The following is a 72,089-nucleotide window of genomic DNA, read 5'->3' as shown; positions in this document are numbered from 1 at the left end:
AGAAATTTGCACCTAAAATCCTCAATTTCTCCTTAACTAGAGCTCTCTTAAAACATGCACCTGCTCCATCATGCTCCCCCTTCCCATACCCTACCTCAGAAAACACCAAATATTAGGTATACACCTCTCTACATGCATTCTACTCAAGCAATAAAACATGCAAGCATTCTTGAATTGACCCATATAGTTATCTGACCATATGATATGTCAATAAATTGCAATATCTTTCTCATGCAAGAACTCATAAAAATTCTTGAAAGAATGTTGCACATACTCGAAGGAGTGTGATCTATCATCACTCATATAAAAAAGATACTCCCTGATTATCTTCCTATCCTCTTTTGTACTATCAGGAGCATGTATGTATGTAATGTGAACAAAAATAGCAATCTAGATTTAATTGTAGTAATGAGACTATACCTCATTCTGTGGTTGCAATGTATAGTTCTCTGCAAAATCAACCACCGATACAATAGTGCCAATCGAGAAAGAGTTATTAAACATCCTAAACTATTGATCCAACCATTGAGACCTATGGGTGTTCCTTGCATACTTGTAGAAAACATTTTCCTTAAAATCCAAAATAAAATCTGAAATACTCACTTCTCTTGAGACTAATTCACATCTAGAACCTTCACCTCCACTCTTCAAAGTATATTTTATTGTCTCATATCTTTTTTTCTCAACATAATTCTTTCCAAACTCATGTTTGCTGCCCTCATGAAAACATGAAATAAACTTTGACAACCCACCACATTCTGAGCACTTCTCATTCAAACAATGATTTCTATAGAAATAGCAGCCATCATCTGTAGGGCATAAAAATAGATCTTGCAAGTCTCTTGATGATCTCAGAAATAGAATTGCACCACACTCTTGCAACATCTCATTAGTATGCATTGTAGAACAAATACAACATAAAAGTTCATGGTACATCAAAAACTCCACATGGTACTTGCAACAACAAGTGTATGGCTACCATTTTGTTTTGCTAAATCATTTTAGGCATGATGAGAAAGTTAACATTCCATATTTTCTATTATGTTCTATGAATGCCACCATTAAGGTCCATAAAGAGAACCCTAAGGGTGACAGTGTCATGCATCAAGGCTTAATGGTTCTAATTTATGACCACCTCAAGGCTAACCAAATAGCCCGCCCTCAACACTCTATTTCTAAGTCTGAGGACAAAGGGTCAGACTCTATTTTTTCTTTGGATGAGGGTTCTGATAGTGATTCAATGAGCGAGTCTGAGGAGAGTATGGATGACTTGGGAGCTAAAGTAGGTCTCTGAATATTCAGAGAAGGAGAAACCCCAAGGTTCACTAAAAAAGAAAACTAAAGTCCATATTCAGAGCAGAAACAAACAAAAGAGAAAGGAAGAGAATGTGAAGGAGCTAGAGGAACAAAAGCAGAAAAAGATTTTGGAAGCTGACCAGAAATTGGAGGAGGTGACCACTGGGGAAGTACATAGAGCTGAAGATAAAGTCACTATTGGTGACACCCCAAATAAGGAATAGGACAACTCTAGTAAGATAGAACCCTCCTCAAACCCTCCTCCTGTGGGTATGAAAGGTTTTATGGACACCATGGAATGGTTAATCACCAGTTACAAGAAAGTTGTGGAGGACAACAAGAAGCTCAGCCACAAAATCCAAATTCTAGAAACTATCAGCACTAGCGAAGGGAAGACTATGGTAGATTATATGGAGGATTTGACCAAAACTGTTGCTAAAGCTGAAAATATAAGAGACTCCTTCGACCCCAGATTTGAGAAAATTGAGAAAGACTCGATTGAGAGGAAAGAAAATGCTAATGCTATGGATCAAATAATGTTGGAAACTGTCAGTAAAGTCAGCAAAATTGAGGAATGTCTCAAAAGTATTGTAGAGAAAAGCTTAAACATTTTTAAGGTCTCTGCTGGCAATACCAAAACCCTCATCAGCAAATTGGAAGAGGAGAAGGACACCCTGATAATTGACCTTGACACTGAAGGCACAGGAGATGTTCAAGGACCCAGAACAAGAACCAAAGGTAAAAAGAAGGATAAGAAGCCAAATAAGGACCAGGATGAACTCAAATTTGTTGTGGCCAACTACAACTAGCTGGTGATTAAGGCGGAGGACCTCCTAAAGACTCTTTAATTGTATAGTGTTTTCCTAGTTTCTGTTGTTTTGTTATTTCTATATTTTGTTGTCCTCTCTATTTACTAGCTTTATTGCCAATCATTTTGTAAGCCATTTTTATATAGTCTGGATACTCTATGATCATCTTTTTTAATCTCCTATGTTAAAGGTTTTAGGTCTTGAAAACCTATTTTGTTATTACTCAGAACAAGTATTACAAATCTTAAGAGGAACACAATAAAATGGCTTCAAAGATTCAAAGGCCCTTTGTGATATTTGCAAAGTTGGATGTACTTCACAAAAAAAATTGTACAACATTGTTTGGCTTGATTCCAAGAAATGTTTGGGATGCGGTGTGCTGTCTCGATTGTTGATTCTTAATTTTAAAACATCCTTTACATTGGGTGAGACTCTAGAATTAGAGTGCCAAAATTGTTGAATCTCCTCCTTCACATTGTCAATCAACTTTATATCAACATGTGAAAGCCTCCCACCAAAATCCCATGTATCTTGTTGAAGTTGATTGTCAAGTCTTTGTCTTTGTGCAAGTTCTCTATTCAAAGTATTACGGTTTATGTTAAAATCAACACAAGTTTGTCTCATTTGATGAGCCTTCTTCAATTGATGGCTTACTAAAAAGGTTGTAATCACTCTTTGAGTGACTCTCTTATCTCTTTCTTTGGTATTCTTTCCAATAGAATTGAGAGCATGAAATAGATTTTTCAAAATAATAGAATTTATCTCCATCTTCTTGTTCATATGAATGTTCAATTTGTTTAGCAATGGTCTCATCTTTATCATCTTTACGAATTGAACAAAGAGTTGACATTGCTCAGTCAATGTCTTATTGCTAAAAATTTGGTCAAAAAGTTGTGTATCCCACAACCAAATAGTTCCTGTTGACATCTTGCCTTCAAGAATCGCAATAATGTTCTCATCAATTTCAAGTAACCATTTTGGGGTTCTTGAAGGTCTTGGATTTGGAATTTGTCTTTCATCCATGAGAGGTTCTTCATTTATAAAGTAATTAGGTATTACATATTGGTCACTTGATTGAGCAATTCCACCTCCAATGTCAAAATTTTCCACATGTTCACCTCCAATGTCAAAATTTTCCACATGTTCACCTCCTATGTCAAAATTTTCCACATGCTGAGCATTTTCATTATCACTTTCAATATTTTTGAACATTTTTAAAATTTTCACTTTCAAAATCTACATTTTCATTTTCAATAACTTGTGACACATTTTCAAATTCAATTTCCTCTTCACTTGAAGTAATATTAGAAATATTTAACATACCTTGTCTTCTCCTCCTTTGATCTTCTCTATCTCTTTCTCTATACACTTCAATTTGGTCATTTGAAAGTTTTCTTTTGTGTTTAGACTTCCGACAACTACTACTCCCCATTGACCTCCACAAAGATGCTCTTAAATGATTGACAATGTAAGATTTGACTTTCAGAATCTCTCAAAAGTGCAAATTTATCTCAACCTGTCTGAAAACCCTTGATCGTTAATAGAAAATAGAATATGCAGACTTTGGGCCATTGGAATCCACAAAATGGCCCACAAGGCTCTTTTTTATTTATAAAAATTAGATATCTAATTTTAATGTATAAATTTGTGGTCCCAAACTTTTTTCCCATTTCTGCCCCTTTTTTTAATGTTACCACATAAATGGCAATGACAGAAATTGGATATCCAATAAAAATCGATATAAGATTTTATTACTCATATTTTAGAGAGAGAGAGATATATATATATTATGGGAGGGGAGAGAGACAAAGATAGAGACAGAGACAGAGACAGAGACAAAGATAGAGAGAGATAGAGATTAGGGGAGAGGGGGAGAGAGAGAGAGAGATTAGGGGAGGGAGAGAGAGATTAGGGGAGAGGGGGGAGTGGGGAGAGAGAGAGAGAGATTAGGGGTTGTATGTTGTCATTAGGGGTCATATGGTAACCCATGACCCCTTAAGACACCATATGACCCATAATGACACAATTTGGTGTCTTACGGGGTCATATGGTGTCCTAAGGTGTTGTAGGACACAAGATGACCCCTTATGACACCATATGACTCTTTAAGACACAAAATTATGTTGTTAGTGGTCATATGGTTTTCTAAGGGGTCGTAGAATACAATATGACCCCTAAGGACAACATATGACCCCTTATGACACCATATTGGGTTGTTATGGGTCCTATGGTGTCCTAAGGGGTCATATTGTGTCCTACGACCCCTTAGGACTTCATATGACCCCTAATGACACAATTTGGTGTCTTAAGGGGTCATATGGTGTCCTAAGGGGTCATGGGACACCATATGACCCTTATGGACAACATACAACCCCTTATGACACCATATGGTGTTGTTAGGGGTCATATGGTGTCCTAAGTGGTCATATTATGTCCTGCAACCCCTTAGGACACCATATGGCCTCTTAAGACACCAAATTGTGTTGGTATGGGTCATATTGTGTCCTAAGGGGTCATGGGACACCATATGACCCCTAAGGACAATATACAACCTCTTATGACACCATATTGGGTCGTTGTGGGTCCTATGGTGTCCATAGGGATCATATTGTTGATGAATAATGATGAACAGTAAATACTCAATAGATTCTAAGAGGGGGGGGAATCAGTATAGACAAAAAATTCTTTAACAACTTAAACTGTGAAGACTACACTAACTGGTAAACAATATCACTAATCTAAATCAGGGCACTACTGGTAGATCACAGTGAGACTGTGAAAGACATAAACCAGTAATACTTAGATCTTCATAAAACCTAATATCTCATTTCCACTTCACCCATATGCTTAAACAAGTAATACATTAGAAATATAATGACCATTGGATCAGCATGCTTTATCGCTTAATAGAAAACACTAAGACATCACATGAAAAACAATCACACATAACACACTGATTTTTCACGTGGAAACCCAACTAGGAAAAACCATGGTGGGGATGAATACCCACAAGTTGTTCTTGAACTCTTTTGAAGTCCGCTCTGTTAGGAGCCTAGTCCAGTTAAAGACTTTATAATCGGTTCTACTAGGAACTAATCCTGCTAGGGATCACCCGGTTAAGGGATGACTAAATACCCGGTTACAGGTTAAAACCCTATTAAAGGTTACCTTGTCAGAGGATTTAAAGAACTCAATGATTTTGAGTCACCCTATAAAAGGATTTACAAAAAGCCTGTTAAAGCTACCCACTAAAGGGATTTTCACTTAATGCCAAGGTAGATCCACTTTAGTTCCTTTACATCTACAATCACACTTTGTAGATCTATACTCACTACACTGGTCTGGCAAGAATCACTTCACACACATTCATTTGCCAACAAATTCAAATGAGAGTTATCATCGACCTTATAGACAACAATTAGGTCAGTGGCAAAAACCTAAAACCCTAAGCATCTAGGTTAACAATACAGTCGGTCCAATCCTAACTAATTAAACACATTACATAGGGTAAAACAATCTTGAACAAATATCAAGACATTCTACATCATTCATTCTTTGCCACTTCTGGAAGTTGATAACCCATCACACATTCTCCACCATTTATTAAGATTTTGCACATTCCTGATGTAGATAAAATCAATCTTCTTCATGCAAGATCCTCAAGGAAATCCTTCATGAACACAAGGTTGACATGGCAACATGATCTAATCTTCATTTCAATGCTAACTTATCATAGGATGTCATCAGTCAAATCACACAGACTTGGAATGCATCAACCGAAAACCCTAAAGTTGTGAATACCAACTGGTAGTCATATTAAATGAAACCCCGATACAAACTTTGCATATACCAGTTCACCTTTTTGCATATACTGGTTCACATCATCATGTTGGTTCACTTCATACCATCATACCAGTTCTCTTGCCAGTTTGCTTTCTTCAATATACCTGTTCATACTTCAGCATATTGACATCAATGACAACATATAATATCATCATGTCATTCAACTCTGCACATATACCAACAATCTCCTCCTTTGGCATTGATGGTAATATACAAAGATATCTCTCCGCTTCACATCCTCTCCCCAATCTCTTCCATATTATGTCTTCAAAACTGCAGGTATCTTCTCTGTTTCACATCTTCTCCCCCTTTGACAACAATGCCAAAGTGGAGGCACAAACATCCATGTTCCACTATGTTGCTCCCCCTAAGGAGTAGCATCCTTCAACACACCAATCCTAAAAATATTTGACAATGCAATACCTGACTAATGTGGAGCACATACCTTTAGTTCACCTCTTGAAGGGGGAACACCCCTAATTCACTCTTAAATAGGTAAATGTAGCCTTCGGTAGAGGCTTGGTGAATATATATGCTAACTGCTCCTTACTAGAAACATGTTCCAATACAACCTCTTTGTTCTAAACTTTCTCCCTCAAGAAATGATACTTGAGCTCGAAGTGCTTGGTTCTAGCATGCAATATTGGATTCTTGGAAATATTAATTGCACTTGTGTTATCACAAAATATACTCACTGATTCAGATACAGGGACTTTGAAACCACTTAATACATGCTTCATCCAAATTGTCTAAGTATAGTTCATAAATGTTGCTACATATTCTGCTTTTGTTGTAGACTGAGAGATACAACTCAGCTTCTTGCTCATCCATGAGACTAGTCTACCACCAAGAAAGAATGCACCACCGGTTGTGCTCTTCTAGTTGTCCACATTACTAGCCCAATCAACATGTGTAAACACTTTGAGATTGAAATCATTACTGTATGGATACCACAATCCATAATCTATAGTTCCCTTCAGATATCTAAGAATCCACTTGACTGCTACCAAGTGGGATTCTCTTGGACTTTTCTGAAAATGTGCAACAACACCCACTGCATGTGCAATGTCCAGTCTGATGTGTACTACATAGTGCAACTTACCAATCATTGACCGGTTTTCCTTCTCATTCACCAATGTTGAGTCATCTTCTTTTGACAATTTACAACTTGTCATCATTGGTGTACCAACCGGTTTGTTGTCTTCCATGCCAAAGGTCTTCAACACCTCTTTGACATACTTGGACTGAGTGATAAAGATACCATCTTTCATTTGTTGAATCTGTAGTCCAATGAAGAACTTAATCTCACTAATTAGTGGCATCTCAAATTCCTTCTTCATCTCATCTGTAAATGCATGGCTCATCTTGTCATCTTCACCAAAAATTATGTCATCAACAAACACTTCATAGATCAAAATTTGATCTCCTTTTGACTTTAGATAGATATTGCTATCTTCACTTGTTCTTTCAAATCCAATCTTCACAAGATGGGAGTGTAAGCATTCATGCCATACTCTAGGTGCTTGCTTCAATCCATACAAGGCTTTATGTAGCCTACATACCATATCACAGTCTTCTGATAGGGCAAACCCATCTGGTTTCTCTATATACACTTCCTCTTCAAGTATTCCATTCAGGAATATAGATTTCACATCCATCTGATACACTTTGAATCCCTTGAAGGTAGCATATGCAAGAAGCATTCGAACTCCTTCCAATCTAGCTACTGGAGCAAAGGTTTCTCCATAGTCTTCTTATTTTTGAGCATATCCCTTACATACCAATCTTGCTTTGTTTCTTACCACTGTGCCATCTTCATTCAAATTTTTTCTAAAAACCCATTTGGTGCCAATAACATTTTTGTGCTTAGGTATGGGTACCAAAGACCATGTACCATTCTTTTCTATCTGGTCAAGTTCCTCTTCCATAGCCTTAATCCAATCTTTATTTTTATGTACCTCTTTAAATGTTTTGGGCTCAAATTCAGAAATCATGCAAGAATTTTCTTTGACCTTTCTTCTTGTAAGAATTCCTGCATCCTTATCTCCTATGATTTGCTTTGGATCATGATGCAACTTTACATACCTAGGAATGATCTTAACTGATTCCTCTTCCTTTTCTTCTTCATCCTCATCTTCATCAGCATCTACTGGTGTAGGAGCACTGTTACTGTACTAGGTTGTTTTACAACCAGTTCCCAGAAGGTTACATCCGGTTCATCTACCACTCACTCACTGTCAGTTTCCTTAGGTTTCTCAGAGGTTTCATCAGCTCTAACATTGATACTTTCAACAATTCTCTGAGTCCTATTGTTAAAACACTTGAGAGATTTTCTCTTGGTGGAATACCCTAGGAATATTCCCTCATCACATTTTGCATCAAATTTGCTTTGGTGTTCACTTCTCTTAGTATAACACTTGCTACCAAAAACTCTAAAGTAGCTTACTATAGGAGTCTTACCGGTACAATACTCATAAGGAGTTTTATCCTTACCTTTCTTGATGAGTACCCAGTTCATAGTGTAGACTATAGTTCTCACTACTTCTCTCCAAAAAGTGTGAGCAACCTTCCCTTGAATCAACATTGTTCTAGCAGCTTCAACTACAGTCTGATTGTTCCTTTCTGCTAGGTCATTCTATTATGGACTGCAGGGGGCAGACAGTTGCCTCTTGATGCCATTCTCTTCATAGTAATTATTGAATTCTCCAAAGGTGAACTCACCTCCTTGATCGATTCTAAGGAATTTGATCCTCTTACCACTTTCCTTTTCAACTAGTGCTCTGAAGGCTTTGAACTTTCCAAAAGATTTAGACTTGTCTTTCAAGAATGTGACCCACATCATTCTTGAGAAATCATCAATAAGAATCATAAAGTAACTATCTACTTGAATGCTCATAGTTTTCATAGGACCACACAAATCAGTATGCATAAGATCAAGTAAATTATCTATTGTGAAAGATTTACCTTTGAAGGTTGAGGAAGACATTTTCCCCAGTTGACATTCTCTGCACAAAGGATTCTCTGGTTTGTTCAGCCTAGACAATCCTCTAACTACCTTGATCTTACTAGCCTTCACAATATTATCAAAATTTACATGGCAAAGTCTCCTATGCCATATCCAACTGTCATCAAACTTAGCCATTAGACATTGACTGATATTTGTATTTAACTGAAATCAGTTACCTTTGGTTTGCATACTAGTGGCCATCAGTTTACCACTCTTTCCTTTTATTTTGCACACTCCATCTTTGAATTCCAGAGTGAGTCCTTTATCATTCAGTTGAGCAACACTCAAAAGGTTATTCCTGAGACCTTCTACCCAATACACATTATCAGCACTGCTTTTTCCATTTAGAGAGATGGACCCTTTACCTTTTACCATACATGGTGCATCATTACCAAATTGGACTACACCTCCATCATACTCTTCCAGAGATAGAAACTTTCTCTGGTCACCAGTCATGTGGTGAAAATAACCACTATAAATAATCCACTCATTAGAATTATCAAAGTGGGAGACAAGAGCCTTCTTGTCTGACACTTCTTCCTTGATGGCTACAAACACTATGTCTTTGCTTTCTTCATCTTTTGATTCATCATCAATGATACCTTCATCAACTGCAACAAGACAGTTTCTCCTATTTCCTCCTTTGAACTTTTTAAACTTCTCCAGTTTGTCCTTATTATGACTATTAGGACAGTTGACAACAATGTGTCCTATCCTATTGCAAGAAAATTATTTCAAAGGGAGATTACCTCTATATTTTCCAGTTCCCTTAGGAAGTCTCTTGGCAAGAAGAGCTTCAAATTCAATTAGGATCTCCTCATCATCCATATCTCTACTTTGTCTAGGTTCAAAGCTGGTACTAGATTCTTTACCCTTTCTAGATGGTGCAACAGATGCTCTAAAGGTTGAATTAGTCTCCTGAACACTGCCATCATAATTGTTTAGCTCATATGCAGTCAACTTAGCAATGATGGAATCTAGGGATACCTTTGTCTTGTTAATAGATATCAACTCTTGAATAGCAGCAACCCTTATTGCATGGACCGGTAATAAGGATCTCAAAACTTTGCTAACAATGGTGGAATCATCCATTGTACCTCCTGCACTCTTGATGTCTCCAACAAAAGTTTTACTCCTTATCCCATATTGTTGAATGGTCTCTCCTTCAACCATCCACATGTCTTCAAAATTTCCTCTAAGGCTTTATTCCTTAGCTTGCTTCACATGCTCATCACCACCATAGATAGACTCCAGAGTATCATATACATCTTTTGGATTATCTTTATCCTAAACATCTATAAAGTCAATATCAGATAGACTGCTGATAAGAGCTTCCATGACTTGCCCATTCTCCTAAATTTCTCTTCTTTGATCATCGGTGAGAGTACCGGTAGGGACAAAATAAGTATTCTCAACATAGTTCCATTGTTGAGCACCCATGCTTTTAATGTATATCTTCATTATGTCCTTTGATATCTTAAAGTTATCTTTGTTGAACTTAGGACCTTCTCTCTTCATCATTAGAATAGGATTTTTTCCTCAAGAGGTTGAGCTTATAACATAGAGGACCTAGAGGACACTCTGATACCAATTGATGAATAATGATGAATAGTAAATACTCAACAGATACTGAGAGAGAGGGGGGGGAGGAATCAGTATAGACAAAAACTTCTTTAACAACTTAAACTACAAAGAATGCACTAACTGGTAAACATCATCACCAATCTAAATCAAGGCACTACTGGTAAAACATAGTGAGACTATGAAAGACATAAACTAATAACACTTAGATCCTCACAAAACCTAATATCTCATTTCCACCTCACCCATATTCTTAAACAAGTAATACATCATAAATATAATGACCACTCGATCAACATGCTTTACCACTTAACATAAAACACTCAGACATCACATGAAAAAGCATCACACATAACACACTAATTTTTCATGTGGAAACCCAACTAGGAAAAACCACGGTGGGGATGAATACCCACAAGTTGTTCTTGAACTCTTCTAAAGTCCACTCTATTAAGAGTCTAGTTCGGTTAAGGACTTTATGATAGGTTTTGCTAGGAACCGATCCTGCTAGGGATCATCCGGTTAAGGGATGGCTAAATACCCAGTTAGAGGTTAAAACCTTGTTAAGGGTTACCTTGTCATAGGATTTAAAGGACTCAATGATTTTGAGTCACCCTGTTAAAGGATTTACAAAAAACTTGTTAAAGCTACCCATTAAAGGGATTTGCCAACTGCTGAAATGGTTTGAAGTCAACAAGTAATACACTAATTTGATAACATCACTTAATGCCAAGGAAGATCCACTTTAGTTCCTTTACATCTATAATCACACTCTGCAGATCTCTACTCACTGCACTAGTTTGACAAGAATCACTTCACACACATTCATTTTCCAACAACTTCAAATGAGAGTCATCATCGACCTTATAGACAATAATTAGGTCGGTGGAAAAAACCTAAAACCCTAAGCATCTAGGTTAACAATATAGCTAGTCCAATCCTAACCGTTTAAACACATTACTGTAGCATCGTAAATTGTACGCACTCGCTAGGGTGGTACAATTTCACACCTAGTTTAGCACCCGCCTTAGTGCATTTTGCATTCTGCATTGCATTTCTCCTTAAGCACTTAATTAATCAAATTAATTAGGTCTAAGGTTCCATTTCATCATTCTTTACATCACAAAGTTGGGCCCTTTCACTAAAGCACGCCCTTCGCATTTTATTCCTTCAATGCATCACTTAATCAAAAACCCTAATTAAGTCCTATTCCGAACTTGGGGGCTTGGTTTCGGGGTCAAAACATCTCGAAATCACCTATAACTCCGGGATTCTCTCTAAAATCATCATATCCGACGGCCCTGAAAATTTGGTGAAAAGTTGTCGGGACCGTGGCGCCCGGTGCACATGGTCCCAAACATTTTTCCCAAAATTTTAGGAGCGCGATCCAATCATGAAATAAAGCTTAACCCCAAGAAATTGGCGGGATATTCAATCTCTAGGTCGGCCAAAATACGAATTTATGATCTAGGGTTTCATACATAAAAGCTCTCTTTCCTCATTTGAAAGGATGGGATTTTTGTTTCCAGGAGCTTCATATGCAGCGAAAGAGCAGATCTTTGAGGACTTCAACATCTTACAACATCTTTCTATCAAGAATCTATCAAATTCATTCATCCACTTAGGGCTTGGAAGACATTGAAGAACAATAGGAGATTACCAACTGAAGATTGGCTTGTACTCCTCCCTTGAGGGTTGGGTATGATTTTGTATTGTTTTCATGTCTTTGCATAAGCTTTGATACATCATTTATTCATGCTTTAGATCACATTGCATCTTGATTTAGAGCATTTACATTATCATTTGCAAGCAATTAGGGTTTACTTTCTAGGTTGCTCTAGTTTGCTTTCTTGCATTTTTGGACCTTGCACACACACTAGGTCTGCACACACAATATATTTTACAAAGCAACTTGGCTATCCATGGAGGTGGAAATCACCAAAGCGGGGGTTTGACTAAGGCAAAACCCTATATAGCCGCCCCTCCCCCTTTTCAAATATTATTGCAGGTTTCGGGATTCGGACGACGTCGCAGGATACAGATCCGGAGAGAGAAAGTTGGGACAGCACTCTGTGTGAAATTGCAGAGCAGGAGACCGGGACAGGGGCACTGGGCGCCCTGGTCTTGCTAGGACAGGGACACTGGGCACCCTGGTTGCTGGGATAGAGGCGCTGGGCACCCTGGTCCTCCGGACAGACAGTTTGCAAACAGTTTCCAGACAGTGTTTCAGAGTGCAGAACAGTGGTTTCCGGTGCAGTTTTCAGGACAGTGGCGCCCGCGCCCCCGTCTTGAATATTTTCAGTCCGATTTTGACTCCGGGTACATATCTGCATTCTTATTTTATCCTTATATTTACAGCTGTTCATTGTTTAAATCTCAATTCTGCAATCTTGTTATTGGTTCATACTTGCATTTTGGGATTAGAGGTTTGAACTTGCATTGCTTGATCTTACAATTTCAACAAGGGAATAGGAATCCTAATAGATATCCCGTGGCTCTCTCTTTCACCAAAAGAAGTAGCCAATCGTGCGATATCTCTAGGCTCTTTCGTATTCCGTAATGTGTGTCAAAGAGTAGGATTAGGGTATGTTGACCTAGTCTCGCTTTTTCCCCCACACATTTTGGTGAACCCGACGTGAATCCATTATTGCTTCCTCTTGCATTACATTTGTTAGATCTAGATCTAGATTTAGTGTGTTTTCATTTCATTTTCATTAAAAGAGAAAAAGAAAAAAAAAAGAGTGTGTTTCTTTGGATTGGGTGTTTAAATTTTATGCAATCTTTTCAAAATGTCAGATTTTTATTTACAAAATGTTCATGCTTTTGATGATTATTATGAGTATAGCCAAGATGAATTAGATGAAGCTTTAGATGAGTTTTTAAACCCTAAGGATGCTAAACCTTCATTTTACCAAAAACTCATAAACCTTGTTACTATGCCATTTAGGTGTGATGAGAAAGATAAGTCGAATGATTCCTCTCAAGGATACATTCCTATCAACTCTTCCCCTAAATCTAGTAACATGGTTGTTTTCAATAATCCCCTATATGAGGAGATGTCTCCTTTTGAATCAAAAAACAAACCTTTTAACTGATATGATCATGCTTTGTTGGATGATGCTCTTGATGACTTTGTGGCTTTGTCGAAACCTATAAACAAAAACAAGACCTCTAAATTGGTTAACATGATAAACTTGAATGAACATAATAAGCCTCTCTTTGAAGTCCAAGGTCCTTATCCTTCTCCTACCTTTCAAATTCCTAAATCACCCCTCCTTACTATCCAAGGGAGGTATGATCATGATTCCTTTCGTACCCCGAATAAACCAATCATCACTGTACAAGGGAGAAAACCTATAAGTCCTTACAATTATGCTAAACAAATAACTAGAGAGAGTTATCATGCGGTTGCCCATACTTATCATACTAGAAATAATAGGCAACCTAATCCTCCTCCTGTTATTCCAGTTTCCCTTCCTAATCCTCAACCAATTCTTCCTCAAGCTCCCCGTATTTCGCAAGTTATGGGTAAGGAATATGATCTCATAGAACAACTTAAAGCTACCCCTGCTAAGATACCCCTATGGGATTTGATTCAAACTTCTTCCACCCATCATGGAATGTTACAAGATGCCTTGAAAGATTTGAATGTTCCTCCACCGAATACGTCTAGTAATATAGCATCTTTTGTTAACTCTGTGATGAATCCTAAAGCTCAAATTTTGTTTTCTCAAGATGAGTTGCCTACTAGTGAAATTCAACAACAATATGATCCCTTGATGATTGTAGTTGTCATGAAAGACACGGCTATAAGATGAACACTGGTAGATAATGGCTCTGGCCTCAATGTGTGTAGCATTAATCTATTGTATAAGATGAATGTGGATACGTCTCTTATGGAGCCTGACTCTCATCCCATTCGTGGCTTTGACAATGTGGCTAATACTTCATTAGGTATCATCACCTTACCTCTCACAGTGGGACCTGTTACTTTGCCTACTCCTATCCATGTTATGCCGGGAAATTTAACATATAACTTGTTATTAGGGAGGCCTTGGATTCACAGCATGCAAGCTGTCCCCTCTACATTGCATAGACAAGTTAAATTCATTTATAACAATAAGACATACACTTTGATGGGTGATACTAATTTTCAAGCTTGTCTACAAACATCTAATTCCAAAGGAGAGTCTTCTAAGCCATCCTCGTCTAGTAATGACTCTTTAAACAAGAAACCTATCGCTGAGTCTTCGCTCTCTGATGATCAAAATCCTTTGGATGAGTCTGGAACTCCTGAAGAAGATCCTTCTCGACTTGAAAATACACATAAAAAGGATTTTGATCCTGAGAAGATCCTCGCAGAAGATGATTGGGGATCTCTTGATTTTAACCCTACCTTTGTGGGTGAATATAAGGTTCCTTCTAGAGAAATTAAAATTGAAAAGAAGGAAGAAGCTGAAAATCATAAAGTTGAAAAGAAAGAAGAAACTAAAAATCAATCAACCTTACCTGAATCTATGAGTAATAATTTTGTCGCTGCTTCTCAAACTACTTCTCCTTACATCTATAATTATGAAGAGTTTGATTCTTTGTCTTATGAAAAACCACCTTCTCTTCCTGAAATGGCTGATCGTTATGGTCGTGGTTTTCGCATTTTTGCTAAGCATGGGTATCATGGAAAAGGTTGTGGTGCTCATGAACAAGGGATAAGAGTTCCTCTAGAGACTAATTTTCATAATTATGCCTTTGGACTTGGCTTTAATCCCTGCAGACGTACTAAAGCTTCTAAAAGACCATGCATTAGTGTTAATACTATCTCTACATCTTTATCAATACAACATCCTGAGTATATTGAGGGGGATCCTTCGTGTGCCTGTTCTTTGGATATCTTCCCTACCGACGATGCTTTAGCTGAGTTCTTGGGAGCTTATGACACTCTTCCTCATTATCATCACAATAGGGGACTCCCTTATTGTTTGAACACCAAAGCCTATTTTGGAAAAGAGATTGATAATGATGAGATTGCGAAAGAATTCCCTCAGTTAAAGGATACTCCTCAACAAAGTAATCTTCTCATAAGTGACACCACTGATGTTAAGATGGATCCTTGCAACAAAGAGAAAGTTATTAAAATTGGGAAATGTTTGGATGAAGAGGAACAGAAACAATATGAAGAACTATTGCATGAATTCCCTGAGATCTTTGCTTGGGCATATTCTGACATGCCTGGTATAGATCCTAAGATCGTTACTCATAATATTGTCTTAGTTCCTAACGCTAAGCCTGTGAAACAAAAGATTCAAAAAATGAATCCTAAGGTGGCTTTGCTTGTTAAAGCTGAGATTGAAAAACTATTGGAGGCTAGATTTATCCGCCCTATTGACTATTCCCCATGGATTTCAAATATTGTCACTGTGGCTAAACCAGATAAAAAAATAAGGATGTGTACCGACTTTCGGGATCTAAATAAGGCTTCTTTAAAAGATGATTTCCCTCTTCCAAACATTGATATGATAGTTGACTCTATGGCAGGACATGCCTTGCTATCCTTCATGGATGGTTTTTCAGGCTATAATCAAATTTTCATAAATCCTCAAGATCAATTCAAAACTGCTTTCACTACTCCTTGGGGTACGTTTTGTTGGATAATGATGCCTTTTGGACTTAAAAACGTCGGTGCAACTTATCAATGAGCGATGACCCTTATCTTTCATGATTATATGCATAAGATTTTAGAGGATTATGTTGATGATATTTTGGCCAAATCCTTTCTTCACATGGATCATGTTAAAGTCCTTCGTCAAATCTTTGAAAGAATTTGTAAATATCACATGTGCTTGAATCCTTGAAAATGTGTTTTTGGTGTGGATAGTGGAAAACTATTAGGGTTCATAGTTTCGCATCGTGGGATTGAGGTGGATACTAAGAAAATAGATGCTATTGTTAACATGCCACCTCCTCGAAATGTGTCTCAACTTAAAAGCTTACAAGGAAAGATTCAAGCTATTCGTAGGTTTGTGTCTCAACTTGCGGATCGTACCTTTCCTTTTACTCAACTTCTTAAAAAGGATATCACTTTTCAATGGAATGAGGTTTGTCAGCAAGCATTTGAAGATTTAAAAGTGTATTTGGCTAGTCCTCCTATTCTTCAACCTGCCGAACCTTCTAAACTCTTCCTTCTGTATACAGCTGCTTCCTCTCATGCTCTCGCAGCATTGTTGGCACAACATGATAAAGATGGTAAGGAATGTCTGGTTTATTACATAAGTCGTACCTTACTCGATTATGAGACCCGATATTCTGCGATAGAAAGACAATGCTTGGCTGTGGTGTTTGCGACTCAGAAATTGAGACATTATCTTTTAAATTCAGAAGTCCATGTCATAGTTAAGTTTGATCCTTTGAAGCATCTTTTCTCTAAAACTGATTTATCAGGACGCCTAGCTAAGTGGGTTATGATGTTAACTGAATTTGACCTTAAATTTGTTTCACAAAGAGCAACTAAAGGACAAGAGTTGACCGATCACTTAGTTGAGGCCCCTTCGCCTTTCTCCTTCCCTAACCCTGAGTCCTTTCCTGATGACTTCATTCTTTCTATAGAGAAAGATGAAACTTGGGAGTTATACTTTGATGGCTCTAAGTGTCGTACGGGATCGGGGGCAGGTGTTGTTCTGATTTCTCCTACAAAGAAGTCCATTCCTTTATCATATCGTCTAAATTTCCTGTGTACCAATAACATTGCTGAGTATGAGGCTCTTATAGTAGGAATAAAAGCAGCCTTAGCTCTGAATATAAAACACATACATATCTATGGAGATTCACAATTAATTATAAGACAAGTAACAGGAATATATCAAGCAAAACAAGACAAATTATCACAATATAAAGATCTTGCTATCTCTTTATTACAAAATTTTGATTCTTATACCATGGATCCCATTCCTTGAAAAGATAATCGACATGCGGATGCAATGGAATGTGTGGCTTCTCTAGTATCTTTAGAGGACCCTATGGTCGATCTTAATTTCGTTATTCACAATCTTATTTCTCCAGCTATTGAAGATGATTCTAGCTTGATAACATGTTGTGACTTTGTAGACTCAGATGAATGGTTCACGCATATCATAAGATATTTGACCGATGGTACCTTTCCTGATTCCGTTAATAGGAACACTAGGGCTAGAATCCGCAAGCTGTCTGCTAGATATATCATCCTTTCTAATGTCCTTTATCGAAGGGGTTATGATGGTCTTCTCCTTCGTTTTCTTAACAAGTCAGAAATCCCCGTTGCTCTTGAAGAGGCACATTCAGGTGCCTGTGGGGGGCATTTTGGGGGCAAATCCCTGGTTCATAGGTTGCTTCGTATGGGATACTATTGGCAAACTATGCAGAAGGATTCCTTTTCATTTGTTAAAAAATGTCATCAGTGTCAACAACACAATAATCTGATCCATGCTCCTGCCCAAGAACTTCGTTCTCAAGTAGCTTCTTGGCCTTTCTCCGCATGGGGTTTGGATCTTATTGGAAAAATTTCTCCTCCTTCATCTCAAGGACACACCTTCATTATAACTGCAACAGATTACTTTACGAAGTGGGTAGAAGCTATTCCTCTTCGCTCTACTACTACTGAAGTGATTTGTCAATTTCTTCTAGAAAACATCATTTCTCGATTTGGGATACCTTCCACTATTATCTTAGATAATGGGACATCATTTAAAAACAAGGATGTGAAGAAATTCCTCGAGAAGTATCATATCAAACATTGATTTTCTACACCATATTATCCTCAATCAAATGGCCAAGCCGAATCATCCAATAAGATAATTGAACAAATTCTTCGTAAAACCGTGAATAAGCATGGTAAGGATTGGAGTAACCAGCTGATCTATGCTCTTTGGGCCTACCGAACGAGTGTACGAATTGCTACAGGAACTACTCCTTATAATCTTGTTTATGGTGCTGATTCTATTATGCCCTTAGAATTAGAGATTCCATCACTTAGGGTTTCTCTCAAAGGTATAGTAGATGATGACTCTTATAGGGAACAACAACTTCAACAGCTTGAGATGCTTGATGAACAGCGCATAAACGCTCTTGAGCATATTCAAGCGTATCACAAAACTCTACAACAAAGCTATAATGACAAGGTTATTCAACATTCCTTCTCATTAGGTGACTTAGTCCTTTATGAGAATCAGCGCAATGTGAATGCCTTGCCTGCAGAAAAGGGAAAATTCAGTTCTAATTAGCTTGGACCGTACATCGTTATTGAGGATTATGGATCAGGTGCTTACAAAATAGCAGATGTAGATGGTATGCCTCTTAAAGAACCTATAAATGCTATGCACTTGCATAGATATTATGCTTAATTCTTCATTCTTCATCTATCTTCTTTTTCAATTCTTCAACATTGGATAATATGTTAGTATCTCTTAATTAAAGCAAAATAGAATTAAATGTTATGTTGTTTAATCTATATTGCTTCGTTCCTGACAAGCGTGTCTCCTTACTTTATAGTTTGTCTTGAATTCATTAATGTAAATTGTAAAAGGTTTACATTTCTCATTATGCTAGCATATTATACAATGTCTTTATGTATTAAGTAGAATTGTATCATGTTGTGTTTAAATTCATAATTAAATCACATTAGTTATATGATTCTTAGGCTTAATGCATATTTTCTTCCTTATCATCAATGTAGTACTTGATTAAACATTTTAATTAAGTCACACATGTATCAATTTAATCATGGAGCATTGAGAAGTCAATCACATGGAAATTAAATTCTGAACATACATGTACATTTACCAAATGTATTAGATTTAATCAAAACAAAATATACATTGTTTTAAGCATTAAAGATAACACATTTGAGACAAAAGAGAAGCATGTATATATACATATATATGTGTGGATCGTATACAAATCTAGGTCACTGTACATCCAAAATGTGACCTCTCTTTTACATCATAAAATCATCTCCTATCCCTAGGGCTAGTGGTTGGAGAGTGTCGACTGGACGCTCCCTCCTGATCTGGCCGTGAAGGTGGACCCATGGGTGTGTAGCGCGATATAGATCGTGAGTGACTCCGAGAGGAACTCCTACGATCCCTATCCATAAGGATCGTGCGATAGGTGGTAGCCTCGGTCTGAGCCGCTGCTAGATCTCGCCGCACCTGCTGGAGGTCCTCTGATAGGACTCTGTCTCTCTGCCGCGCCTGCTGAAGGTCCTCTGATAGGACTCTCTCTCTCTGTCGCGCCTGCTGAAGGTCCTCTGATAGGACTCTCTCTCTCTCCCTCCACATATCTACCTGTACTCGGAATGGGAAAAACAAATCCTCATGCCGACCCGCGTTCCCCTGAGGCCTATAGGCAATCTGTGAGGAACTGGGGATCTGTGCTATCATGGAAATGTCTGTCATTGCCTGCTGAATCAAGGAACGCCATTCCTGCACATTAGCTGTGGCAGTAGAACAGATTTTTGTTAGTACCATTCTATGTCATCAAAACATTAATCAATCAATATAAACCTACTATACCTGGATCTCCCTCGCGCCAGTAGGGATCATGATATGGTAGTATCTATGACTAAGAACCGCTAGGCTCCCCTCGCTCGTATACTCTATCCATGATGGGTGTACGCTAGATGGTACTGGTGACAGGTCTCCGTATCACCTCTTGTTCCCCCTGTTGGGGAATAAGAGCTGGATCCAGAGCTATGGTATCATCTCCTGAATGGTGGGGAGCTGCATCCGACTCCTCCTCATCATCTCTATCCTCCTCATCCTCGTCCTCATCCGCATCATCACCTGCATCCTCCTCATCCTCCTCTCTATCTGCATCCTCATCCTCCTCCTCCTCGTCACTGGGCTGATCATCTGTAGGTGGATCAGGATCTCCCACCTCTTCATGACCCTCTCCCTCCTCTGGCTCCTCTGACCTGGATCCCTCATCCTCGTCTCGGTCTCCATGTCTCCATGGGCCTGGATAGCCTGTCGGATGATCTGGTGGAAAGAAAGGACCTGGATATGATCTCATGAACCATGAAACATATCTACGCTGTGCTCCAGGCTCTGCAGAATAGTCGGTGACTACATCCTGATCAGATCCCTCTAAGTCTGTCATCTCAATATCATCTACCGTCAGTCTCGCTACTGCTCCAGGTCTGGGAAGGACCCGTGAGTGTCGAGTATAGATGGGCACATCGGCTGGAACACACTGCTCTAGTCCGAACTGCCTCCGTACTCGGTCAAAGTAGAAAGGGACTATGATGTGTGCATATCGTCCTCGTAGTAGGTGGTTCCTCTGTAGACATGCTAACTGTCTCTCCATACCATCCCATCTGTGCATCAGTAGGTAAGGTCTCCACACTATCACCTCGGATGTCAGTCTGTCAACAATCACTCTCCAATACAACAAATCGCCAAATCTCCACTCTTTGGTAAGTGGATAAGCGAACACCCTAGGTCGCTCGCTCGCTGTACTCGGTGGAAAGCCGACGGGCCTGGTGCATGTGAAATGCTCTAAAATCCACACCTGTAGAAGTGTGCATGTCATCAAACTGCAACCCTGTCCGAATACATACTCCTCAAGGTCGTGATAGAGATGTGCAAGCATACTCTGACCCCATGCATACACTCTCCTGTGTCTCTCCATCGCTCTGATACACCATGTGAGGCCCCCATGCATGTGTGTCCCTCACCCATTAGGGCAGACGGCTAGTGCTATGATGGCTATCATAAGGCATCTCAGAAGTGGTACCTCCCCTGTAGGATGTAAGAGCCAGCTGACCATGATGTGACCTCTCGTCTCGCTTGGCATGACTCTCCCTATGCAATACACCTGCTCTCTCTGATGATCCTCCACTGACCGATCGGTCGCATATGTAACTGTCGCTCCTCTGATAGGAAGACAAAGTATACGGTACACATCCTCGAGTGTGACCGTCAGCTCTCCTACTGGAAGGTGAAAGGTGCATGTGTCAGGATCCCATCACTCCATCAAGGCCATCAGCATCACAGGATGAAATCGAATGGCCGGCATCAGAATCACATACCATAATCCTACAATAGATATAGTGTCTCTCTCTGACTAAGTCAGCCACGGAATCTGATCTTGCAAAGTGCAAAGAATATGTCCCGCTGTGTGCTCTCTCATGTACGGGAGACCCTGCAACACGAAAACATGACAATAATCAGTACTCGATCATCGAAATCGCAAATGCAAACCGTCGCACATTGTATGCAAGCCCCGAACCTCTCGCCAGGCCCTGATTGGGGACCATGGCGCCCTGATGCGGACCATGGCGCCCTGTCAGGGACCATGGTGCCCTGAGGGGACCATGGCGCCCTGCAGGGACCATGGCACCCCTGTCAAGGCCCATGGCGCCCTGGGGGGACCAGGGCACCCCTCAGGGACCATGGCGCCCTGGGTGGGCCCTGGTCAGCCTTTGAGGCCCGCATACGATCACGAAAAAGTCAAACATGCAAAAAATCAAAAGTCAAACATTCAGTCAACTCACCTCGTCCAGTGGCTTGTCGTCGATCACGGCCTGGCGCAGGCTCTCAATCCTCGTAGGACGCTCCGGTCATTGTGAAGGCATGATGATGGCTAGGTGGGCTCCACTACACTGAATAGTATCCTGAAATTGACAAAGTGACGAATACAAGTGTCACTTTTGAAGTATATACTCTTGTTCGTTTATTCTTACTTTGTGAAACCCTAATTTTTCCTCTGTCATTCATTTTATCATAACTTGAGTTTGGGAGATGCAATTTTCGAGCCGTTCATTGCGTTGGAATCGTATTTTCCTTCTCTTACTCCCGGGATGTTCCAAAAAAGTGCTCTGATGAAGCCTATTTCGCGAACACCCCTCATCAACACTCTCTTACACAATTTGTCGCAAGTAAACATGCTACCCTGTTTCACCTCCCTAAATAAGCAAGTCGAAATAGGGGGGGGCATATAGCTACTCACAGATTTCATCACTTTCCCTAGTAAGAATTAGGTGATTTTGTGATCTAACGTTTGTTTTGTAGGGTGCAGTTCCTAACTGTGTACTGCAGATACCGCTGGGGGCTTCGTTCGACAACTTATGGATATATCCTTTTTTCAAATGATGTTTGCTTTTCTGTACTTTAGCTTGCATATGCACATAGTACTCATATGACCGCTAAAGTGGGGGCTAAATGTAGCGTCGTAAATTGTACGCACTCGCTAGGGTGGTACAATTTCACACCTAGTTTAGCACCTGCCTTAGTGCATTTTGCATTCTACATTGCATTTCTCCTTAAGCACTTAATTAATCAAATTAATTAGGTCTAAGGTTCCATTTCATCATTCTTTACATCACAAATTTGGGCCCTTTCACTAAAGCACGCCCTTCGCATTTTATTCCTTCAATGCATCACTTAATCAAAAACCCTAATTAAGTCCTATTTCGAACTTGGGGGCTTGGTTTCGGGGTCAAAACATCTCAAAATCACCTGTAACTTCGGGATTCTCTCTAAAATCATCATATCCGATAGCCCTGAAAATTTGGTGAAAAGTTGTCGAGACCGTGGCGCCCGGTGCACATGGTCCCGGACATTTTTCCCGAAATTTTAGGAGCGCGATCCAATCATGAAATAAAGCTTAACCCCAAGAAATTGGCGGGATATTCAATCTCTAGGTCGGCCAAAATATGAATTTACGATCTAGGGTTTCATACATAAAAGCTCTCTTTCCTCATTTGAAAGGATGGGATTTTTGTTTCCAGGAACTTCATATGCAGCGAAAGAGCAGATCTTTGAGGACTTCAACATCTTACAACATCTTTCTATCAAGCATCTATCAAATTCATTCATCCACTTAGGGCTTGGAAGACATTGAAGAACAATAGGAGATTACTGACTGAAGATTGGCTTGTACTCCTCCCTTGAGGGTTGGGTATGATTTTGTATTGTTTTCATGTCTTTGCATAAGCTTTGATACATCATTTATTCATGCTTTAGATCACATTGCATCTTGATTTAGAGCATTTACATTATCATTTACAAGCAATTAGGGTTTACTTTCTAGGTTGCTCTAGTTTGCTTTCTTGCATTTTTGGACCTTGCACATACACTAGGTCTGCACACACAATATATTTTACAAAACAACTTTGCTATTCGTGGAGGTGGAAATCACCAAAGTGGGGGTTTGACTAAGGTAAAACCCTATATAGCCACCCCTCCCCCTTTTCAAATATTATTGCAGGTTTCGGGATTCGGACGACGCCGCAGGATATAGATCCGGAGAGAGAAAGTTGGGACAGCACTCTGTGTGAAATTGTAGAGCAGGAGACCAGGACAGGGGCGCTGGGCGCCCTAGTCCTGCCAGAATAGGGGTGCTGGGCACCCTGGTCCCTAGGACAGAGGCGCTGGGCACCCTGGTCCTCCAGACAGACAGGTTGCAGACAGTTTCCAGACAGTGTTTCAAAGTGCAGAAAAGTGGTTTCTGGTGCAGTTTTCAGGACAGTGGCACCCGCGCCCCCATCCTGAATATTTTCAGTCCGATTTTGACTCCGGGTACATATCTGCATTCTTATTTTATCCTTATATTTACAGCTGTTCATTGTTTAAATCTCAATTCTACAATCTTGTTATTGGTTCATACTTGCATTTTGGGATTAGAGGTTTGAACTTGCATTGCTTGATCTTACAATTTCAACAAGGGAATTGGAATCCTAATAGATATCCCGTGGCTCTCTCTTTCACCAAAAGAAGTAGCCAATCGTGCAATATCTCTAGGCTCTTTTGTATTCCGTAATGTGTGTCAAAGAGTAGGATTAGGGTATGTTGACCTAGTCTCGCTTTTTCCCCCACACAATTACATAGGGTAAAACAATCTTGAACAAATATCAAGACATTCTACATCATTCGTTCTTTCTCGCTTCTAGAAGCTGATAACCCATCACACGTTCTCCACTATTTACTAAGATTTTGCACATTCCCGAGGTAGATAGAATCAATCTTCTTCATGTAAGATCCTTAATGAAATACTTCACGCACACAAGGCTAATATGGAAACATGATCTGATCTTCATTTCAATGCTAACTCATCACAAGATGTCATCGATCGAATCACATAGACTTGGAATGCATCAACCGGAAACCCTGAATCCGAGACTACCAATTGGTAGTCATATCAAATGAAACCTCGATACAAACTTTGCATATACCAGTTCACATTCCAATATATCAGTTCACCTTTTCACATATACCGATTCACATCATCATACAAGTTCTCTTGCTAGTTTGCTTTCTTTAATATACCCATTCATACTTCAGCATATTGACATCAATGACAACATAAAATATCATCATGTCATCCAACTTTGCACATATGCCAACAATTGTGTCCTACAACCCCTTAGGACACCATATGACCCCTTAAGACACCAAATTGTGTCCTTAGGGGTCATATGATATGATAAGGGGTCATAGGATACAATATGACCTCTTATGACACTATATTGGGTTGTTATGGGTCCTATGGTGTCCATTGGGATCATATTGTATCCTACAACCCCTTAGGACACCATATGACCCCTTAAGACACCAAATTGTGTCGTTAGGGGTCATATGGTGTCCTAAGGGGTTGTAGGACACCCTATGACTCCTAAGGACAACATACGACCCCTTATGCGACCATAATGGGTTGTTATGGGTGCTATGTTGTCTTCATGGGCATATTGTGTCCTACAACCTCTTAGGACACCATATGACCCCTTAAGACACCAAATTGTGTCATTATGGGTCACATGGTGTCCTAAGGGGTCATGGGACACCATATGACCTCTAAGGACAACATACGACCCCTTATGATACCATATGGTGTCGTTAGGGGCAATATGGTGTCCTAAGGGGTCATATTATTTTCGACGACCCTTTAGGACACCATATGACCCCTTAAGACACCAAATTATGTCGTTATGGGTCATATTGTGTCCTAAGGGGTCATGGGAAACCATATGACCCCTAAGGACAACATACAACCACTTATGATACTATATTAGGTTAGTATGGGTCCAATGGTGTCCATAGGGATCATATTATGTCTTACAACCCCTTAGGACACCATATGATCCCTTAAGACACCAAATTATGTTGTTAGGAATTATATGGTGTCTTAAGGGGTTGTAGAACACCATATGACCAATAAGGACAACATATGACCTCTTATGACACCATATTAGGTCATTATGAGTCCTATGGTGTCCATAGGGGTCATATTGTGTCCTACGACCCCTTAGAACATTATATAACCCCTTAAGACACAAAATTATGTCATTAGGGATCATATAGTGTCCTAAGGGGTCGTATTGTGTCCTACGACCCCTTAGGACACCATATGACCCCTTAAGACACCAAATTATGTGCTTATGGGTTATATGGTGTCCTAAGGGGTTATGAGACACCATATGATCCCTAAGGACAACATAGGACACCTTATGACATCATATGGTTTTCTTAGGGGTCATATGGTGTCCTAAGGGGTAATATTATGTCCTAGGACCCCTTAGTACACCATATGACCCCTTAAGAAACCAAATTGTGTTGTTATGGGTCATATTGTGTCCTAAGCGGTCATAGGACACCATATAACCCCTAAGGACATATAACCTCTTATGACATTATATTGGGTTGTTGTGGGTCCTATGGTGTCCATAATGGCATATTTTGTCCTACAACCCCTTAGGACACCATATGACCCCTTAATACACCAAATTGTGGCACTAGGGGTCATATGATGTCCTAAGGGGTCATAGGAAACCATATGACCCCTAAGAACAACATACAACCCCTTATGACAATAGATTGGGTCGTTATGGGTCGTATGGTGTCTTAAGGGGTCATATTGTGTCCTAGACCCCTTAGCACACCATATGACCCCCAACAACACAATTTTATATCTTAATGGGTCATATGATGTCCTAAGGGATCATATTGTGACCTACAACCTCTTAGGACACCATATGACCCCTTAAGACACCAAATTGTGTCGTTATGGGTCATATGGTATCCTAAGGGGTCATGGGACACCATATGACCCGTAAGGACAACAAACAACCCCTTATGACACCATATGGTGTCATTATGGGGAATATGGTGTCTTAAGGCGTCATGGGACACCATATGACTCCTAAGGACAATATACGACCCCTTTATAACAATATATGGTGTCGTTAGGGGTTATATGGTGTCCTACGGGGTCATGGGACACCATATGACCCCTAAGGACAACATACGACCCCTTATGATACCATATGGTGTCATTAAGGGTCATATGGTGTCCTAAGGGGTCATATTATGTCCTAGGACCCGTTACGACACCATATTACCCCTAAGACACCAAATTATATCATTGTGGGTTGTATTGTGTCTTAAGGGGTCACGGGACACTATATGACCCCTAAGGACAACATACAACATCTAATGACACCATATTAGGTTGTTATGAATCCTATGGTGTCCATAGGTGTCATATTGTGTCGTATAACCCCTTAGGACACCATATGATCCCTTAAGATACCAAATTATGTCTTTAGGGGTCATATGGTGTCATAAAAGCTTTTAGGACACCATATGACCTCTAAGGACAACATACAACCTCTTATGACACCATATTGGGTTGTTATGGGTCTTATGGTGTCCATAGGGGTCATATTGTGTTCTATGACCCCTTAGGAAACCATATGATCCCTTAAGACTATGAATTGTGTTGTTAGGGGTCATATGGTGTCCTAAGAGGTCATAGGACACAATATGACTTGTAAGGATGACATAGACCCCTTATGACACCATATTGGGTTGTTATGGGTCCTATTATGTCCTAAGGGGTCATATTATGTCCTTTGACCCCTTAGGACACCATATGACCCCTAACAACACAATTTGGTGTCTTAAGGGGTCATATGGTGTCCTAAGGGGTCATATTGTGTCCTATGACCCCTTAAGACATAATATGACTGCTAACGACACAATTTGGTGTCTTAAGGGGTCATATGGTGTCCTAAGGGGTCGTAGGACATAATATGACCCCTATGGACAGCATAGGACCCCTTACAACACCATATGGTGTCGTTAGGGGTCATATGGTGTCCTAAGAGGTCATAAGGACACCATATGACACCTTAAGACACTAAATTATGTCGTTATGGGTCATATTGTGTCGTAAGGAGTCATGGGACACCATATGACCCTTAAGGACAACATACAACCCCTTATGACACCATATTGGGTGGTTATAGGTCCTATGGTGATCTACGGGGTCATATTGTGTCCTATGACCCCTTAGGACATCATATGACCCCTTAAGACACCATATTGGGTTATTATGGGTCCTATAATGTCCTAAGGGGTCATATTGTGTCCTACAGCCCCTTAGAACACAATATGACCCCTTAAGACACTAAATTATGTTTTTACGGGTCATATTGTGTCCTAATGGGTCATATTGTTTCATATGACCCCTTTAAGACATCATATGACCCCTTAGGACACAATATGACCCCTTATGATACCATATTGGGTCTCTATTAGTCCTATGGTGTCCTAAGGGGTCATATTGTGTCCTACAACCCCGTAGGACACCATATGATCCACAACAACACAAATTGGTGTCTTAATCTCTCTCTCTCCCCCTCTCCCCTAATCTCTCTCTCCTCCTCCCTTGATGTCTCTCTCTTTCTCTCTCCCCTAATCTCTCTCTCTCCTAATCTCTCTCCCCCTCTCTCTCTCTATCCCTCTCCCCTAATCTCTCTCTCTCTCTCTCTTTCTCTATGTCTCCCTCTCTCCCTCTCTACTATCTCTTTATCTCTATCTCCCTTTCCCCTCCCCTCCCTCTCTCCCTCCCCCCTCCCCATCTCTCTCTCTCCCTCCCCCCTCCCCATCTCTCTCTCTCTCTCTCTCTCTCTCTCTCTCTCTCTCTCTCTCTCTCTCTCTCCCCCCACTCCCCCCTTTCCCTCTCCCTCTCCCTCTCCCTAATATCATATACTAATTTATTTATAAATTAATATATTAAAATATTATATATTAATATATTAATAAACAATAGATTAATTATGTGAAAATTTAGTTTGTGCATTTACTTATTAAAATTGGATATCTGATTTTTGTTATATAATATTCAAATTTCAAATTTTGGCTCAGGATGCTTTGGGATTTGGCTTGGAAGTGACAAGCTTGGAAAGTCAACTGAAAAAACATGTTTTTTAGTATTCCTTGATTTTTCAGACTTTACAGTAGTGGCTGATGACTTTTTTTGTAGCCAAAATTGATAAAATGAAAAAGGGTTTTTTAAGGACATTCTCAGCTTTCCAACAATATAAGGCTTGTCTTATTTTGACTTTAATAAATAATTATTATTTATTTTCTAATTGAATTTTGATAGTAGTCCTTATTGAAAAAAACTCATAACTTTCAAACGGTATAAAATTTTTTGAATCTGAAACATGCATCACATCCTATGCTTCGTCTACAATAGGGAAATTTTTTTTAAAATTATATTTCATAAGTTTTTGACAAAGTTAAGGTGGTCAGACGTAGGAGTTTCTGAATTTCTGAAAAGCTGTAGTAAAAAATTCATAAATAATTATTTACTTTATAAAAAATTATTAAAAAATATGTCACATCCGGACATGAGTCTAATAATTATATTATAAATATTATTAAAAAATATTATTATTTGATTGTGATTAGGGTGGTTAGACGTGCGTCTACTTCTTATCTTTTTCCTGAAATTTTAGTACCACTACATTGAAATTTGAAATTTTCATCAAATAGGTTTTTTTTTCCCAAAAAACAATTGGTAGCTTAGAAACTACATTCAATTTTCCATAGATTCTCTTCTTACACATTTTAAAAATAATGTTCACAACTTATTCAAATTTTCATGTCAAGTTGCATAACTCTGATTTTCTAAAATTTCATTGCTACTTAAGGGCCTATTTTGGCACACCATGATCCTAAACATACCCTCTACTGAAGAGAAGCAGTGAGTATAATGGTTTATACATTCAACAGAGTACATATCAAAGGAGAAACTAGTAAGATGCCTTATGAATTATGGTTTGGAAATACACCTACAGTTAAGTATTTCAAAATTTTTGGTAGTAAATGTTATATCAAGAGAGATGATACTATTGGAAAATTTGATCCTAGATCTGATGAAGGCATATTTATTGGTTATTCTAATGAAAGAAAAGCATATAGATGTTATAACAAGAGCTTACAAAGAATTGTGGAGAGTACTAATGTCAAAGTAGATGAGCTAAACAAAAGTTAAATCATAGTTTATGAGAAGGAACTGATAGTGGAAATGATTATATCTGAACCAGTAGCACCTTTACCAGAACAAAGAGTTTAACTAGTTACTTCGGCAACATTAGAGAATTCTATAGTAACTTAAGAATAGGGAAGAGGAATAGAGAGTCAGAAAACTCCTAGGCATGTGAGATTGAATCATTCTAAAGATCAAATCATTGGGGATAAGAACAATGAAGTGATGACAAGAAGAAGACTGACACCTAATGAGGTATTTTTAATTTCACAAGTTGAACCGGTATTAGTAATTGAGGCATGTAAAGATGAACATTGGTTAAAAGCTATGGTAGAATAATTAGTTTAGATTGAGAAAAATAACACATGGACTTTGGTTCCTTGGCTTAAAAATAAAAATATTATTAGTTTGTAAAGGATATTCTCAGAAGGAAGGAATTGATTATGGAGATACTTTTGCACCGGTAGCTAGGATTGAAGTTGTTAGATTATTTCTTGCCTATGCTGCTTATAAAAACTACAAGGTTTATCAGATGGATGTTAAATGTACATTTTTGAATGGGGATCTTTATGAGGAAGTTTATATTGAGAAACCTGATGGTTTTTCACTATCAGATGATACAGATATGGTTTGCAGGTTAAGGAAAGCTTTATATCAATTGAAACAAGCACCTAGAGCTTGGTATGCAAGGTTGGATAAATATCTTTTGAAGCTTGGTTTTACTAAGGGCAATGCTGACAATAATTTATATTATTAAAATCACTAATTATGATATACTGATTGTTGAAGTATTTGTTGATGACATTATTTTTTGGAGGTGAAGATAAGTTATGCATAGAATTTTCTAAGAATATGGAGAAAGAATTTGAGATGTCTATGGTTGGTGAGATGAAATTTTTCTTAGGTTTATAGATTACTCAAACTAACAAAGGCATTTTTATCTATCAAACTAAATCTGCTAAGGAATTATTGAAGAAATTGGGTATGGGAAATTCTAAACTGGTAAGTAAACCTATGGTTACAAGTGAGAAATTGACAAGAAGAGATGTTTCTGCACCGATAGATCCTACAAGATACAAATCTATGATTGGAGGTCTTCACTATTTGACTTAGACTAGGTCTAACATTAGGAATGTCATTTGTATTGTTTCAATATTTCAGAGTGATCCTAGAGAAAATCATGAGATGGTGGTGAAAAGGATTTTTAGATACTTGCAAGGTACATTATAATATCACATGTGGTACCCTAAGGATGATAACTTTACTTTATGTGCATATACAAATGCTGATTGGGTTAGAGATGTTGATGACTGAAAAAATACTTCTCTATCTACTGCTGAAGCTGAATATGTTGTTGTTGCTACTAACTCTACAAAAGTTTTATGGATGAAGCAAATATTGAAGGATACAAAGGTGGATTGTGATGCACCGATAGTTATTCATTGTGACAACTCTACTACTATTGATATATCAAAGAATCTAGTATTTCATTCTATGACAAAGCACATATCTATCAAGTATAACTTTTTGAAGGAGAAGGTGGAAGCAAATGAAGTTAGATTGGTTTATGTGAACACTAAAGAGAAAATTGCAGATATTTTCACTAAACCTTTATCAAAGGAATTATTTGAGTACCCGAGAGACGGATTGGGAGCTTTTGCCCCTCCGATAGAGACTTAATTGATGTGGTTTGACATCAATCTGACACACACTATCTAAGATACTATTCATTCTGGCACTGATGTGGGATGCTACTACTCAGGGGGAGTAGTTAGCTTTGAGCTTCGGAGGCTTATGTTTTTTATTTGATATTTCTGTCAGATTTCTGGCATTGATGTCAAAGGGGGAGAGATATTGATATTCAGAGCTATATGCAAGTGATTGGTGGCATCCTTCCACAGGGGGAGACTTGTTTGGCATTTATTGGTACTTAGATGTTTTTCACATCTAGTGTTGTCATCAATGCTAAAGGGAGAGATTGTTGGCCATTTGGTGGAATTGATTATGTGTTGCATTGATGTTTTGTCATTTATGTCAGCACTAGTTGTTTGGATGCTTTCTGACACCCTTCTGGTCCTAGTAGGTTAAGTGGTTTTTGGTTAACATGGATCGTGTATGATCCAGTATAGTTTGGTGATGGAATTGGCTTGTTCATGATACTTACACTCATATTTGGTCAGTTGGATTCATTCTGGTGATTGGATGCTATCCTGCTTGCTTAGATGATTGGTTTTTGGTTCTGGCAAGGGTTTCACCGATAGAGATTTTGATGGAGATCTTTGATGAATTGCATAAGTGGTGTTGGTGCAACTTCTAATGGAGGTTAGAGATGTTGTTGGTGATCATGTTTGAGACTTGGCGGTTGGAGATCATTGTTGAAGCGTGTGGACCTATACTTGGTCCCAGTTGATCTAGGTTATGGACTGACTTTAATGTAACATGTGGATAGGACCTATTGATGTATTTCTAGGATGTCTTATCTGTTGACATTACTTTTTGGTCTAAGGCTGACATGGTTTGCAATTATGTAATTAGTTTATTATCTGGTGGCCGACTTGATTATTTATGGTCGAGGGTTTGTATATATAGATGTAAGAGCTCATTGTAGACCATTATGGTTAATGTAAGAGGTCATGGTCAAGGAATGTAATGTGCGAATAATGTAATATCATTTAGGCAAAGGAGTTGGTCGATCATTGGAGATCAAATTGGGTTTATGTAAGAGGATTTAGTCCTTCATTATTGAGCTTAACTAAAACTGTACTCTGGCATAGGAGATGCTATCTTTTGTAGTTGAACACTTCTCTGGATTGTTGTCTAGATTTCTATGTAGTAAGTGAGGCTCCTTTTGTGATGGGTAGTGTGCTCTAGGTTGGCTTTATTGCAAGTGCAAGCCCTTTCATTGTAATTCACATACTTACTATAGAATTATTATCTGACTGTGGGTAGGCTTCCCATCGTGATTTTTCCCTTAACTGGGTTTTCCATGTACAAATCTTGGTTTTACATGGATGGCTTTTATTCTATGATTATTGTTTATGCTTAATTAGATTAACTGCTATTCCGATATTATTGTTTTGGGTTCTGGTATTAAATTTTTAATTACCGAATGTTCATGCAATCTATGACAACTGATTCAACCCCCCCCCTCCTCTCAATTGTGTTCCAGTTATCTAAGCTATCTAACACTGCTAGGAGCGTATCCTATTGAAGATCCCAAAAGCTCTATTAGGAGCTATACCATTTTTATTTAGTACCCTATTAGGAGTAACCTCAATCGAGGATTTTAATCCCAAACTAATGGATCACTTGGTTAGAGGTTTTATATGATGAATCTTGTTAGAGCAAACCCAATTGGGGGATTTAACTATTGTAGTGATTAGAAAACAACAGGTGGTGTGATCTAAAAATAGCACATCTTGCTTGTAGAGATCCTCTTCAACTCTCTCAAAATTGCATCACCGACATACTCTGCAATTCCTTTGATAAATCGCATCAACACATCACTTGTATCTTGCATCATAAAAATAGTTCAACATAATGTCCTTTTATAGACATTAGATTTCATGTCATCTCATGAATCATATCACAATTTGCTAAGTGCAGTGTATTTGGACAATCTTGCATAACACATCACAGATTACCACCAAATCTGTCAGTTAGGGATAACTCATCACGATCAGTGATAACTCATCACACAATCAGTGAAACTGGTTGGAACACCAATACTGGTTAAGAGTTAACCTCTTCCAACTCATAGACCGATTGTCCTCCACTTTCTTCCTTGTTGATCTCTATTGAATCTCCAAGCTACTATCATGTCATTTTTGCATATGTCGGATGTCTACATATACTAGTTAGACACCTTCAAACCGATTGGACTTCTCTATACAAATGATATCGATTTGCAATACAAAGACTTAGGAGTAGTACCAATTTGTCTTAATTAAGATGACTATGACAATGTGAACATTTGTGTGTGTATACATGTGCCATCAATGAAAACACATGAATTCATCCATTACGAAAATCATCATCAAGCCAAAAAAAGATATTGGAATGGGGTATCAAGAAATAGATGCATGTCCCAATGATCATATTATATATCATTAACAACATGAATTTGTAGCAGAATGCCTTGAATTTCATATCAGTAGATATTAAATAGATCAATTAACAAAAAAGGTGCCTCGCAATATTCTTCATTATATTCCCATTATTCCATGTTTGTAACAATTATTTTGGTGCGAAAGCTTGGTGCAGTTTATGTATTACCATGCACACAATACAAGTCAAGATAACATTATTTGAATGTCGGTAGATGGTTATGCATTTATGGATATAGAGGAAAAATGACCACACTTTAAAGAAGAACCTTGTAATCTGAGGCTTTCATTTGCAACAGACTGTGTCAATCCATTTGGAGAGCTGAGATCTATTTACTCAGTGTGGCCTGTTTTGTTATCAACAATAACATTCCTCCATGGATGTCAATAAAGAGGGAGCTCATAATATTGGCAATGATTGTTTTAGGTATTTTTTTCATTTAAAATTCATGTACATTAAATTATATATATTGCAGTAAAATGGTTGTAATAATTATGTAATATTTTTGTTCATTCAACTAGGTAAGTACCAAGTTAAAGATATGAATGTATATATCGAGCCTGTTATCAACAAGCTGCTAGAGTTATGAAATGGTGTCATTATGTATGACGTCTCTAGACCAATACAATAAAGATAATTTCAAATTCATGTAGTGCTTGTATGGATAATTCATGATGCCCTAGGCTAACACATTTTAATGGCATGTTATTGTGTTCAAATTGTGCACTTTAATAATGTTGAACTTTTTATAGTATAAATCATGCATTTTTAAAAATAATCCATTGAATATAAATAATTATAAAAATTAACATATTTAATCCAATTATACATGATCTTGCAGGTCTTCAAACAAAGGGAAAGTTTGCATGTCTAGTTTGTGGCCAAAGATGAAATCTCGTCATTCAACAAGTTTAGGAAAGCAGGTGTTTGATTAGTATAGGAACTTCCTCCATAAAAATCATAAGTATTGAACTACTGAAAAGCATATTTTCAATGGGAAAGTAGAGACTACATCAAAACCATGAAGAATGACACCTTGCCTATGGATGTTGGAATATAAGAGAATTGATCGTCAAGGTAATATCATTCAATCTAATTGTTTATCTATCAAATATGATATGTTTGAAATTTATATTTTTATATTGTGTTTTGTTTACTCATGTTGTAATTGATGATGATTGTCATTGTTAACTTTTTAAACTTATATGCTTCATGAAGGTCGTGAAGGCATTAATTACCACCTTCCAAAGGGACTAAAAAGTTATCCTAGATAATTTAATAGGTTGCCCTATTATGAGCAGCTACAAATTGTGCATTTATTTGATTCTATGCATATTGGAAACAATATAATAGAGACGTTATGGAAAAGATTGGATGGAAGGAATGACAAAGAAAAAATGTCAAACTTTGTAGTGACATTCAGGAATCCAATCATGCAATGAAAAATGTCATTCAATTAAATAGTGATGGAGACCAGATTAATATAAGTGTCATTCCTTAATTATTAATGGAGCAACAAAGCAATGCTATAAAAAAGGTCATACGAAAAATTTGATTTCCCATAGGATTTGCTGCGAACATAAACAATCTCATAACAAAGAAAAGTGAATTTGGGCCAGGGATTAAAATGTGTGATTGGCATACCTTCATTAAGGTAATTCATGTTCTTGTATATTTTCTATATATTTGTATACTACATGTACTTTTCATTGTATTATGTTTAGTACTAGTTTTGGAAAAACAATGAAACGATCATTTTATAATTGTTGCAGTATGCTCTACCTCTATCTCTCCAAGACCACTTCAACAATAATGTCAAGCAAGATATATATGATCTTGGAAAATACACGAGGTAAGTAGTGTTATTTTTTAAATTTCTTGTATAGATATTATATTTTCCATTTTTTCTACTTGTTATGTAATATATTGTATATTATTTTATTAATTCTCATTAATATATTTCTATCTTGAATCACTTGTAGATAGTTATAATCTAAAGAAATCCATAAAGAAGATATTAAATATTGAAAGAGAAAAATTCCTGGTCTAATGTGTGAAATGAAAAAGTGTCTACCTTTGACATTTTTCAATGCACAAAAACACTACCTAATACACCAAGTTGAGGAGATTGAATTGTGTGGACCTGTACACACAAGGTCAATGTGGATGGTTGAGAGGCACTTGAAATTTTTGAAGGCTTTGGTTTGACAAAGAGAACATCTTGAGGGTTCTATGGTGGAGAGATATATGGTATACTAGACTATGGTGTATATTATTGAATATCTTCCTAAGTTTGCAACAAAGATCCATGTAGATCGCATTTGGGATCCCAAATCCATTAACAAATTTGAAGGGGAGTACTTGATGGGAAAGGTAGATTGAGAAAAGTGAAAGATAATTATTGGATTTCATGGAAATTAATCTGAATACATTTTAAATTTGGTTTTTATATATATTATAGTTAATTAACTCTTAATCTTCAATATACATCACTTGTAAATTTCTAGTTATTTTTTCTATAGTTGCTTGAGACTAGGATGCACTACATTTATATGTCGCAAAAAATCTTGATTGGATGACAATATGGATTGAATGATGTCAACAATATGATTGCGCATTAACATGGGAATGTATGGATTCATTGGTTAAAGAAGCTCATTGTAATGGAGATTCTAATGTTACACCAAGGGAAATTGATGGGGCATATGGTTAAAGAGATAAATAGGTACATATAAATATATTAATCAACCATATTTTTTTTTCAATTGTAATGATGTATATATATATAATTTTTTTTGCATACATTTGAGCAAGAATAAATATGTTTATCAACTGGCGATGCAATATTTTTTACATGTTTGACATATTGTAGGTGAAACACCACAAAGCTATGTAGTGCAATGGTCATAAATTTTGCATCAAAAAGTTGGATGACACAAAGAAAACTTGTGATTCTGGGATAAGTTCATTATTTAAGGTGATTAATGTTTCATCTAGAAGCGACATACATCCCCAAGTCTCAAAAAATTGATACTATGGGATTTTGGATGATATAATTGAGTGTGACTTTTGGTCCTTCAAATTAGTTATTTTCGTCATCTAATGGTACAGGATACAATTGAATAAAAATGATCTTGATAGAACTATTATTGAACATGATAATGGATTTACAATGGTCAATACAAGGTCATTTGAGCAAGTTGGAAATGAGCCCCATGTTCTTCCAAGCCAATGTGAACAGGTATTTTACTCAGAGGTTCCACATAAACCGGGTTGGTCATTTGTTATTAAACATGATCCTAGAGGAAGGCCAATAAAGTATAATGTCATGGAAGAAGAAGATACATAAGAACTAGGAGATGATGTACATGATGACTAGGATCAACAGTTGTTTGATGATATGCCCAATGAAGAAGTCAAAGAAGAGGAACAAGATCATGATGATGTAAGATTTAATGTTCCTGAAGATATCAATGATGATGATGATATCAATGGTGATGATGATGATGATGATGATGATGACCAATCCTTACAATGTCGATTCTGGATTAGAAGATACAAACAAAGAGTTGGATGAAGAAGAAGATCACTGACATGATATAAATGTATGAGGTATGTGATTAGTATATTATCTATTTGATATTGATTTCTTGGTATTTTTTGGTGAAATCTAAATGTTTAGATTATGTGGGAGGACTTGTACTTTGTGATTATCTTCACATGAATATTTACATGTCAAGTCATTTATACTTTTAAGTTACAAATTTTTGCATCATGTTGTGTTCCCTACTAATATATTTATGGAAAATTTAATGAATGAATCCTCTTAAAGGTTTGTTATGCAATGACATAATGATTCCTATTATGATGTATGATGCACGTGATACTATTTTGTATCTATGCTCTTAATTTAATTTTAGGAGATGATGTTTTCTAATCTTCATATTTAAACAAGTCTATGATATTTGCATGAGCTATTGTAGATAACACCTCAGGGAATGTGTGTTGCATTAAAGGATCATTAAGAAGTGTTGCAGATAATACTCTTTATTGGACATATTGATGTAATATATATTTATTATTGTTATCAATTCTGCAAGTATGATGTTTTGTTGTCATAAAATAACACTTGCATGTAGGGTTTGACTCTATTCTCTTAGATAGACACCATTAAGAGGATAACTTATTATTCAAAACATAGATTCAAAAACCCTTAAATTTGAAAACAAACATTTTACTTTTTGTTTTTGTGTTCAAATTTTTCCATGTTTTCAAGTTGTTGAATAAGATAAATATTTAGGATTTAACTAATTTAGGTAGGATCATTTCAATCCTTAGTAGAAATGGGGGAACATTATTCTCTAATCAATATCTCAATTGTAGAGATTGATATTTAAAATATATTGAAGTAAGGGATACCCCCTATGTCAATAAAAGCCTAAAGTGCAAAGGTGAACAAGCCACTGTCTCTTTTTCATTGAGAAATAATTTGAGAGTTAATAATTTAAGATAGTTGGGAGCACCAACTTTACCCATGTTTACCTTTTGCACTGTTTCATGGTATACACACTAAAATGTTGGCAATTTGGAGGAATTGATTATGTGTTGCATTGATGTTTCGTCATTGATGTCAACACTAGTTGCTTTGGCTGTTTACCGGTATATTTTTGGTCCCAGTAGGATGTTTGGTTTCTAGTTGGTTAGATCATGGCAATCTAGTGTACTCTAGTATGCTTTCACTTATGGAATTGGCATAGATATTCTATTCATGCTACTCAGATACATGTTTAGTCAGTTGGTTTTCATTTGGTGATCGGATGCTATCTTGTATGCTAGTAAGCTTGGTTTGTTGATCGGGTGAGGGTTTCATCAGCAGAGCTTTATTGAAGATCTTTTGATATTATGCATAAGTGGTGTTAGTGTAGCTTCTAGTAGAGTTTCAGGATGTTGACAACAATTGTGTTCGAGCCTTGACTGATTGGGATCATTTCTTAAGCTTTTGTGGACTTAAATTGGTTCCGGTACTATCTAGGTTATGGATCGGCTCAATGTAACATGTTGTTTGGACTTCTTGATGTGTTTCCGGGATGACTTATGGGTTGGATGATATTTGTTTGGTCTCAGGGCGACATGTTTTATAATTATGTAATAGGTTTTATTGTCTAGCAGCCCACCTAATTGTTTGAGGTCGAGGGTTTGTATATATATGTGTATGATAATTATGATGATGGAGGATGGTATACAAGAGAATAATGTAATAATATTTCATACAGAGGATTTGGTCGATTATAGGTGATCAATTTGGGTTTATGCAAGAGGTGTAAGTCCTCTGGTATTGAGCTTAACCAAAACTATACTTAGTCATAGGAGATGTTATTATTGCATTTCATTCTTCCTTCCATATTGTAGTCTGGATTTTTATGTAGTCAGTGAGACTCCTTTTGTAATGAGCAGTGTGATCTAGGTTTTGGTCTTCCTAAAAGTGAAGGCCCCTTAATTTTTAATCACATACTTACTACAAAAGTATTATCTAACTGTGGGTAGGTTTCCTACCATTGTTTTTCCCTATACTGAGTTTTCCACATACAAATATTGGTGTCATGTGGTTTCTATCTATTCTCTAATTGTTGGTTGTGCTTAATTGGTATATCTACTATTTTGGTTGTTGGCTTATGTATTTCGGTATTGATCTTATGTGTTTTGGTATTAAATTTTTAATTGCTTAAGGTTCTAGTAATCTGGTGACAATTGATTCACCCCCTAGATCTTAGTTTTCTTCTGGTTATTTGAGCTATCTAACAATTGGTATTAGAGTTCTAGTCCTCTCTATAGAATCTTAACCACTTGAGGAAGATCCTATGGCATATAACAAGTCAAGTTCATCTATAACTGTCTTTCAGAGATAAATTCCTAGGCTTGATGGAACAAATTACAGAGTATGGAAGATTCAGATGGAGACTCATTTGAGATGTCTTGGTAAGGAAATCTGGGAGATCACTAAGAAAGGAGTAAAACCTTTTAATTCAGCATCTACCAATCCTCCTCTGGAAAACTTGGATAAGGAGCTTGAGAATGATTCTAGAGCTAGAGAAGCCCTCTTTTGTGCACTTTTTGATTAGCAAATAATAGGATTGACTGAGAAATCAACAATAAAGGCTATATGTGATAAGTTGGAGACTCTTAATGAAGGTAACCCTACTATTAAGATTGCTAAACTTGATGGTTACCAGGTGAGATATAAAAATTTGAAGATGGAAAAAATATCAAAGGATTACTGCATTCATGGGAATTCAATGTTGTGGTGGATCTTTGAGTGAAGATGAAATAGTTTATATGGTTCTGAGATCTTTACCACTGTCTTATAAGATGAAGGCTATTGCAATTAATGAATTGAGGACAACGGCTAATAATGTTTTCAATAGGGATAGCTTGGTTGAGAAATTATATGCATTTTGAGCTTGAAGAATTTGGACCTTCTAGAGCTATGATTTTTGAACCTACTTTTCATGCATTTACATGATCAACTAGCAAACAAGATTGGAAAGATTTGCATGTGAAGGAATTGGATGATATGAAGAGGGAAGATGAATAATTCGAGCAACTTAAATCCCTATTTGGTAGAAGAGTACCTAAAGTACTGGTAGGAAGTAAGTATGAAGGAAAATTACCTTTTAAATGTTTTGCATGCAATAAGATAGGTCATTTTTCATCTCGATGTCTTGAAAGGAATTCAAGATTTAAAGAAAGAACTAGAAGATATTTGAAGATTAACCCTAGATATCATAACAAGAATAAGTATAGGAGAAACATAGATAAATCATGTTACTTTGTGGATGAGGAAGGTGTGACTAATTTTGATGATGAACCGACACAAGACTCTGCTAATGGTTCTGACAAAGGAAAGGAATGGGTCTTCTTGGATATCAAGGAAGATGATTCGACACAGGAAGAGAATGTAACTAAAGTAAAGGTCCTTGCTGCTAAAATTGAAGATAAGGATGAATGGGTAATTGATAGTGGATGTTCACATCATATGATTCGAGATAAAATTTTCTACCTTTGCAAGAATTTGATGGCAGTCTGGATAGATTTGGAGATGACAAAGAATGCATGATCAAAGGAAGAGGAGCTATATCATTAGATGGTAGGCACAATACTAATAATATTTATTATGTTGAAGGTTTAAGGGATAATATTTTGAGTGTAGGACAGTTGGTGGATAAGGGATTCAATTACAATTCATGGATGGAAAATGCAAGATCATTAATAGATTTGGATTGGAGATTGTAACCGGTACTCAAACAAAAGGTAATATATCTCATTTGAATTTCGGTGAGAAGACATGTTTGATTGCACAAATTGATGGGAGTTGGCTTTGGCATAAAAGACTATGTCATGTGATTTTTGATTGCATGGTAAAGATTAGTTCAACTAAGGCAGTTAGAGATACACCTAAGATTGTGAAGCCCTTTAATCTAGTATGTAAAGAATGTCAAATGGGAAAACAGGTCAGAACCTCTTTTAAGAGTATACAAGAAAAATCTAATGATGTTCATGATCTTATTCATACTGATTTATGTGGTCCTGCTAGAATCAAAAGTTTTCAAGGTGATAGATATTTTATGCTAATCATTGATGATTATTGTAGAATGATGTGGGTTACTTTTCTAAGGAAAAAATATGAGGCTTTTGAAAAATTTAGAATATTTAAAGATAAGGTTGAAACTAAGATAGGATTGAAGATTAAGTGCTTAAGGTTAGATCATGGTGGATAATTTATATCTGATGATTTTAATAACTTTTATGAGAAACATGGCATAATGAGACAATTTTCTACTCCCCAGAAACATCAACAGAATGGAGTTGTGGAAAAAAGAATAGTTTTATCTTGGATGCTGATAGAACCAAGATGATGGAAGCTAATATACCTCATATAGACTAGAGAGAAGTAGTGAGAACATCAGTTTATACATTCAATATTGTTCATATCAAAAGAGAAACTAGTAAGACACCTTATGAGTTATGGTTTGGCAATACACCTACAGTTAAGTACTTCAAAATATTTGGTAGTAAATGTTATATCGGGAGAGATGATTTCATTAGCAATTTTGATCCTAGATGTGATGAAGGAATATTTCTTGGTTATTATAATGAAAGAAAAGCATTTAGATGTTATAAAAAAACATTGTAGAGAATTGTGGAGAGTGGTAATGTCAAGGTGGATGAGCTGAATAAAAGTCAAATCAGAATTTATGAGCAAGAACTGGTAGTGGAAATGATCATAACTGAACTGATAACATCTTTACCCAAAAAAAATGTTGAACTAGTTACTCCGGCAGTATCAAAAAATTCAACAATAACTGAAGATCAAGAAAGAGGAATAGAGAGTCAGAAGACTCCTAGGTATGTAAGGTTGAATCATTCAAAAGATCAAATCATTGGGGACAAGAACAAATGAATGATACCAAGAAGAAGATTGGCAGCTGATGAGGTATGTTTAATTTCTCAAATTGAACTAGTATCAGTAACTGAAGCATGTAAAGATGAATGTTGGATGAAAGATATGGAAGAAGAATTGGATTAGATAGAAAATAATAACACATGGATTTTGGTTCCCTAACCTAAAAATAAGAGTTTTATTGGAACTAAATGGGTTTTCAGGAATAAATTAAATGAAGATGGACAAGTTGTGAGGAATAAAGCTAGATTGGTTTGTAAAGGATATTCTCAGAAGTAAGGAATTGATTATGGTGAAACTTTTGCACCTATAGCTAGGATTGAAGTTGTAAGATTATTTCTTGGCTATGTTGCACATTAAAACTATAAGGTTTATCACATAGATGTTAAGTGTTCTTTTCTAAATGAGGATCTTGATGAGGAAGTTTATACTAAGCAACCTGATGGATTTTCACTTTCAAAGGATAAAAACATGGTTTGCAGGTTAAAGAAAGCATTATATGGATTGAAATAGGTACCTAGAACTTGGTATTCAAGGTTGGAAAAATATCTTTTAAAACTTGGTTTCACTAAAGGTGATGCTGACAGTAATCTATATTATAAATTCACTGATTATTGAGGTCTTTGTTGATCACATCATTTTTGGAGGTGAAGATAAGTTATGCATGGAATTTTCTAACAATATGGAGAATGAATTTGAGATGTCTATGATTGGGGAAATGAAATTTTCCTTAGGTTTGTTGATTAATCAGACTGATAAAGGTATTTTCATCTATGAAACTAAGTATTCTAGAGAGATGTTGAAGAAATTTGGTATGGAAATTCTAAGCCGGTTAGTACTGCTATGGTTACAAGTGAGAAACTGACAAAGAAAGATGAATCTACGCTAGTAAATCCTACAAGATGCAAGTCTATGATTAGGGGTTTGTTATATTTGACTCAGACTAGACTGGATATAATGAGTTCGATTTGTATTGAATCAAGATATCAAAGTGATTCTAGAGAAAATCATGAAATTGCGATGAAAAGGATTTTTAGATACTTATAAGGAACATATGAATATGGTTTGTGGTACCCTAAATATGATGCCTTTACTTTATGTGCATATACAAATGTAGATTCAGTAGGTTATGTTGATGATCAAAATAGTACTTTCGATGGAGCTTTCTTTCTTGGAAATAAACTTATTTCATCGATCAATGAGAAATAGTAATGTACTTCTTTATCTATTGCTGAAGCTAAGTATGTTGCTGCTACTACTAACTGTACACAAGTTCTATGGATGAAGAAAATGTTGAAGGACATAAAAGTGCATTGCAATAAATCGGTAGTTATTCACTGTGATAACTTTTCTGCTATAGACATATCAAAGAATCCAATATTTCACTCTAAGACAAAGCACATGTCTATCAAGTATAATTTTTTGAAGGAAAAGGTGGAAGAAAATGAATTCAGATTGGTTTGTTGATCTGGTGAGGGTTTCACAAGTATAGCTTTGTTGAAGATCTTTTGATATTATGCATAAGTGGTGTTGTTGTGGCTTCTACTAGAGTTTTAGGATGCTGACGGCAATCATGTTTGAGCCTTGACTGATTGGGATCATTTCTTTAGCATGTGTGGACCTAAATTGGTTCTGGTACTATCTAGGTTATGGATTGGCTCAATGTAACATGTTGTTTGGACTTCTCGATGTGTTTCCGAGATGACTTATGGGTTGGATGATATTTGTTTGGTCTCAGGGTGACATGTTTTATAATTATGTAATAGGTTTTATTGTTTGGTGGCCCACCTAACTATTTGAGGTTGAGGGTTTGTATATATATGTGTATTATCTCATTGTAAATTATGATGATGGAGGATGGTATACAAGAGAATAATGTAATAATAATTCATACAGAGGATTTGGGCAATTATAGGTGATCAATTTGGGTTTATGCAAGAGTTTTAAGTCCTTTGATATTGAGCTTAACCAAAACTATACTCAGGCATAGGAGATGATATTATTGCAATTCATTATTCCTTCTATATTTTAGTTTGGATTTTGTATGTAGCCAATGAGACTCCTTTTGTAATGAGCAATGTGCTCTAGGATGTTGGCCTTCCTGCAAGTCTTGTCCCCTCAATTTGTAATCACATACTTACTACATAATTATTATTTTACTATGGGTAGGCTTCCCACTGTGGTTTTTCCCTTTATCGGGTTTTCCACGTACAAATCCTGGTGTCATGTGGTTGGTATCTATTCTCTAATTGTTAGTTGTGCTTAATTGGTATATGTGCTATTTTAGTAATTGGCTTATGTATTTGGGTATTGATATTATGAGTTATGGTATTAAAGTTTTAATTTCTTAAGGTTCCAATAATCTTGTGACAATTGACTCCTCCCCTCTCAGTTGTCTTTTTGTTATTTGAACTGTCTAGCATAAGACACTTTACATACATTTCACCCTCCTATTAAATAGTGAATTTCATAGTTTAGTTCATATACTTTCCTAGTTCTTCTACTCCATTAGTCACCCCCAAAAGGACCCAAAGCTCATAATTTTAATACATATATAGGTTATACTACTTTTTTTGAGTGCCTCAATCACTTTGCTTGATGATGATCAAATAGTACATTATTCATTGTTCCTTAGCTCCTTGTTTTTATTTTCTCTATGAACTCTTAAGGATAAGAGTAAAAATAAAATGTTTTATAGCACGTACTCCCCAATCCCAATTTATATAAATGTAGCCATAACTCTTCCCCTTGATAATTTTTGCCCCCTTTCTCTTCTTATCATTTGATTCATTTATTTTTCAACCTTTTTTTCCTTTCAAATCTTCTCATTTTTCTCTTATATCCTATTTTATCTTTGTTTTTCTTTTCAAAATACCACTCATATTATTTTGTTCTCTAGTACCCTCTAGAGGGGGCATCATCCTCATTATTCTATCCTACTGTTGATACCCCAAAATCTAGTAAGAATACCTAATACCCCTAGCATGTCAGTCATCACCTTTCTTTTAAATTTGGCATAAGTGAAAGGTTGAAGCTACAAAAGTTTTCTTTAAATCAATACAAGACCTCACATACTATAACTAAAATAATATAAGAATAATCCCTAATAGACCTAAGAAAGATCAGCAAAATAAACCTCAAACATTCTATTTATATATTGAGATAGCTAGCCTGATCTAATAAGTTAGTATTGAACATGGCTATCGACATAGTTATACCAAACACAAATGATGAGATGCCTATTGGAATAGTCACTAAAGGCAAAATAGTAATATTTTGTAATCCTGATAGAGTATAGCTATCTCGACATACATCTAGGAGTAGGTTGTAATGATGCAGGCCCTATTGGAATAACATATAAGATTGGGGTAGGTGCAAAAGGCTATCCAGACAGTGTAAACTATCCTGATAAAAGAACATATAAAAGGTATCATATGAGCTCATCAGAGTAACTTGTGAAGTTGGATTAATGTACCAAGGACATTCCAATAAATGAAACTATTCTACTGGTTAAAAAATAAAATAATATCAGGAAAACTATTTTGATAAAGGTGTTATGAACCGAGACATCAATATTGAGGAGACCTAATTGAACTAACAACTTTGATGACATGTTATGGATTGGAATACATATTTCAAGATAACTTATAGCGAATTGAAGGACCAAACCTCTATCGGTATAACTTGTCAAGACATGATAACACCTTTTTGCTTTGTCGATGATGAAAGTAATGCCAATAAGCATTATGTAGGAGGAGTTCGGGATAACTTACAAAGTTGAGATAAAACATAAATAGTGTTCTGATCGATGAAATTATCCTAATTATTTATGAATAAAGTACTATTGGGAGAAGTATCTTGATTTAACAATTATAAACTAAGAAATAAATAGTGATAGAAGGAGAACAAATGAGGAGACCCTTATCAGAATGACTTATGAAGTCAAGAAAATAATATTTGGATATGCTGATAGTAGAAGTAATACCGATGGATGTTATAACAATTGCTTATCAGTATAACTTAGGCTGAAATGACATGGAAAGGAAACAATTATTGATATCTCCATATTATCTACAATGATTAATTTGTCAGAAAGGAACCAAAACTAGAGGCAGTGACAGGGAGAGTTAAGCCGATCATATATGTCATCAGATAATTCAAATTTTGCAAAGATGACTCATTGATTTATAGATTGAAACATTTATTTCTGCACGACCAAAATTCTCTGAGAAACATATTCAGGAGATTTTTGCACTAGAATTATAGATGCATTAAGAAGACATTGAAGTAGGTCCAAAATACAGAAGAAGAAAGAAAGTGTTATAATCGATTTCTATGTGATTGTTTCAAGTAATACATTCAATTGCTTATAAAATGGAAACTCCTAGTGGTGAGGCAAAGAGGAAAAGAGGGGAGACAAGCAAGGGTAAGGGGAAGAAACAAAAAATGGAGGAAACAATTCAAAAAACTAGGGCAGAAGAAAGGAAATTGAATCAGGATCTTATAGATCAATTGTCAAGTTTCGCCCCCAAACCAAAGAGGTCTGTAGAATGGAAATTAGAAGATAAATATGCTAAATTGGGAGATGTGTACACAACTATTAGAGGCTATGAGCTATTGTTGTTTCATTACCACAAGTGTGAGAAGCCTAAGCCAATCTGCAATCCATGGAAGTTGAGCCTCAAAAAAATTGTTGTTCCCAATGTCTTTTTAAATGTGGATCTTCTAGAGGTGCTAGCACAAAACTTTGATTTAAAAAAGAAGGCAATATGTAACCAAGATGGAAATCCTTGTTTCTTCATATCATGGGAGGCAATTTCAGAAGTTTTTGATTTTCCCAGGGTTTATGATCATCCCATTATCCTTGGGGATTTGCTTGAAGAGTATCAGAAATTAGATACCACTTATGCTAGATGGAGATTTCCCTTTCATTTTCTTAATACTAAGGCGCCATTAGAGATAGGGGAGCACTTGGTATTTCATGTAAATTTGTTTAAAGGCTATTTTAAGTATACATACTACTCAGTTGGTCAAGTTCTAGGGTTGAACACTCCAAATGTTATGACAATAGAATCCATGATCATTTCAACAAACATTCAGTCCCTAAAGACTAGAGAATTTGATTTAACTTTGGGCAGGACTTGTTTCTATCTAGAGGGACTCTTCCAAAATTCACTTTGCACATTATTATTTACTCATGCATATGATGTTGTTTTATGGACAAGGATTGGGGTTTTGGCCTAAGGAAATGAGGGTAAGAAAATTTGGTGATAACCAACCTCTACCAATTCAACTATGGACCTCAATCTTGGACTGCAGATTTGTTAGGTCTATTTATATTCATTTTGAGGAATTCTTTATTTTTGGGTCACCCTTGTAACTTTGCACTCTCAGAAGATGTGAAGAGATTTTTAAGGCCTGTAGATTTTGGAGGGCCTGATACTATCAGTGGAGATTGGTATTGTTTCTCCAATATAACCATGATTAGGATTTATGGCTTTGAAGGGGCACAATTATTATTTCCAAAAATAGTTCTTGACATGATAGCATATTTGGAGATCATAAGGCAGATGAGATGATCAAATCACGTGCATCTAGCTTCCCATGACAAACAATCTTTTTTACCTGGGACCCTGTGTGTTGGAGAATTCATTATGAATGGAAGAGAAGGACAAGACCTCACATGGCACAAATTGTTCCAATATAATATGAAGTTGGGTGCTCCAAGAAAGAACTTTGATCTAGAAGGATATATTCATTCAGTAAAAAAGAAGCAAAAAACTTGGTGATTATGAGAACATCCCACATTTAAGGGATGATTTAATAAGGAATATGGATGAAAAGGAGGCCGAACTAGCCATTAACAATCATAACAAGGAGATTGAACAAAAATTTAGAGAAAATCAAACTATTGAAATATCATCCTCAAATGAAGAAGAGTCATGAAAAGAGATTTCATTTGAACAATTCTCTATGATACTAATTGAAGAGCAGGTGTCACATGTTAGGGATCCTGATGAAGGAATCCTAGTGGAAGATGACTTGAGACAATTGGCCTGCAATGATTTTGTATCTGATGATAATTTAAGAACTCTTGAATTTATGTCATTCATGTATAGAGAGAAAGGTAAAGCAATCAGAGAGGGTGCTAGAGAGGTAAACACCTCAAATGAACAAAAATTGTCAACTGCCCTAGAGAATGAAGTAGCACAAGAAATGAGCCTAATGACTCCTGACAGAGGAAGGAAGATACTTCAAGATGTAGGTGTTGTGTGCAAGAAAAATGGTTTGATGAAATGGAAAATAAGAATTTAGGACTAGTCCATACACCAATGGGACTCTTATTGCAAGTTATGGAGCTATATGGAATAGCTCTACCACCCAAGGGATGTTCCATTGTTCTCTATCTCACAAGACCCCTCAAGCCAATGCCTTTGCTCTCAGATCACTGAGCAAAGTGACTTAGGGATGAAAATCATGAGAATGAGGGATGTTTGATCAATCTAACATGAATACAATCCTAAATATGCATGATATTAACAAACATGAGTTAAACTAGCATGTATATGATGATAAGATGAAAGGATTAGTAAAAGAACTATCTTAACATGATACACTAGCTTAATATGATTATTTATGATAATAAAAAAACTTCTAAAATGTTTATTGATGAAAGGATTAGTAAAAGAACTATCTTAACATGATACACTAGCTTAATATGATTATTTATGATAATAAAAAAACTTCTAAAATGTTTATTAGATTATTTCTATTCAAAGAGAGACTAAATGCTTGATAAAATGACTATAAGTGTGATGCTAAAGACTTGATTCTTGAAATGGAGGAATGAGGGCTCTATTTATAGGAAAAATATTGCAATGAAGGGTCAAGATTGGATAATATTAACAAGGGCCAGGATTGAGAGTTATCAATCCATGTTTACAATTCTCACCAATGAAATGGGGATAATTGTCAACAAAAGACTGCTTGAGAGGAGATGTAAAAAGCATTAAATGCTTGAGAAGACCTCATGGTTACCTTAGGAGGTAAGGGTTAAGGTTAGGCTAGGATTACCCATTGGATAAAGCTTTTACCCAAAGGATAAACTCTTTTGCAAGGGTTAAAGGGATAACCATGGTCAAAGCAATGAAAGCTTGATGAGACCCTTGGGTTGGATGAGGGTTGAGTTAGAGAGAAAGTCTCTAATTATGCAAGAGGGTTGAGTTAACCATTAATGGTTTGCAAGACTTTCAAGGTTAACTTGTTGAAGACATAAAGCCTTTAATGGTTTCCAAAGACTTTGAGGGTTTGAGAAGTGACTTCCCTTTATTTAGAGATGTGACAATATTTAGTAGATGAGTTAGACTAATTTAAAAGTGATTAGAAGAATCTAGAAGAGGGTTTAGTGAGGCAAGTGGGAGATGTAGGAGAATGCAAGTGGGTCGAGGGTAATTTTAATTAAAATAAATTACTTTATTTCAATTTTGGTTGCAAGTGGGGGATTTAAATAAATTAGATTTATTTATTTGCCATGAGCAATTTAATTAAAGGTAAATTTAATTAAAAAGGGGATTTAATTAAATAAAGTGATTTATTCAATTAAATGATATGAAAGGCCTAAGTGAATTTAATTAAATAAATTGAATAACTTATTTAATCAAGTAGATGAATGTGAATGCTTTAATTAAATTAAATTTAATTAAATATAGGAATGAGAATAAAATGAATATTAAATATTCACTTAGGAAAGTGGTCATTTTTATACGTCTACATTTTGCCCCTATTTGAAGTGACGTGTGTGCACATGTTGATTTGAAGAAAATTGTTGGATATGATGTTTGTGTCGAAATGTCAATGTCATGCCCCAGATTTGATAAATGATATTGATAATGCCCCCTCGAGATATGAATCAGAAAAATTGAAAATTTGGTTGAGTTGATAATCGTTTTGGATTTGATCGCATTTTGAAAGTTTGTTTGTGTTTAATGGGTGTTAATTGATTCATCTCCTGAAAAATGATGTTTGTTAGGGTTAAAAGTGAGAGAACGAGAAAAATACATGCCCCACCTACTAACCCTAATTTACTTTTACCCTATAAAAAGGTAAAAAGTGATTTTGGTTGTATCATTTGCACCTTTTGACTTTTTGTGAGAGTGACATTAGGAGAGTGAGAAGATGTTGGTAGCTCACATATTTTTGGTAATAGAGTGTTGCCATCAATGCCAAAGGGGGAGATTGTTGGCATATGCACACTCCAATGAGACATTATAGGTGATTGAAGGTTTTGTCATTGATGGCAACCTTACAATCCTATGACACTGATAAGACATTCCACCAGCACTAGCAAGATTAGACTCTACACTGGTACTCACATCATCAACACCAGTAGTGAAAGGAAGCATATCGGTAGAAAGGCCGATAGGATTTTTGTTGTAATATATTTTATTTATTATTTGTAAAATCATTATAAGCCAACTTGGCAAGTTGTAAAATGACTCTTATATAAGAGAGATCATTATAGAACATTTGTAAGAAAGTAAGAGGAATATATTAGGCAAAATAAGGTAGACCTATTATGCAAATTATAGGTTAAGGGTTTATGTAAGAAGCAGAATAGAAACCGGTACTAGATCTGGCATTACAGATGCTATTTTGAAGTAGTACAAGACACTAGATTTGTATAATCCATTTTGTAAGTTAGTGAGACTTCCCATTTTGTATTTGAGCAGTGAGCTCTAGGCAGTTGGCCTTCCTGCATGTGCAGGCCCCTCTTGTAGTAGTAATATTCTCTTATTGGCCAGTAAGTGAATATTGTGGGTCACAAATCCCACTGAGGTTTTTCCCACACTGGGTTTCCTCATTAAATCCTTGTGTTATGGTGTGTTTTTCATGTGGTTGTTTTTATCTCTTTTTATTGCATTACTTTTTGCTTACCGGTACACCATATTAATATGCTCTACATGTTTTAAGTTAAGAAAATGTATTAATCAGTTAGATATTGATTCATCCCCCCCCCTCAGTATTTGTGGGAATCCTAACACATACATGGCGAGCCTCCAGTATCGACAAACATGCTCAAATTGGTGCAAAGCATTTTTTGCTGATTATTTTCTCATACTACTACTCCCCCTTTGGCATAAATGACAAAGGTTGTCAAGGTTTCAATAGAGTTGTAGTTTTTTGTCTCAACCTTGTACCTGGGTGGTTACAATTTGAAGGAAATCCGCCAAAACCAAATTTATGCTTTCCATAAACTTCTTATTGTCTTTTATTACTACCTCTATTCTTTGAATTTTATCGATGAGTTGCTGCATATGCTCTGCCGGTGTTTTCTATCCTTGTACTAATGCCTCAGATATTTCCTTCCTCAAGAGTGCTATATAGTCCAGTCTAGGACTTAGTCTTAGTCTCAGATTCTTAGCCTTGTTTATTATTCTTTCATTTTATCTCTCTAGCTTCAATGACTCTTCCTCAAAACCTGTTATCTTTTGCTCAAAAATTGATAATGTATCAGGTGAATTAACAAAATTGTAAGCAATTTTATTTATTTCTTCTTGTATCTTGCTCATTTTCTTGTCTATGTCCACTGTCAAAAAGTTTGTCTTGCAAGTATCTTTGTAAAGAGCTTTAAATTCCTTCAATATGTTACATAGTTTCGGTAGAAGTGTGTCAAACTCCGTAGTACACTTCTTTATATGATCCTCAAAGAATTTCTGTTTTTCAATTTCCAACCTGTCTTTGAATGCATGTTCCTTTATTTGTTCAACTATCACTATGTTGTCAGTAATATATTTTGACAAAGTGTCAAGTTGACTCAAAGAATCCTTATTATCTATGTTGCATTTTGGAGCTATCATCCTCAAAATTGGGATTGTGTCATCTATAGCTTTATAAGCTTGTGAACTGCAATCAGTTATTTTCTTCAAAGAATCTAAAAGAACTTCAGTTACATTGGTTGATTTGTATCCTATTGAGGAGGAACCAACATTCTGAATTTTGCTAGTGGAGGAAGTAACCATGCTTGTAGTGACCTCTGGTAGGTCAGTCTATGTTTCCATTTCCTTAAGCAAGGGTTTTTGTTTTTCTCCTATTGCTAGTGGCACTATTTCCACATGAACCTATTCCTATTCTGGAGCCTATTGCTCTGCTTGTCTCTCTATTTGTTGATCTATTCTAGTCTCTATCATGTTGTCAGTTGTCAGTGTCTCACTAGCATCTCAATTTTACCAGTTGTGTCTTTATCTATCACAATGTTGACCTTCTGAGTATCAACATTCACTATGTATAGTACCTTAGGATTAGGATTAGTATCCTTTTGTGATATATCCATATTGTCATCTACCCATTGGTCTTTTGTTGTTGTTACCGGTGGAGTAATCAGAGGCGGTGGGGATAGGTTATCTTTATTTTGATACTAGGAGGTCCACCAACCTTTCCTTTACCCTTGTCTTTGTCTTTATGATATACTTTGATAGGATTGGGGTCCCTGTACTCTTCCTAATTTTCCTTCCCCACAAGGAATATATCCCATCCATTTTCTATTTCTTCTATTACCTCTTTTACTCTTCCTGCCATTAGTGCAATATGTCAGTGTGCAGCAGAGTATACTGACTAGTTGGCCTTTCCAATTAGATCATCTATTTCTTTTGGAAAGTTGATTGGGTAGACAACAAGTAATTTTTCAATTTTGATCTTCTTGTCAAGTTCTACAACAGATTGTCTTCTTGCTTCTATTATTTTGAATAATTCATCTGGTAGTTCATCTACAACTTCCATCAAAAACTTCTTATAGATATCCAAGTGTAAAATAACACTGTTTTAAACTTGCCTTTTCTCATCTACTCATAGTGTATCATATAATTTTTCTATGTTCTTGAGTTTTCCTTCTTCTATGATTTCATCCAATAGTCTGTCAATTGGAGCAATGTTTTGTTTAGTCCTTTTCTTCTTAGGTGTTATCTTTTTCTTTGGGGTTGTCTTCTTTACCAGAGACCTCAGTGCCTGTTGTTTTTGTCTAGTTCTTCTAGGTGAGGGTGTGGATACCGGTGAAGGTTGTCTTTTCCTTACAACTCTTTTAAAATTGGCTAGCTTGTCACTCTCTGAAGAAGTTACTATTGGTGATAGGTGAGTTTTTGGTTGTTGTGCCTGTAACTCATCTTCAGTGATACCAGTTTGTTTTAGTACATATTCTTTTATAGCCTTAGCCTGCCTTGAACCTTTTCTCATAGTTTCTTCCACTTTATTTACTCTCTTCTTAGATTGAATTTGGCTTTCAATGGTCTCAACACTACCAAATACTTCTTCCTTAGGTTCATTTGGTGCTTTCAGAAGTGCTTTAGCATATGTTTCAATGATGTGGTCATTGGTCTCATAACCCATCTCAGTAAGCCAAATTATTCTTGGGATAGCTGCTTCCATCCAGATCTCATCCTTTTTAATTGCAAAACATATATCATCCTTATATTTGTTAACAATTTCCTGTGACAATCTAATTCTTTTGTTCATTCTGGCCTTTAGTGCTTGAAAATACTCATTGATATTATTTTCCTTGTTTTCACCTATGTTGTTGAGTAGGTCTGATAATTGTTTTCCTACCGGTATGTCAAATCCAAGGTTCTTGTTACCTATACCAGGCACCTATTTGGTTATATGTAGCATTAAGCATACAAGTAAATTACCAAATCTGAATGTTCCTTTATTATCATTCTTGATCTTCCCTAAATTGTCAATCAATTCATCCTTTAGCCATTCACATACATCAATTTTCACATTTTCTTTTACCATATCATGTTCACTTTTTACGCATAAACTTGAAACTGAGTTAAGTTTGTTTGCATGTGTTGCTTTGTATCCTAAGATCATGTTAACAAATCTAACATTTATATCAGTTACATCATTAACCCTTAGAGACCTTGTGTCGGATGTTGCACTAGTTAAGTTCATTACCAAGTCATTTAAGACCTTCTTTGTTTTATCCAGTCTGCTACCGGTGGAGGGTAACCCTATTACAACTTTCATAGCTTCCTTAGTAATTTTATGAATTGAATCTAGCCAAAAGAATGCACCATGTACTCTACTTAAGACTATCCTAATAACTTCCTTGGGGAAATCTGGAATGCTAAGGATTTCTGTGAATCCTAGGGTTTCAACAATTTGGTGTTCAGGTTTTACTTTACCAGAATCATCACAAATAACAAATTTGTACATGTTCTTGATTTCTTCATCTCCTAATTCTTCCATATGGCAATGGATATATATTCTAGGGTCTTCTACATAAACAACTCCTTTGGGAATTTGGGAAAAAGAACCTACATTGTCATCCTTTTTAGCTATCTCGGGAACTAACTGAAATACGGGCCTAGGGCATTTGATTACCTCAACCACAGTAGGGTTTGCTATGAATTCAGGTACAGAAGAGGATGCCATGATTATAAATACATTTTTCTGCCTTTGGAAGGATTGATCATTGATATGCTTTGCCTCTTTGCTCGAAATGCCTTAGCTCTGGAAATTTCACACTCTTCAAATGTTTGAATGCTCGATGAAGTAAAATGGAGCCAAAATCACTAATTTATAATGTTGAACTACCAACTACCACATTTAATGCTTGTCAGTTAAGTAATTACTTAACATATCTGCTGGTATAGAAGTAAATTCAACTTCTCACCATCAACCGAGGGAATAATAGCATGTCTCATTGATTGCCAAACCCTCAAGGAAATTTCTTCAATTTGATGAAGAGACTTCTAGTGGTAGAGTGCTACTCTGTTCTGCTGGTGCAGTGTTGTTTGGTTCTACTGGTGGAGGAGTATTCCTATCCACATTCCGTTCTGATTTCCTGATCCATTGTTTTGAAAATTCTTGCTTAACCTCTTCAACTTTTTCTTTACCTTTCAAACTAGGACCTTTTTTGTCTGTCGGTGAGGACTTGCTTCTACAAAATTTAGCAATATACCCAATTTTGTTACATGCATAACAAGTCACATTATTTTTTTGAATAGCCTTTCCATAACCTATGCTGGTTTGCATTCTGCATTGATTAGATAAATGTCCAAATCTTCCACAAACATAGCATTTTACATTCATTATGCAATTCTCAGAGTTATGACCAACTTTGTTGCATTTTGAACATTGACTGGTGGGGGTGTTGATATTCTGATAATTTCTAGATCTACATTCATTTTCTCTATGACCATACTTGTTATAGTTAAAGTATTTTCCATTAAATTTATAAGCAGTAGGTTGTCTTATCGATTTGCTATGATCCTGTGTGTTTGCAGTATTGGAGCTTTCACCAACTTCAAAGCCAATTCCATAAGTGTCACCTTTATGTTTTTGATTCTTCAGCAAGTTACCAAGTTCCTCTAATCTTTTCTTGAATTTCTCTTTATGTTGATTTGCAGTATCCAGCTCTCTTTCTAAGACTTCTTTCTGCCTCATCAGTTCATTTGAGTCATTCTAAGTGTGCATCAGATCTGTCTTCAACAAATCATTTTCATAGCTAAGTCTTGTGTTCTCATTTGCAGCATCACTTAGTCTTCTGGTCAAATATTCTTCATTCTTCTTTCTATCTTCAATTTCTTTACAAAATCTCATAGTCATATCCTGCATCTCATTCTTTGTTGTCAAGTTCTCTTGTTTCATCTTGTTTATCATATCATTAAGAGTTTCTTTTTCATCATTCTCATTTTGTTTCTTGAAATAGTAACATTTTCTTGAAGTGGTTGAATAATATCCTGAGCAGCCTTTAGATCATCTTCAAGTTTGATATTTTTCAATTTTTCTACATCATAGTCTGAGAGAGCTCCTTCAAGTCGCCTCATCAAAATTTCCATCTCTACTGGTTTCAAGATCTTCCTCAAGTTGTTAGGCTTTTGTAAATAGAGGACCAAGCTCTGATACCAATTGCTAGGATTCCCACAGATACTGAGAGTAGGGGGTGAATCAGTATCTAACTAGTTAATAGATTTTCTTAACTTAAGACATGTAGAGCATATTAATACTCTATACCGATAAGCAGAAAGTAATGCAAAAAATAGAGATAAAAACAACCACATGAAAAACACACCATAACACAAGGATTTAATGAGGAAACCCAATGTGGGAAAAACCTTGGTGGAATTTGTGACCCACAATATTCACTTACTGGCCAATAAGAGAATATTACTGCTACAAGAGGGGCCTGCACATGCAGGAAGGCCAACTGCCTAGAGCTCACTACTCAAATACAAAATGGGAAGTCTCACTGACTTACAAAATGGATTATACAAATCTAGTGTCTTATACTGCTTCAAAATAGCATCTGTAATGCCAGATCTAGTACCGGTTTCTATTATGCTTCTTACATAAACCCTTAACCTATAATTCGCACAATAGGTTTGCCTTATTTCGCCTAATATATTCCTCTTACTTTCTTACAAATGTTCTATAATGATCTCTCTTATATAAGAGTCATTTTACAACTTGCCAAGTTGTCTTACAATGATTTTACAAATAATAAACAAAATATATTACAATAAAAATCCTGTCGGCCTTTGTGTCGGTATGCTGCCTTTCACTACTGGTGCTGGTGATGTGAGTGCCCATGTAGAGTCTGATCTTGCTAGTGTTGGTGGAATGTCTTAGCGGTGTCATAGGATTGTAAGCTTGCCATCAATGAGAAAACCTTCAATCACCTACAATGTCTCATTGGAGTGTGCATATTCCAATAGTATGGTCCACCTGTAAGTTATCATTATTTTGTCCTATTTGATTTTTGTTTTGTCGATTTTGATAATGTTTTTGATTTTTTGTCAAATTTTCATGGTTGAGTGCATCAAGTCTATCACATAGTGCATATGATAAAATAGTTAGCATGTAGGGTTTCTCACTTAGGGTAGCATCTGGGAGTCATTGGGTAGTGCATCGCAGGTTTAGGGCAGTGCATAGGGTAGAATAGTGCATAGGGATAATAGGGTAGCGCATGCAGGGAACAAGGTAGCTTTTAGGGTTAACCTAGCACATAGGATTCATAGGTTAGCATGGAGGGTAATTTGGGTAGCGCGTAGGGTTAACCTAGCGCATAGGGTAAAGTTTGTAGTGCATAGCCAAATTTAGCTAGTGCATGGGTGGCAGCTTAGTGCATGGTAGGGATTTCTTAGCACATGAGTAGAAAATTAGCTAGAAAGGAGTGGAAAGGTGGCGGGGGAAAAATAGATGAAGGAAGATGATTTGGGGGTGGGTAGATGTCTGCCAAGTGCTTTGGGATGAGTGTTTAGCCAATTTTGTGTCTACTATGATGATGTCGGAGTCTTGAGAGATTGTGAAATTGCTTTTGTTGTTGAAGTACCAAGCTGATGAATTGAATCATGATCCTGATTTTCTGTTTGATTTGGATCTTTGATTTTTTCTATGCCATTGAATGTGATGTCTGATATGAGTTTGAATTCATGATTTCTGATATGGTTCCTGAGATGAGTCTTGCGATATAGATTTGTGAGTTGCTAGTGTTATGGGTCTTTGATGTGATTTCTCGATTTGGGTCTTGATTTTTGATATGGATCTTTTGATATGAATTCTCAATATGGTTCTTGCATTATGGGTCTCGATGTTTGATATGAAACTTGATTTGATACTTCATTGTTTCAAGTTGATTTTATTCTGATTTTGATATCGGATTTGATTTTCGATATGAAACTTGGAATTCTGATATGGAATTTGATTTGATATTTTGATGTGTCAAGTTGATATGGAATGTGATTTTTGATATGGATTTGATTTTTGTTATGGAACTTGATTTGATATTTCATTGTTTCAAGTTGATTTTGTTGATTGGATATATCGGATAGATGTGGGAACTAATATTTGGACATGTTTTTCTCTTACAGGAATGGTTTGGCGTACTTCAGTCGTGAGAGTGATTTTCTTGCCCATGGTCTCCGATTCCTCGGTTGACACAGGCATATAGAGATATCATTAAGAGGTGTGGATTATCCTCTTTGTTAGACATGCCTCGGTATATCATTAACCGGGGTTTACTGACAGCCTTGGAAGAGAGATGGCACAGTGATACTAACACCTTTCATTTGGCTACTGGTGAGATGATAGTCACTTTAGAGGACTATTATCGACTTCTACAAATTCCAGTTATAGGGGCATTATTTTCATATGATCAGATAGAGGAGTATGGGATAGAGCCTTTTCACTAGATATTTCATGATGAACAGATTTATGGATATGAGATCCCCTGGTAGGAGTTTATAGATTTTGATTATGCTCCCCTACCTTCTGTACTGGCAAGTTTCATAGGTGGTTTCTTGTGTCTCGACCATAGGTCGAAGGGACTAGTAGTGGGATGGGGATTGGTGCTAGAGGATAAGGTTACTCAGGGTTGCATGTTTGCATGGGGGTCTTGTTTGTTGGCCCATCCTTACAGAGATCTGAACTAGGTGGTGTATTTAGGATACAACAGTCTATTAGCTGGGGTCACATTATTACAGGTGTGGGCTTGGGAGCACATTCCCGCAGCAAGGCCACTTGCAGACAGAGATAGGCCAGTTGGTCAGGCTTATGCATATGGGTACATAGGAAGAGTTATCTAGTGTAAATTGGGCAAGCTAGAGCATTGGAGAAGAGTGTTGGATGACATTGATATGGTCATCTGGAGACCGTATATGGATTGCGAGGAGTGGGCAGAGGATGGGCTAGAGATGCCCTATGTGTACATGTCATGATACTTGATAGGGTGGATGCCTTTTATCATTGAGATGTTTTTGTATAGCTGAGTTCAGCGACAGTATGGTCGACAGTAGGGTCTACCCCAGTGAACATGCTTATATGCTCATCAGAGGCAGGATGTGCTAGAGTGAGGTCCAACTATTGATAGTGCACTGGCTATGGAGGAGTATATGTATTTCACTAGGTAGATATGGGACTATGGGTTTGAAGTGGTAGATGTTGGGATGACGAAGGAGTTTGGAGCACTCTTCATGGCTCATGCCGTAGCATGGATATCAGATCTAACTAAGATGATTCCCACTTTTGATGATGATGAGGATGAGCAACTCGAGAGGCTAGGGAGATGGAGAGATGAGGGAGAGGAGCTAGAGGAGGTTGTAGAGAGATTGTAGAGAGAGACAACTAGTGCCCCTATGCGGGACACACTGAGGGATATACGATACACTACAATGGCGGTCAAGTACTATAGGCGGTTGGTTGTATGAGGATCTAGTCCCCAACCTATTACTCGATAAAAACCTTGGACTTCTAATAAGAGTCCAAAACCCCCTGCACGGGAGCAGAGGGCTCCTAGTTTAACTACTAGTCAATTAGCTTGGAGTCAGTCAGAGACAAAGAGTAGAGGTGTTACAGGGCCTTCTCGACATGATCCACCTAGAGATCCAGGAGCTAGGACATCTGCTGTGAGGCCATCGGCCTTAGGTGATAGTCATACCTGAGAGATTTGTCTCTATTGTATTTTGATCATTGTGTTGTATTTCGATAGACATGACATCTTTTTTATATTTTGACCATTTTTGATATATATATATATATGATTTTTCGATCCATATGTGATGTGTTTATGGATGATGATTTATGCATTGATATGATGGTTCTATGATGATGATGTGATGCTTAGATAAATGCTTTTGATTTGATATGGATTGATATGATTGATGATGAAGGTGCAATGATATTGATTTGTGAGATGTATCTTAAAAATGAGATGTATGATAATGATAATGATGTGAGATGTATCTTGAAAATGAGATGTATGATGATGATATGATGTGAGATGTATCTTGAAAATGAGATGTATGATAATGATAATGCAACTAAATGCAAATTTACATGATATGCAACTATTTGTAAAATGATATGCAACTAATTGTTCATCCTCATCTTGTCGTTTGCCATTCCTATGTAGTCACATGTTTTTGCTCTGTTTTTGTTTATCATCATTGGGCATTTGATATGTTAAAATTTTATACAAGCATAATAGTATAATTGAACCATAATGACTTGAGAAAAACTTACATAGATTTTGATATTGTAAGATGACACAAGCATCGAGGTATAATTGAACCAAGATGACATGAGTGTTGCTTGCATATAAACAGACAAGATTGGACTAGTTGTATGCACAAAGTGGAAAAATGTCTTCATTGATATGTTTTGAATCACGTCTCAAGATAAGTATTTGCATAGTATAAGTGATCGCCTCACAGACAGAAAACTAAACAAAAAAATATCAAAGTCTCCTACCACTTTCTCTGGCTCGATGCATTGTTGAGAAAATTTAGGGGATCCAATAATTCAAAAACAGTTTTAAGTGTAAAAATAGTATAAACTTCATGCAAGATGTAAACAATTTATACTTTAGAAAATCATCCATCATGTGTATTGAAGTTGTTAATCGGATCACTGTTTTGCTTTCTTGGTTGTTGTAGTTTTGTCTTGACATGATTTTCTTGACATGCGGTGATTCTTGTTTGCTTGTAGTCAGATGAATTTTGCCCCTAGTTATAGATACGTAGATATGTATAGTGATTACCAAGCCATGGTGGGATATAAAAAATTGATATTTAGATAAGCAAGGATAGTGACTACACTAAGTATGTCCAGGATAATGTTGTATATAAAGTGTTGGGCGATGGCCAGTGCTTTTGACTCCGGATACAAAATATATGAGTAATGAAAGATAGAGTTGTTGTTCCCTCACAAGTAGCGCCCATTGCCAAGTTTTCACCATTTGTTTTTATTACACCTTTTTGTTGATTTTGGGGTAAATGTACAAAGCTGTGTCACACTTTTATAAAGGAAATGGTCAATGCTGATTCAACTTTTTAAATTAAATTAATAAAAAGTGAAATATATGTTTTGAATTTTGAAATGATGTAAACTAATAAAATTTATATTCTTATGTCTATTTTATGTTTGTAATTTTAACAAAAAATTAAAAAATTATTTGAATGTAGTTTTTTATAAAGTAAACACTATAATTTAGTTGCTGAAAAAATGCTAAAATTGAAGTTAGACAAGCCACCACACTTTATTTAGTAAATTTTACCTTTTTTTCTTTATTTTTTTTGTATATTGATAACTTGAAACTTTAGTGCATGGATATACTTTTTACTATTTTTTATAAATATATGTATTTTTCAATAAATTTGAAAAGTTACGTGTGCTAAAATATAACTCTTTCCAATTCCCACCACTTTTTTTCTTAATTATTTATCCAAATTAGAAAAGAATTATATCATCTTGACATAGATTCTTTTCTCTACTAAATCATATTTTATTAAAAAAAATTTAAAAAATTTTAGTATTTTTCCTTGACAAGATAATCAACCTTATATTTTAGTATTGATGACCTACTTTCAATAAAAATTAAATGTAAAATATAAAAACTAATTAAAATATTAAAAGATATATATTTTGGAAAATTCACTTATAGATCTATAAAAGAGTATTTTTAGATTTAAAAAAAAATGTTATTTATAAGAGTAGGAGTTGTTGAAACATCGAGTTTTTTTTTTTTGTAATTAGACCAAAAGTAGTATAAAATATACATTTATTAGACACTTCCAATTGGAAAAGTTGTGGCCCATACATAACTTAGCTATAATAAATCTATATAGACCATTTGTTTCACTAAAATTAATTTTTAGTTAGAATTACTTAAATTAACTTGTGCTGATAAGTTAGCCTGAAACATGACATAGTTATGTGCTTTTACCCTTTGATTTTTTTTGTTATTTTTAATAATTTTTAAAATTTTTTATTTATTTTTTATTATTTTTTTGGTATTTTGACTTTTTCGGTGCATTAGACCACTCAAGTATATAATTTATTTAAATGGATGTTGTTGGTTGATTCATCGAGCACATCGCCTTCTAAAGTTATTAGCTCATAGGCACCTAATCCATAGGCTGATATTATGACATAGGGACCCAACTAGTTAGGCTCAAATTTGCCCTTCTTTTCTCAATCCTGTTGATTTCAGGGATTTTATTTGAGTATGAGATCACCGACTTTAAAAATCCTAGGGATGACATTGTGGTTGTAGCTTCTGCACATGCGTTGCTAGTATTCTTTGAGGTGATTATAGGCATGTTGGAATTTTTCATCCAGAAGCTCTAGTTCTTGCAATCTGTTGACTTGATACTCCTTATCTAGAATGAGGCCTTTCAAAGATACTTTGAGTGATGGAATTTCTACCTCAAGAGGTAAAATTGCTTCTGATCCATATACCATTGAATATGGTGTAGCTCCTATAGGTGTCCTAATGCTAGTCCTCTATGCCCAAAGTGTTGGATTGAGTTGCACTTGCCAATCCTTTCCTATATCATTTACTGTTTTCTTTAGGATTTTCAACATCGTTCTATTCGATGCCTCTGCTTGACCATTCCCCTATGGGTAGTAAGGTGTAGAGAAATGATGTTGGATTTTGAATTGTTCACATAGTTCTCACACATCCTGGTTTTTAAAGGGATGCTCGTTGTCTGTGATGATGGAACTGGGGATGCCATATCAGTAGATCAGATAATTGAGAATAAAAGAGGCAATTTGTTTTCCAGTTACTGTGGTCATTGGGATTGCTTCAATCCATTTTGTAAAATACTCTATTGCAATGACAATGAACTTGTGTCCATTTGAAAATGAAGGATGTATTTTACCTGCTAAATCAAGTCCCCACTCATAAAAAGGCCAAGATGTTGTAAATGGCTACAATTCCTGTGTTGGTGCATGGATAAGATTGCCATGGATTTGACACTCAGAACATTTCATTGCAAAGAGATAAGAGTCTTTTTTCATTGTCGGCTAGTAAACCCCATTCTCAGAGGTTTTTTAGTGAGAGTAGGACCACTTGAATGTGTGCCACAAATACCCTCGTGAAGCTTGTGTAAAGAAAAGTTAGATTCATGACGATCAAGGCAATGAAGAAGAGTACCATCTAGACCTCGAAAGTAAAGGGTATCTATTGACTCTGAAATTTACTTTAGAAACAAACAACGTTATAGGAAATTCAGTGGTGGGGGACCGATTGTGCAAGTTCCACTGAATGACCTCTGAGATTGAGAAGATGACTCTTCCTTGATGTTTTGAGCAAAGCGAAAGAAAGAAACACCTTTAAAATAGTAAAAAAACTAGACTACCGAGGTGATAGGCCATATCATTAAAAGACATGAGCATACAAAATCCAAAAACATATGACTTTTATAAGCCCATTCAATAATCTACAAGTCCGGATCAAGAACATAACCAAAGATACAATCAAATTTCTTTGCGACATAAAAAAATACTCATCATGCATTTACTAGATAACAAATGTGAAACATAGTTTAATCGGCAAAATCTTAGATAGATATTTTCCCAAAGTTATTGGAACTCTAAAAAAATAGCACATAAAAGACCATCAAAAGCATACTGAAAGAGGTGTCATAAAGGCTGCAGGTACAATTTGATTAACCTTCTCCAGACAAACAATAATAGTTTTAAAGGCTGAAAAAAACCTCTACTTAGCAAACTTAATTGTTCTTTTAAAAGTTCTAAACCCCCTGCAACTGGGAAAAAACCAGCATAAATAGAGCACTCGGCTCCTAAAAACAACTCCCAAAACATGCCAAAAGGGCATAACCTCCCTGAATAGAAAATCATGTCATGTTGCTTTGGAGATCACACCCAACAAAATGGCCCCTGGAATTCCACTTCTTGCCTACAACGGTCCACATACTACCATGAACTGAAAAGTTTTTGCTAATTGCGAATAGGCTGGTAGAAAATTACAATAATGTAGGAAACCGTTCTCTTACTGTGCTAAAAGGTAGGCCCCGAAAAAGAAACCAGTCAGCATGCCTTACCATTTGTCACTATTGCACTACTCCAAAAACTGGACACCAAATACAGACTAAGGGAGTAACATCGTGCCGACAATTGTCCTACGTGCCCTGCACTGGTGGAAAACAAAAAGGCAAAACCAACAGGGGAACCCAACAACAAACCTTAGACTGGGGGATTTTAATGTGCACATTTCCTGGTGACTAATAGGGGAAATTCTGCCGACGAAATAGGAGAAACCAAAATCACTAGCTTCACAAACTAGTTTTCATGCCACAACCTGACAGAGCAAATCGAAGGCCTATTGCAAAGGCAACCATTCATCCTTAGAGAGCATAGCTTGCGCCTCTAAATATTAAAAATATTGATCTAGGCAAATTATTTTATCAAAAGGTAGGGGTACAGGCTCATCCTGGACCTGCTTCAGGAGAGCAGAGAGTTAGGCCAGAGGGTGCAAAAGACACTCCACCTTGGTCATCGAAATAGGATTCCCCAGGTGCTGCAAGAAAGCTCTATCTTGTTGCAAATACTTAACCTATTGTAATATTTGTTCAATCCCTAGCATAGTATCATCCACAAGGAAAGGAGAGGGTAGGCCCAAAGAAATGAACCTATCTAAACACCGCTTGATATCTGGAACTGAAAGTTGCAAAGGCACCAGGGCCGCTGAAGCCTGCATGATTATCCTATGTCAGTTTATGAAAACATTAGTCTTTTTGACCAATTGTTGGCAGCCAGCAATCCCTTTCTCTCTTAGTCCCTCATCGTGCACAGAATACAACAAATGAATAAGACCTTAGGCTATGGGGAACTTAAGACCGATGACAAGCATGGAACTACTAATAAGGGCATCGACATCAGCACAGAGGGACCACGCGTCAATAAGGAATCTTAACATAGGCAAGGATGGACAATACCATTTTACCTTTTCCCAATGAGAAACATATAGCTCTATCAATATGGTAGAAAACTCTGGAGAAATCTGTTGTGGAGGTGGAATGCTCAGCAATCACAAAATTTCATTATCTTTCACAATCATCCCCTATTGGAACTAATTGCATTTGCTTTGTTCAATGGCCACTTGATTCTCCAAAGTAAGGATCTTTGCCTCCCTAGTCCTAACGACTTGCTATAGCTACAATGCATGATCTTGTTCATGTTGCAAAAGAGTCTCCAACTTTGAAATGCGCTCACCAGATTCTCCAAGACTAGCCTCTCTCACTTTCAGCTCTACTTTGAAATTTGTCTTTTCCTCATACTGTGATACTTGGGCTTCACTTAGTTGATGGGCATAATCCTCTTTGAGAAATATTTTTTTGCGCTACTGCATCTGGACTTGGGCAACATCCATAGAGGTAACCTTTAACTATTGTATTTCTGCATCCCTCTGTTGCAATTCCTTCAAAGCTACATTCCTTGTCACTTCTTGGCCTTTTAGCTGAGAGCTCACATTTTTAAAAGCTGACTGTAACTTCCCTTTCTCTGAATTAGCCTAAGCTAGCAGACTTTGCAGACAATTGATTTCTGAGCCCCAAGCTTTATCTTCCTTCCTTTGCTGGGTAAGGGAATCTCAAAGACTAACATTCTCTACTTGGAGCTTTTCCAAGTGATGACTTTTCTTTATAAAATCTATGGATACTACTTTTGAGTCTCCTCCATCATTCCAACCTTGTTAGATGTTGTGGTGCTTTGAAAACTAATGCTGATGCCTTGTAGCATGTAATCATCTTGTCTCATTTGAGATTCTAGTTTGTTAACCTTGGGAACTATATTTGCAAAGTAGAGGCAATCCCTTTGCTCACTGATGTGTGTTTGTAAATGAGGGTGGGCTGGATGAGGGCCTTCCTTTTCCTTTCGCTTTCTTGTCTTACTCAGGCTAGCAGTTCTATCATAAAAGAACTAGTATTGGAAATAATCTAGATGATCGATGGCTTGACCTGCAAAAACTGCACCAAGAGGGACTGCAAAGGAGAAATGCAAAACGGGTCCAACAAAAGCAATTTGGATGGGATGGGCTAGAGCCAAGAGGGAAAATAATGGGACAAAAGGGGAACCCCCTATCGGGAAAGGACTTGAGGACGCCGCACCCATAACCTGGGGAGATGACTTTTCAAAACCTAGCCTAAGCGACACAGGGGCTGCTTCTGATGCAAGCGATGGAAATGTTGTAGATAGGAAAGTTATGTCTGAGAAAGAGACAAAAGCCTATAGGAGCACATCTTGGGGATCGACCGACATACCCATCAGGGCTATAGTGAAAGTAGTAGGGACTGAGGTTTGTATTATAGTCATAGAGACAACTAAAAGAATATCCTAAGCTAGAGATGAAGGGAAAAAAGGACATACCTAAATAGTGGAAGGTGGCGACTGCTGAAGATCTAAAGATGTTGCCAAAAATTGAAAGGGTGGATTTCCTCCTAATGCACTAGTATATAGCTTCTTCTTTGGATGGCTCTCAAAGGACTGCTTCTCAGACCACCTCTTACTAGCCTGCGAACGAGGCGTGCAAGCTGCACTATCTAAAGGAAGAAGAGTTTGTGGTTTCGACTCTTGCCCTTTGATATTTATAACCTCAACCTCTTGTCGGGTGGCCACCTTGGGAGATGAGTCCCCATGTGAGGAATTGTTACCTATCTCATCATCAGATTTATTTACCCTACACCATTCTTTCTCAAAATGCTCATCCAAGGATGCATTCCCAATGCTGGCTCTAGGCTGATTTACCTTCTAATGATAAACCCAAAAATATTCCATTTTCTTTTTAGACCAAGCTAACGTCTTCATATTTTTCAACAATGCCCAAAGAATAGGCTTCGTGGGGTTGAACCTTTGCATAGGAGAATAGAACTTTAGCCATGGGGGGCGTTCTAAAATAGGAAAATTGTCAGAGCCCACTTATAGGTTCGGGTCATCAACCCGGGGGTTCGTGCGCTTTGCCCATAAGTTCCAAGGCTCATGCCTAATGACATTCTTTGTTTTGCTTAAGAAATCATAGGGGTCATAACTCCAAGAGTCATCAATTACTACAAAACCAAGTTGCACCATATTTGACATTAGGGTTTCCCCTGCAATTTTTCTTCTTACTAGAGTGATTGGGCCAATGGCCTTGTTATCTTCGGTGATAGAGGTATCATGCTTTCCAACACCGATGGCTTGCTTAATTCTTGCCAACTTCCTTTCCATTTCAAGGGCTAGGTTTTGGTCAGTTATGTCAATGGGCAGTCAAAAAGGTTCTTTAGAGAACCCATGCATGCAAATGAAAGAAAAATCAGGGCCTATGAATCAGTCGCAAGGAAGATGCTCATTTTGTATCTAGTTCATCTGAATCTAAGAGAAATGGGCTAATGGCTCATTGGGAATCACTCCAAAGTCCTTGAGTATGAGAGCTATGAATAGATCTAAAAACTGATAGGAATCATAAGAGGCCAGCAGTAGGGGTGTCCAGTAGGACACCGTCATTACATTTTTTGACTCGTTGTAAGTGGCCAAGTGCATGAACTGTGCAAAGAAAGCTTCATTTTGGTGCAAAATAAATTGTACCAATACCAAAGAGAATCTGAAGTGCCACAGCTGCCGGAACTTAGACAATTGCTTAATGATGGCTCTAGCAATAGTTATTGAGAAGTCAAAGTGAGAAGACTCCCTTTGCTTCCTAAATTTGAAGAGAAAACCCATCATGGAAGTTGTGATATCTCGGTCACTATCATGACCACATAGCCATGTTAGGGTAGATGAGATATCTTTGAGGTCATCTTGCTTTAGGTTACTGTAGGAAAAAGGGAACTTCAAAAGTCCAACCGACACACTTCGATTGAGGCTATTTTGACAAAAAGTCAAAGCATCTCTCCTGGTTCTCTAGAACTCCTCCATGGATCTTTCTGAGAAAACCTCTATTATTTCAAAAATTGGGAAGCACAACATCTCCCTAATAACTTCTAGAGATATGACCAATCTTAGGAAGGAGCCGCTAACAAAGCATGAGGTGGGATCAAAAAACTCTGCACAAGTTGCTATGAGCTCAGGGCAATTTGGGATTGCAGGAACCAAGGATTGAGGAGCACCACTTTTCTAGAAATGCACCATGACAGATTGAGGATCATTACTGTGATGCAGCATCCTCAAGCAAGTAGCCTCTCTGAGGTTCTTGGGCTGCTTATGTATTTCGGGCTCAAAAATATTTTCTAAAGAATCCTGAACAACATATGCATTATGCGCTGTTGTTTTAGCCTTAGCCTTCATCTTTGGATACTCCTTCTTTGGAGAGATAGCATGCACAAAATAAGATATTTCTTCAAAAACATTAACCTAGAATCCTCTGGGAACAGCACTTGCAGACGTGGCCTCAGAATCTATTATGGGCAGGAAACTTTCCTTCTTTCTCTCAGGAAAACTAAAGATGGGAGATAAAACCTTTCTCATCTTTCTTTTCCCTCATTCTTCAAGAATAGAAAAATAGATCGATAGGAGGGAAAAAACTTTGAGCTTTAAATGCATAACGTGCCTTGATTTTCATGAAAGCCAAGTGCTTAATAGAAAGGACCTACTTACATGCACACCAGCTCAAATTATTGCTGCAATAAACCCCCATGGATGAAGGATGTCGTCATTCCCACTTCCCTAGAAAACATTTGGCTAATTTGACATTACTCAGGGGATGTTCCTCAGGCAAATCTTTTCTTTGATCGAGGGGATCGGTTAGAAATAATGATCGTGTGGGCTGAAACAGTCTGGCGGAACCTAATATTTAAAGCACGACATACCTAAATGTACACATGGCTCTTTTCTCACCTCCATTTCTCTCCTCAAGGTAACTAACAAGACCCTAGTATCTTGAAGACAATCCCATTCGCATGATGCAAATTAATGGAGACATGATAGAAACATTGGAATTGGGAAGGCATGAGCTCTGAGCATTGGTTATCCATCTACCAAAATTCTACTATAAATATGTTTTTCTAGACATTCTTTTACCATAATGCAAGCTTTAACAACGGAGCTTCTGAAGAAATGGATACTCCTGTTAGGCTCATTAGCTAGAAAACATAGGTTTCTTTCTTGGGAAACATCTCAGACTGGAGGTTGCAGGGGATAACACGCTGGAATAACCCTTTACTAATAGCTACCATTAAATGGATACTTGGAGAGGATTTTGTTGGTAACCCAGACTGATATCGAGTGAATACAGAAATTTGCTCACGATTGATAGCCTCTCTATTGGATTGTGGTCAGTCTAGGGTGCTAGCGATGCAACTAACTCGGGCTTTTTTTCTCGAGGATTAGTTGGGTGGACTCGAGAATGTAGTTTCATACTATGTACCCATCCAACGGCTCCCTATGATGTCTGACTTGGAGTGGTTCATCACACTCAATGAGGAGGTGGCTTGGCATCCACTCATCAGTGGGCTAAAATCCATGACACTGTCTTCTCATCGGTACCGCACCAAACTTGTCACAGAATTTCTTCTGCACGTCCATTTGATAATCCCAGTTCTGGAAGGCATGAACTAGTATATTGGATTCAAAGACTATATCTTCCCGAGAATCTTAATGCCAAACCAACAGCCAAACCTGGTTATCATTTGCATGCCCGGGGAGCTTGAGAGCTCCTCTAACTCAGAGTGGTTGGGGGAAGAAGAAAAATCTAACACTGATGAGGGAGAGGCTAAGGGGAGACACTGAAGAGGTGACAAACCATCGACTTGGACTTGAACCAAAAATATTGTAGAAAAAGGAGAGGCCAAGAGCCTACTCATTTTGTAATGAAAATATAAGAAGCTCTTAATATAATTGATTTTGCTTTTCTCCTTTATCTATCTTCTCTCTTTTTTTTTTATCTTCTTGCTTGATTCTGACTAGAAATTAAATAAGATAAATAGGCACTATATACATTATGAACATGATATACATTATATACTTTTAAAAGGGAAGGGAACCCTTAATGAAAAGATTTGAGGTGGAAACCGTTAACTGGGATGGAGAGGGGGTCCCCATTCATGCCTTTTAACTCAAAAGCATTGAAACCCTTGCAACTTATAATATGGAAAGGTCCCTCGCATAGGCAGTCGAGCTTGGCATGCTGACTAGGTTTCGCCATCCTCTCATTATATTTCAATACAAGGTCTCTGAGGGCAAAAATCAAATTAGAACTCTTTTTACTGTCAAACCATCTTTTGACGACTTCCTTTCTGTCTTGGAGAGCCATGAAAGCTGCCTCTCTCGCTTCCTCTAACTCCATAATCTTTTCCAACCTTATGACCATGGGGCCATTTTCGGCAACTTCCATTGATTTTAGCAATTGTAATGTCAAGATCTCTAGTGACATGGGAAAAAGTGCATCTTTCCCAAATACCAGCTTATACAGGGAGTATTTTAGAATTTATTTGGGCATTATGCGGTCCGCCCATAGTGCACTTCTCAGGTGGTGGTGCCACTCCTTCTTGTATTCATAACCTATCCTTTTGATAAGTCTGATCAGGTTGTTGTTAGTAGATTTGGTAAGTCCATTCCCTTGAGGGTAGTAGTTAGAAGAGGTTTTGAAATAAATACCTTTTTTGAGGGAGAATTGGGTAATTCATGAGCCTATGAATGCATGTGCATTATTTGATATAATAATTTTTGGGGGACTATACTGACATGTTAGATCCTTTAGGAAAGCCAACACCTCACTTTCAGATTAATTCCATAAAGGGATGACTTTGGACCATCTGGTGAAATAATCAGTAGCAATCAGTATCCACTTATGTCCGGCTGAACTTGGGGGGTTGATCATTCCAATAAAATCAAGGCCCCGTTGAGAGAAAGGCTCTTCCACTGACACGAGTCTGAGTGGTATTGCAACTTTATTACCTCTTCCTATGTAATATTGGCACTCTTTGCATCCCCTTACTAAATTGTGTGTATCTTTGAATATGGATGGCCAAAAATATCCAGCTTGGGTAATCTTAATAGTGGTTGTGGGTGCGGAGAAGTGGCCTCCTGAGGAGCCATAGTGAAACTCATATAAAATTTTATCAGCTTGGTTTTGGTCCACACAGTGGAGCAGAACTCCATCAAAATTTATTTTGAAAAGAATTCCATCTATTAAGAGGAAACCACTATTTTGGATTTTGTAGAACCTCTTCTTAGTCAGAGGAAGATTTTTGGGAAAGATCCTAGTCTTCATAAAATGCTTCCTTTTGTCAATCCAACTATCACTGGGAACATCAGGCACAAACATAACCATTTCCTCTATAGTCGCTTCATCACCACGGGGTTCATAGTCCTACACTATATATTCATAGAGGCCTCTCCCACAAACAAGATTTGTTGGCTTGATATCGACATCATATTCTAGAATCTTAGTGATCCAATTTACCCTTTTTCAGTGATGTCGCCCTCCATGATGTATTCCCTTACTGCAAGATGGGTTACGTACACTATGATTTTATTACAGGCAATAAAATGCCTGAATTTCTTTAGTCCTTTTACGGTAGCTAAGGCCTTCTTTTCAATAAAGTTGTATCGGACCTCATAATCCTTAAGAGTTTTTGAATGGAAAGCTATGGGACACTCTCCTACTCTTTGGGCATCTTTTTGGGTTAGAACCATGGCGATGCTATGCTGACCAAAATAAACATACATTATGAAATCCTTAGACATGTCTGGGTTAGACAATACGGGAGCAGAACAGATGGCATTTTTTATTTCATCAAAAGCTTTTTTGGCTTCAGCAATACATTTGAAATATATATCTTTTTTTAGCATGAGAGTGATGGGTCTTATTATTCCAGCAAAGTCAGAGATAAAGCGACTATCAAAATTGACCTTTCCTAGAAAGGATTGGACTCCTTTTTTTGTTGACTAGAAGGGGAAGATCTTTAATAGCCTT

Source organism: Cryptomeria japonica, chromosome 7, assembly GCF_030272615.1.
Source record: "Cryptomeria japonica chromosome 7, Sugi_1.0, whole genome shotgun sequence".
NCBI classification, from domain to species: Eukaryota; Viridiplantae; Streptophyta; class Pinopsida; order Cupressales; family Cupressaceae; genus Cryptomeria; species Cryptomeria japonica.
Note: the sequence above shows the minus strand (reverse complement) of the source record.